We start from the raw sequence: 71,175 nt of genomic DNA, 5'->3' as shown, positions 1-71,175 counted from the left end.
ACCCGCAGCCCCCTGGATTTCCCGCTGAGCTCCCCAGTTACTGCGCTGCCAGTGCCCCTCACTCCCGACCCGCAGCCCCTGCTATCCCAGTCCTGACCTCCAGACCCACAGCTCTGCTGGTGCCCCTCACTCCTGACCCGCAGCCCCCTGTGCTTCCTCCAGCTCTGACGGCGCCCCTCACTCCCGACCCGCAGCCCCTGCTATCCCAGTCCTGACCTCCAGACTCTCAGCTCTGCTGGTGCCCCTCACTCCCGACCCGCATGGGTCACCCCTGGAGCAGGTTAAAGCTGCAGGGTGACAGTGGGGCTGCTGCCCCTGTGAACAGCTGCTGTAGCACCGCATGGGCAGGACAGGGAGACCCAGTTATACCCCTCCCCCGCCCCAGCCTGTATCGGGGGATGGGAGCGCTCACACCCTGGGGCCCCTGAGTTGGGACGGAGGGAGGCCCCCGTGCACCAGGGATGCTGTAAGGGCGAACAGGGGCACCCACCCACGCACCCGAGATCTTCTAGGGGGGGAGAGTGGCACCCACACACTCAGGATCTTGTAGGGGGGGACAAGGGCATCCACACTCCGGGATCCTCTGCAGAGGGACGGACACCCACACACCCAGGATTCTGTCTGGGGGGCAGAGGTACCCGGACACCTGGACGGGGGATGGGGGCACCGAAACATCCGGGATCTTACCTGGCAGGACAGCGGCGCCTGCAGCTCGACATGAGACGGGGGCGGGGGGAGCAGGAGCATTTCCCAGTTCCAGGCTGTCCCCGTCTGGCCAAGGCACAGAGCTCACAAGCAGAGTTTAAAGCTCCAGCTGCCAGGCCATGAAACAAGCCGGGCTCTGTGGCTGGTGCCTGTGATCCCAGCGCCTGGGGAGGCTGAGGCCAGCGGATCGCTTGAGCTCAGGAGTTCTGGGCTGCAGGGGGCTGTGCCGATCAGGTGTCCACATTAAGTTCAGCATCAATATGGTGATCCTGGGGAAGCTTGGGGTCCCCAGGTTGCCTAAGGAGGGGTGAACCAGGTCGGAAACGGAGCAGGTCAAAACTCCCATGCTGATCAGTAGTGGGATCACACCTGTGAATAGCCCCTGCAGCGTAGCCTGGGCAAGACACTGAGACACAGTCTCTTTTTATACAGACACCCCCCGCAGAGCCTGCAGGGGGGGATGGGAGCACCCACACGCTGGGGATTCTGACTTGGGGTGAGGGACGCACCCAAGCGACACGGATCTTGAAAAGGGGAACAGAGACACCCACAGATCCTGGATGGGGGCAGGCAGGGGAAACCACACATGGGAGGTAGTTCGTGGGGTGGGGGACAGAGACACCCACCAGAGATCCTGGATGGGAGCACCCACATGATGGGGATCTTGAACTGGGAGAAGGGAAGCACCATGTACCAGAGGTTCTGAAGGGGGAACAGGGACACCCACACACCAGGTGTCTTGCAGCAAGAGCTGCGGTCTTGATTCACACAGGGCAGTGAGGGGGATTTAACCAATTCCTCCGCAGAACTTGTTCCACTAGATAATTAGCCTCACGGTTAAAAAATGGTAATTTCCTGTTGGCGTTTTGTGCCATTGACTGCAAACCAAGGGGGTCGTGTTCAACCTTTGTCTGGTGAATTAAAGAACCCTTTAAAATCAGATATTCCCCCCTCTGGGAATTTTTAAAACTGTGTATTTAAAATCAGTGACTAAATCCCCTCTTAACCTCCAGTCAATGAAATCAATTGAGTTTCTTCAATCTCTCGCTGTAGACAGAAGAGACCAATGCACATTTTCCTTGTTTTTAAAGGCAAAATTCCTGATCTTTCCAAGGGGATCTTCTGCTTCAGCTGTCAGTTTGGGGAAGGATTTGGCTTCCTGGGTTATAATCTGCCCGCTGGGTTATAATCTGCGCTCTGAAGGGTCAAATTTAGACGAGGCCATTAGTGCTGCCCCCGTGTGGCCGGAGATGGGCGCTCACAAGCAGAGTTGAAAGCTGGAGCTGGGACGGACCTGGCTGGACACGCGGGGCACAAAGGCTCTCACGTGGGATCCTCGCTGTGCAGCAGGAGGCGGAGGGAAGCTGATTGTCAGGGCTCAGGGCTGCACCCTGCCAGGCTGAGCCGGTGTCTGTGCTAAGCTCGGCATCAATCAGGTGATTCTGGGCAGGGGCGGCTCTAGGCACCAGCAAACCAAGCTGTTGCCTAGGGCGGCCAAATCTAGGGGGCGGCAGGCTGGGCCGGTGGACCTGCCGCAGGCATGACTGCGGCAGCTCAAGCGGAGCCGCCGGACCCACGAACCGTCCGCAGCCGTGCCCGCGGGAGGTCCGCTGTTCCTGCGGCTCCGGTGGAGCTCCCGCAGTCATGCCTGCGGCAGGTCCGCTCGTCCCGGGGCTCCGGTGGACCTGCCGCGGGAGCTCAACCGGAGCCGCGGGAAGAGGGGACCCGCCGCGGGACCGAGGAAGGGCGGCGCAGCGCTCCGCGCTGCCTGGGGCAGCCTATTTTCTAGAGCCGCCCCTGATTCTGGGCAGTTCGGGGTCCACGGGCTCCCACAGGAGGGTGAAGCAGGTCACCCCTGGAGCAGGTTAAAGCTGCAGGGTGACAGTGGGGTTGCTGCCCCTGTGAACAGCTGCTGTAGCACCGCCTGGGCAGGACAGGGAGAGCCAGTTATACCCCCCCCTCCCGCAGCCTGTATCGGGGGATGGGAGCACACACACCCTGGGGACCTACCCACCAGAGATCTTCTGGGGGGGGAGAGTGGCACCCACACACCCAGGATCTTGTAGGGGGGGACAAGGGCATCCACACTCCGGTATCCTCTGCAGAGGGACGGACACCCCCACACATCCAGGATTCTGTAGGGGGGGCAGAGGTACCCGGACACCTGGACGGGGGATGGGGGGCACCAAAACATCCGGGATCTTTCCTGGGAGGACAGCGGCGCCTGCAGCTCGAGATGAGACGGGGGCGGGGGAAGCAGGAGCATTTCCCAGTTCCAGGCTGTCCCCGTCTGGCCAAGGCACAGAGCTCACAAGCAGAGTTTAAAGCTCCAGCTGCCAGGCAGCAAAATAAACCGGGCTCCCTGGCTGGTGCCTGTGATCCCAGCGCCTGGGGAGGCTGAGGCTGGCGGATCGCTTGAGCTCAGGAGTTCTGGGCTGCAGGGGGCTGTGCCGATCGGGTGTCTGCACTAAGCTCGGCATCAATAGGGTGATCCCTGGGAAGCTCAGGGTCTCCAGGTTGCCTAAGGAGGGGTGAACCGGCCCAGGTCAGAAACAGAGCAGGTCAAAACTCCTGTGCTGATCAGTAGTGGGGTTGTGCCTGTGAGTAGCCCCTGCAGCGTAGCCTGGGCAAGACAGTGAGACACGGTCTCTTTTAAGACCCCCCCCCCGCAGAGCCTGGAGGGGGGATGGGAGCACCCACATGCTGGGGATTCTGACTTGGGGGGAGGGATGCCCCCCCTGCAACACGGATCTTGAAAAGAGGAACAGCGACACCCACACACCACAGAGCCTGGATGGGGGTAGGGGAACCACACACGGGAGCTAGTTCATGGGGTGGGGGACACACCCATATGCTCCGTTGCACCATTCTTAATGAGAAGAACGGGGGCATCCACACAACACGGATCCGTAACGGGTGGGGGGACACCCACACACTCCACTATTAACCAGGAGGGACAGGGGCACCAGACACCCCCGGTAGTGTGGAGAACACCCACATCAAATGGATCCCTCATGGGGGGTAAGACAGAGGGGATTGTAATGGGACCCAGCGCACCCACACACCAGGGATTGTTAAGGGTTGAAGGGACAGGGACACCCACACACACTGAGATCACGTCCTTGGAGGAACGCAAACCCTCCACAGAAGGACCTGGTCTGTTCCATGATGGCAGCCTAGCCTGGGTGAGTCAAAGTCTCCTTTTATACAGGCACGTCCCAGAGATCCTGACTAGGGGGAGAGAGACACCCACCCACCAGAGATCCTTAATGGTCTAGGGTGCACCCACGCACCAGGGATTCTTATGGGCGGGAAGAATGGAGACAGCCAGACACACTGAGATCACTTCCTCCCAGGAGCCTGGGCCAGACAGGGAGACACAGTCCCCCTTTACATATCTGCCATACAACCTGCCTCCCACCCCCTCCACACAATGTTCTTATCTGGAGGTGAAGCCAGGGAAATCCCATGGAGGATTCTTATCTGGGGAACTGGGGGGACCCACTTACCACCAGAGATTCTTAAGGGCAGGAGGAACAGGGACTCCCACATCTGCAGCATGGGGGTGGGTCGCCTGCTGGGATCATCTGGGCATATTTCACCTCGTCAGCTCCCTGCCATTGCCTTGGGGGCCCCTTGTTCGCTGCCTCTGGTACCCAGTTTAGCCTCCTTCCTGAGGGCTGAAACGCTTTGATCTATCTAAGGTCTGTGGGATCAATACGTGTCATGGTGTAATTCTGTGTTATTCGGGGGTCAGACTAGCGTAGCTAATGGCCCCTTCTGCCCTTAAACACCCTGAAAACATTTCCCTGGTTTCTCCTTGTGCCTGAGAGACACCACGGTGAGGGGCCCGATAGAAGATCCTGGTCACGGCGCTCTGGCTCTTACTTTACTTGGGGACGTCAGCGCTTTCCTAGCAAAGCTGCTGCTAAAGCGCTGGATTTGGGGAACGGTTCGGCTCCGATTCAGAGATCTGCCTGCGGGGTGTGAACCTGCCACGAGGAGCGGGAAACGCAACCAGCAACGGGAGGTGTTGGCTGAGCTCCAGGCTGCCCCCGTGTGGCCAAAGCTTAGAACTGAGCAGCGGAGTTTAAAGCTGGCGCTGGGAGGGACCTGAACACGCGGGGCACGAAGGCTCCTGCGTGTAACGCTTGTTGGGTGGGCAGCTGAGCGTAGCTGATTGCCGGAGTTCAGGGCTGCAGCCCGGGGTGCTGAGCAGGTGTCTGTGCTCAGGTTGGCCTCGCTATGATGCTTTATGGGAAGTTTGGGGTTGCCAGTCTCCGTAGAGAGAGAGGAGCCAGCCCAGAAAAGGAGGCTTTCAAAACTCTGGTACCAATTTGCTGTGGGACTGCCCCTGTGAAGAGCCGCTGCAGCCCCGCCAGGGAGAGCCGGTCTCTCTTTTTGCAGCACCCCCCCGGCCACCATTCCTCAGGATGAGGGTTGTGCTCAAAGATCTGTGCCCCGTGTTTTCACCTCCATGTGAAGCGCACAGTGCAAATAACCCTCAGTGCATCAGCTCAGTTCCAGGCTCCACTTCCACCGGCTCAGACAAGATGGTGCAGAGGAGCCCCTGGGTGGCTGTGGGCCTGGGGAGGGTGGCTTTTGATTTTTCGGCCTGACCGCTACGGGCAGCAAGGCCAAAAGTCAGATGGCCGGCTCTCCCGTCCACCATGCTCATCAGGAGCCCTTAGTTGACCGGCTCGGAGAATGCAGGCATCGCCCCCCACTACCTCTCGCATGCAAAGCGAGCGCTCTGCCGCTTGAGCTAATTCCCCGCAGCTGGCCTGACTCTCAGGCACCGGGCAAAAAAAGGCAAGGGCTCTGAGTCCTTACACAGAACACAGCCAGAAATGGGGGTGGGGGGGGCGCTACCCAGAGCTGGGGAAGGGGGTCCGAGTCCCAGCCACGCTCCTCGGCACAAACACCAATGCTTCCTCCCTGGAGTGTGTCTGGGCTGAGAGTTAGCCCCTGAAACAAGCACCAAGCTTCAGAAGACAACGCAGGGATAGATCACATGACGATTGCCTGCTCTGGCCATTGCCTCTGAAGCGCCTGGCATCGGTTACTGTCAGAAGACGGGATAGTGGCCTAGATGGACCATCGGTCTCACCCAGGAGCGCCGTTCCTATCTTCACCACTTTCCTCTAACCCAAGCAAAGCCAGGAGCAGGCCCAGCTCAGCAACTCTAGCAGACTCCCTGGCCCAGCATACAGCAAAACGACCCTGCCTCCGCCAGGATAGACAGCCACCGACTCCCTCTTCCAGACCAACGCAGCCCTTCCCCGCTTTGGCTGTCTCCAAGCTGTCTGCGTGCTCTGCTCTGCTCCACGGCTGCCATGCTGCCTGAGATCAGGAGGCTGCGAGGTCTCACGGTCTCAGCTGAGCTGGTATCGCGTGCCACCCCGCCCATCTCCTCATTCCCTTCATGGACCCCTGGGATGTGAGTAATTCTGTATTTGAGTGGCTCTCCCTCCCGGCCAATGAGCTTGTTGTGGAAAGCTACAGCCCCATTGCTACTCCTACTATGCACACTTCTTGCTTCAGCTGATGAACCTCCAAGTGCTAACTCTGAACAAATGTTAGTAACTCTGACCAGATCTCTCAACTAACTAGGGCTAACCTTATGGACGGCTTTGGACTCTCTATTCAATAGGAGGCCTGTGCAAAAAGTACCTTGTGTTGCTTAGCAGATGGATTACTGCCTATGATGAACTTTTACATTCCTCGGTATTTCTACACACCATGCCACTTTTAATCCTGTTCCTCTTTTGTCATTTTGTTCTGTCTCCCCATATTTGTGCCTGCATCAATGCCTATCACTTCCTTTCCTTTACCATGTTTCAGGGAAACAGGTAATCATCAAGTGATCCATCCCCTGTTGCCCATTCCCAGATTCTGGCAATCAGAGGCTAGGGACACCCAGAACATGGTTTTGCATCTCTGCTCATCCTGGTTAATAGCCGTTGATGGACTTGTCCTACATGAACTTATCTAGTTCTTTTTTTTAACCCTGTTATAGCCTTGGCCTTCACAACATCCTCTGACAAAGAGTTCCACAGGTTCACATTGTGTGAAGAAATACTTCCTTTTGCTTTGTTTAAACTAGCAAAATAAAACCAGACACATGTAAGGAGAATTTGGATCCCTCCTCAAATCAGAACTCACGTTTGTTATTTGTCAAATTAGGCATCTGTCCTATTATGTTGCTTCACTTTGTTGCTCAGGCAATTTTGGAGCAACCCAAAACATCATCTTGATCTTATCCAGGAAAGATCTAGGTTGGGATATGCATATGGAGTCATAGAGTTTAAGGCTAGAAGGGCCCAGCAGATCATCTAGTTTGACCTGCTGTATATCACAGGCTACCACCCCCCCCCCAGCACACATGCATTTAAACCAACAACTAATCTGTGTTGCATTATGTATACACATCAGATGATAGAGCTATATTTGATGCACAAACGTTTGATTTTTCTGATCTTTGTGTGATTAAAATTTCAGCTTTAAAACTTGTCAGCCTTAAAATTCCAGGGCCCAATTCACTACTGTTTTCCCCTGCTATCAAGCCAGTGTAACTCCATTGATTTCAGAAGACTTACACCAGTGTAAGACTGGACTAACATAGTGATGGATGAGGCCCTCACTCTTTAATATACCATTATTTGGGGAACTGGTACAGGACACACATTCTCAACAGCATCTGAACCAGGCTGACATGTATTATTATTTTTATGCATTTCTCAAAAAATAATCAGGAAAGTAAAATTGACCCAGGACATCCTTCATCAGCATCAATCAGAGAATCTTTGTAAATTTCTGAGGCAGTGCTGTGAGCATATGTAGCTGAAAGGGTTGTTGATGCCGTAGTAGCTGGACAGAACTGATGACAATCTCCAAGCATGATAATGTTTGCATGTTTTTCCAGTTCATTCATAACAACCCTTGATAACAAGGACAATGGCAACTGAATTTTTCACATTGATTGGGTTTATTGTAAAATGAATGTTAACCCTTTGATGGCGGCTAACTTACCTGAATTTGGTTGGGACATGGATGCAATATGGAGATTTCTGTTAATATCTATGGCAGATATAGACTATAGGATTATACACAGGGCATTTTTAAGGGTTCAGTCCTGAACAGGACAAACGTATATTTTTGAATTTGGCAAAAGAAAGCTTCAGCATCGCTGGCATGACAAGCGCAGAGCTTAGAGTCCTCACTGGAACACCACAGGGGATGACATTCTTGGCAGAAAGAACATACACATTGAATTTCTGGCAAGGAACACCCAAAAGAGTCTTGGCAGGACAAAGGGCCTAGGGTTCATTCCTGGCATGACAAGCATATGGGGATTACATTCCCCACAGGGAGTAGGACATCCCTATTTAATTGCTAGCAACACAGACATAGGGAAGAATTACCAATAGGGCAAACCTATGACATTTTTTGGCAAGAGAAATAGACAGTAGAGCGGAGGTTGTATTTCATGCTAAATAAACTCATAAATGCTGGCAGGATTCATGTGTATCTGATTCCCAAGAGGGTGTGCACCACTCCAGACCCTGTTAGGATGCATTGCTCTGAGAGTCCTCAGGGAAAGGTAAACAAACCCATCTGATTCCTGTCAAATTATGATTTTTCTGGAGGCCTAATTAACATGTGCTTGGATTTCTGGCGCTTGTGACCTGCCCTGCATAATTTCCATCATGACACATGTAGAACTTCTAGGCAAGTATGATGCCTGTCAAAACAAAACAGTGGATTAAGCTGCTGGCAAGATAAAAGTGTATGATATTAATGTATCAGATGGGCAAGACGGTCAAACTAACTGTTTGTGAATAAAGACTTTGTTCCCCTTGCAAAGTGCTCACAGATTGATCTATGCAAATATGGTTTGAAATATCTGCCATATCATTTGTATGAACAATTTTCCAGCTTACTGATTGCTCACCCCTTTCAAGGTTAGAAAATGGCTGTGCCACACCCACTGAACTTGGACCAGCACAGGGTCTCAGAGTGAGGATCAATTTGTGATGCCATAGGCCAGCAGCAAATTACAATAGCCACCACACTAGCTAAAGCTACACTGGTTGGTGCACTGAGAGGCAGAACCAAGGCTCCACTTGCTCCCTGAATCACTGGTGGAAATCAGAGATTCAACCAAGGAGAGGAAGGTTTAGTGAGGGACAGGATGAATCAAAGAAGTAGAACTCTACATGTGAAGATCTCTTCCTTGGTTTCCATCAGAATTGTCATTTGGGCCTTTGCAAACAGCAAATGCTACATTGTAATTGTCGCTCTCTGTTTCGCCATGGGAGCTATGCCTTCTGTTTATAGAAGTGGCTGTCGCATTCCAATTGAATGTCAGGGAAATGGGCACCCTAATTAGTAGAGCCCTACCAAATTCATGGCTATGAAAAACACATCACAGACTGTGAAATCTGTATAGTATAGGGTAAAAGCAAATAAAACACCAGATTTCACAGGGGAGACCAGAGTTTCACAAGTTAGGGGTCCTGACCCAAAAGGGAGTTGTGGGGGTGGGGGGTAGCTAGGTTATTTTAGGGGGCTCGTACTATGTGTTCCCTTAAAGCTGCACACTGGAGCGGCACCCAGGAGTGATTGAAGTGCCACAAAGTTGATTAGTAGAGCCTTTCACATCCTACTGGTGGTGTGTATTCAGGTGTCCCTCCCCAACTGCTATGCAGACACTTCCTGCCCTCTGCCTTGAAGCCCATGCAGCTCCTGCTGGCTGTCCAGAGGGGCAGAAATGGGGTACTGATGTCAGAGTGTCCCCCTCCCTCTGCACCCCAGCAGGTGAGAGGAGAGAACCCAGAGGGTTTGAGGTCTGAACACTGTGCCGGGCGCATTGAGTATCTTAACCTTAAGGAGACAGCACATGGTCTTTCCGAGACTTTCCCAGAAGACACAATCTCCCTCTGTCTCTCTCCACTATCACATACACACTCAGTCTGTGTGTCTCTACACACACACACACACACACACACACACACACACACACACACACACACACACACACACACACACACACACACACACACACTGTCTCTACGCACATACACACACAATCTGTGTGTGTCTCTACACACAGACATAACAGAGTATATGTGTCTCTACAAAGACAGAGAGAAAGAGAGAGTCTCTACACACACACACAGTCGGTGTATCTGTGTGTACACATAGATGTGAGGTCTTTAACAATCATATCCCAAAACACATACTTGTGTTATTTTTGTTTCCTCTTACTTCCTGGCACTTTCTGCAATCTACAAATGTTTTCTGTAATTTTATTCTTTCAAAGTGTGTTTTTAACTATTTTGACTGCTCTAGAAATTTTATAATTTTTATTTCACTCTCACACTTATAACAACTGAGCTAGCCAGCTTACAGGAAGCAGTTCCTTAAGTGACCCTATTGGAAGGAGTCAGTGGTGGACACAGAGATGGTGAGGCCTCCGTTATGAAATGGATGGATCAAGAGGCATGCTACCCAGGGGCTTCTCTGCACCATCTTGCCTCCATGAGTGCCACACTCTGACCAGCTGATCTAGGCAAGCCACAGGAAGCTTCTCAAGGTGTTCCCTTGGTATGGGCTTGGATGAGAAAAGCACTTGGAGGTTCATCAGCTGTAGCAAGAAGTGTGCATAGTAGGAGTAGCGATGGGGCTGTAGCTTTCCACATCAAGGAGGGTGCCAAGGAGGCGTCCGGAGCCTCGTCCTGCCCGGCGCCTGCACCCAGCAGGGCTCTTGCCCGCTCCCGGCCCACCTGGTTTTGGCATCTTCCACCCCTAGCAGTCAGCCAAAAGAGGAGAAGCCACCCTCTCCTTCCCACACCTGGAGTGGCGAGCATGGGGTTTGAACCCATGACCTGGGTGTTATTAGCACCACACTCTAACCAGCTGAGCTAGCTGGCATACAGGATACCCTCCCTTGCCTGACCCTTTTGGAAGGAGTCACCGGCTGGCGCGGGGAACGATGTGGCATCCGTTATCGAATGGATGGATCAAGACACACCCTGCCAAGGTAGGGGAATTAGCTCAAGTGGTAGAGCGCTCGCTTCGCATGTGAGAGGCAGCGGGATCAATGCCGGCATTCTCCAGCGGCAAGGCGGCCATGGGACCTTCTCTTGCCCTTCTTTTAGAAGCCATGGACAGTCAGCCAGCTCAGCTCCTCCAGTGGCCTCCATCCCTCTCCCCGCTTGGCCTCCCAAAAAGCCAGCCCTTGCGGAGCACAAAGCTCTTCCTCCCCGGCCCTTCTCCCCCTTGTGCTGACTGGGAGGCTGGCGACAGCTGGGGGAAGTTAGCTCAAATGGAAGAGCAGGGGAGAAGTAGTCAGACCCATACACACATTCTCCAGCCTGCTCTGCTCTGCTGGGCTGGGCTCTAGTGGGGGACCTGCACCTTTCTTTCTAAGCACTCACTGGAGCACAATCCCTTTCCTCCTCCCTCCCTGCTAGTCTACGCCAAGCTCATTGGCCGGGAGGGAGAGCCACTCAAATACAGAATTACTCACATCCCAGGGGTCCATGAAGGGAATGAGGAGATGGGCGGGGTGGCACGCGATACCAGCTCAGCTGAGACCGTGAGACCTCGCAGCCTCCTGATCTCAGGCAGCATGGCAGCCATGGAGCAGAGCAGAGCACGCAGACAGCTTGGAGACAGCCAAAGCGGGGAAGGGCTGCGTTGGTCTGGAAGAGGGAGTCGGTGGCTGTCTATCCTGGCGGAGGCAGGGTCGTTTTGCTGTATGCTGGGCCAGGGGCCAGGGAGCCTGCTAGAGTTGCTGAGCTGGGCCTGCTCCTGGCTTTGCTTGGGTTCGAGGAAAGTGGTGAAGATAAGAACGGCCCTCCTGGGTGAGACCGATGGTCCAGCTAGGCCACTATCACGTCTTCTGTCAGTAACCGATGCCAGGCGCTTCAGAGGCAATGGCCAGAGCAGGCAATCGTCAAGTGATCTATCCCTGCGTCGTCTTCTGAAGTTTGGTGCTTGTTTCAGGGGCTAACTCTCAGCCCAGACACACTCCAGGGAGGGAGCGTTGGTGTTTGTGCCGAGGAGCGTGGCTGGGACTCGGACCCCCTTCCCCAGCTCTGGTTAGCGCCCCCCCTCCCCATTTCAGGCTGTGTTCTGCTTAAGGCCACAGAGCCCTTGCCTTTTTTTGCCCGGTGCCTGAGAGTCAGGCCAGCTGCGGGGAATTAGCTCAAGCGGCAGAGCGCTCGCTTTGCATGCGAGAGGTAGTGGGGGGCGATGCCCGCATTCTCCGAGCCTGTCGACTAAGGGCTCCTGATGAGCATGGTGGATGGGAGAGCCGGCCATCTGACTTTTGGCCTTGCTGCCCGTAGCGGTCAGGCCGAAAAATCCAAAGCCACCCTCCCCAGGCCCACAGCCACCCAGGGGCTCCTCTGCACCAGGGCCGGCTTTAGGAAGCGCGGGGCTTGTACTCACCGGGTGGTGCTCCGAGTCTTCGGCGGCAGGTCCTTCACTCACTCCAGGTCTTTGGCGGCACTGAAGGACCCGCCGCCGAAGTGCCGCCAAAGACCCAGAGCGCCGCCAGGTGAGTAAAATTTAAAAAGGCGCCTCTAGCCAGGGAAGGGATTCTCCCTGGACGTGGGGCCCTCTTAGGCGCGGGGCCCGATTCGGAGGAATTGGTGGAATAGGCCTAAAGCCGGAACTGCTCTGCACCATCTTGCCTGAGCGGGTGGAAGTGGAGCCTGGAACTGAGCTGAGGCGCTGAGGGTTATTTGCTCTGCGCGCTTCACACGGAGGTAAAAACACGGGGCACAGATCTTTGAGCACAACCCTTGTCCTGAGGAATGGAGGGGGCTGCACAAAGAGAGACCGGCTCTCCCTGGCGGGGCTGCAGCGGCTCTTCACAGGGTCAGTGCCACTGGCAATTCGTACCAGAGTTTTGAAAGCCTCCTTTTCTGGCCTGGCTCCCCTCTCTTTAGGGAGACTGGCGGCCCCAAACTTCCCAGAAACCATCATAGTGAGGCCAACCTGAGCACAGACACCTGCTCAGCACCCCGGGGTGCAGCCCTGAACTCCGGCAATCAGCTACGCTCAGCTGCCCACCCAACAAGCGTTACACGCAGGAGCCTTCGTGCCCCACGTGTTCAGGTCCCACCCAGCGCCAGCTTTAAACTCCGCTGCTCAGTTCTAAGCTTTGGCCACACGGGGGCAGCCCGGAGCTCAGCCAACGCCTCCCGTTGCTGGTTGCGTTTCCCGCTCCTCGTGGCAGGTTCACACCCCACAGGCAGATCTCTGAACCGGAGCCGAACCGTTCCCCAAATCCAGCGCTTTAGCAGCAGCTTTGCTAGGAAAGCGCTGACGTCCCCAAGTAAAGTAAGAGCCAGAGCGCTGTGTCCAGGATCTTCTATCGGGCCCCTCACCGTGGTGTCTGTCAGGTGCAAGGAGGAACCAGGGAAATGTTTTCATGGCGTTTAAGGGCAGAAGGGGCCATTAGCTCAGCTAGTCTGACCCCGAATAACACAGAATTACACCATGACACGTATTGATCCCACAGACCTTAGACAGATCAAAGCGTCTCAGCCTCAGGAAGGAGGCTAAACTGGGTGCCAGAGGCAGCGAACAAGGGGCCCCCAAGGCAATGGCAGGGAACTGACGAGGTGAAATATGCCCAGATGATCCCAGCAGGCGACCCACCCCCATGCTACAGAGGTGGGAGTCCCTGTTCCTCCTGCCCTTAAGAATCCCTGGTGGTAAGTGGGTCCCCCCAGTTCCCCAGATAAGAATCCTCCATGTGGTTTCCCTGGCTTCACCTCCAGATAAGAACATTGTGTGGAGGGAGTGGGAGGAAGGTTGTCTGGCAGATATGTAAAGGGGGACTGTGTCTCCCTGTCTGGCCCAGGCTCCTGGGAGGAAGTGATCTCAGTGTGTCTGGCTTTCTCCATTCCTCCCACCCATAAGAATCCCTGGTGTGTGGGTGCACCCTAGACCATTAAGGATCTCGGGTTGGTGGTGTCTCTCTCCCCCTAGTCAGGCGCTCTGGGGCGTGCCTGTATAAAAAGAGACTTTGACTCACCCAGGCTGGGCTGCCATCATGGAACAGACCAGGTCCTTCTGTGGAGGGTTTGCGTTCCTCCAATGATGTGATCTCAGTGTGTGTGGGTGTCCCTGTTCCTTCAACCCTTAACAATCCCTGGTGCGTGGGTGCGCTGGGCCCCATTACAATCCCCTCTGTCTTACCCCCCATGAGGGATCCGGTGGATGTGGGTGTTCTCCACGCTACTGGGGGTGTCTGGTGCCCCTGTCCCTCCTGGTTAATAGTGGAGTGTGTGGGTGTCCCCCCACCCATTAAGGATCCGTGTTGTGCGGATGCCCCCGTTCTTCTCATTAAGAATGGTGCAACGGAGCATATGGGTGTGTCCCCCACCCCATGAACTAGCTCCCATGTGTGGTTCCCCTGCCCACATCCAGGCTCTGTGGGTGTCACTGTTCCGCTTATCAAGATCCGTGTGCAGGGGGGGCATCCCTCCCCCCAAGTCAGAATCCCCAGCATGTGGGTGCTCCCATCCCCCGTCCAGGCTCTGCGGGGGGGGGGGTGTCTTAAAAGAGACCGTGTCTCACTGTCTTGCCAAGGCTACACTGCAGGGGCTACTCACAGGCACAACCCCACTACTGATCGGCACAGGAGTTTTGACCTGCTCTGTTTCCGACCTGGGCCGGTTCACCCCTCCTTAGGCAACCTGGAGACCCTGAGCTTCCCAGGGATCACCATATTGATGCTGAACGTTGTGCAGACACCTGATCGGCACAGCCCCCTGCAGCCCAGAACTCCTGAGCTCAAGCGATCCGCTGGCCTCAGCCTCCCCAGGCGCTGGGATCACAGGCACCAGCCACGGAGCCAGGCTTGTTTTGCTGTCTGGCAGCTGGAGCTTTAAACTCTGCTTGTGAGCTCTGTGCCTTGGCCAGATGGGGACAGCCTGGAACTGGGAAATGCTCCTGCTTCCCCCGCCCCCGTCTCATGTCGAGCTGCAGGCGCCGCTGTCCTGCCAGGTAAGATCCCGGATGTTTTGGTGCCCCCCATCCCCCGCCCAGGTGTCCGGGTATCTCTGCCCCCCATACAGAATCCTGGATGTGTGGGTGTCCGTCCCTCTGCAGAGGATCCCGGAGTGTGGATGCCCTTGTCCCCCCCTACAAGATCCTGGGTGTGTGGGGGCCACTCTCCCCCCCGTAGATCTCTGGTGGGTGGGTCCCCAGGGTGTGAGTGCTCCCATTCCCCGATACAGGCTGGGGGAGGGGGGGGGGTATAACTGGCTCTCCCTGTCCTGCCCAGGCGGTGCTACAGCAGCTGTTCACAGCGGCAGCAACCCCACTGTCACCCTGCAGCTTTAACCTGCTCCAGGGGTGACCTGCTTCACCCTCCTGTGGGAGCCCGGGGACCCCGAACTTCCCAGAGTCACCTGATTGATGCCGAGCTTAGCACAGACACCGGCTCAGCCTGGCAGGGTGCAGCCCTCCTGACCCCTGACAACCAGCTTCCCTCCGCCTCCTGCTGCACAGCGAGGATCCCACGCGAGAGCCTTTGTGCCCCGCGTGTCCAGCCAGGTCCGTTCCAGCTCCAGCTTTCAACTCTGCTTGTGAGCTCCCATCTCCGGCCACACGGGGGCAGCACTAACGGCCTCATCTAAATTTGACCCTTCAGACCGCAGATTATAACCCAGCGGGCAGATTATAGCCCAGGAAGCCAAATCCTTCCCCAAACTGACAGCTGAAGCAGAAGCTCCCCTTGGAAAGATCAGGAATTTTGCCTTTAAAAACAAGGAAAATGTGCATTGGTCTCTTCTGTCTACAGCGAGAGATTGAAGAAACTCAATTGATTTCATTGACTGGAGGTTAAGAGGGGATTTAGTCACTGATTTTAAATACACAGTTTTAAAAATTCCCAGAGGGGGGAATATCTGATTTGAAAGGGTTCTTTAATTCACCAGACAAAGGTTGAACACGACCCCCTTGGTTTGCAGTCAATGTCACAAAACGCCAACTGGAAATTACCATTTTTAGCCGTGAGGCTAATTATCTAGTGGAACAAGTTCTGCGCAGGAATTGGTTAATTCCCCATCTCTGCCCTGTGTAAATGAAGACCGCAGCTCTTGCTGCAAGACACCTGGTGTGTGAGTGTCCCTGTTCCCCCTTCAGAATCTCTGGTACATGGTGCTTCCCTCCTCCCAGTTCAAGATCCCCATCATGTGGGTGCTCCCATCCAGGATCTCTGGTGGGTGTCTCTGTCCCCAACCCCATGAACTAGCTCCCATGTGTGGTTTCCCCTGCCTGCCCCCATCCAGGATCTGTGGGTGTCTCTGTTCCCCTTTTCAAGATCCGTGTTGCTTGGGTGCGTCCCTCCCCCCAAGTCAGAATCCCCAGCGTGTGGGTGCTCCCATCCCCCCTTCCAGGCTCTGCGGGGGGTGTCTGTATAAAAAGAGACCGTGTCTCACTGTATTGCCCAAGCTATGCTGCAGGGACTATTCATAGGTGTGATCCCACTACTGATCAGCAGGGGAGTTTTGACCTGCTCTGTTTCCAACCTGGGTCAGTTCACCCCTCCTTAGGCAACCTGGAGACCCCAAACTTCCCTGGAATCACCATATTGATGCTGAACTTAGTGTGGACACCTGATCGGCACAGCCTCCTGCAGCCCAGAACTCCTGAGCTCAAGTGATCCGCCGGCCTCAGCCTCCCCAGAAGCTGTGATCACAGGCACCAGCCATGGAGCCGGGCTTGTTTTGCTGTCTGGCAGCTGCAGCTTTAAACTCTGCTTGTGAGCTCTGTGCCTGGGCCAGACGGGGACAGCCTGGAACTGGGAAATGCTCCTGCTTCCCCCGCCCCCGTCTCATGTCGAGCTGCAGGCTCCGCTGTCCTCCCAGGTAAGATCCCGGATGTTTCGGTGCCCCCCATCCCCTGTCCAGGAGCCCAGGTGTCCGGGTACCTCTGCCCAACATACAGAATCCTGGATGTGTGGGTGTCCGTCCCTCTGCAGAGGATCCCGGAGTGTGGATGCCCTTGTCCCCCCCTACAAGATCCTGAGTGTGTGGGTGCCACTCTCCCCCCCTAGAAGATCTCGGGTGGGTGGGTGGGTGCCCCTGTTCGCCCTTACAGCATCCCTGGTGCACGGGGGCCTCCCTCCGTCCCAACTCAGGGGCCCCAGGGTGTGAGCGCTCCCATCCCCCGATACAGGCTGGGGCGGGGGAGGGGTATAACTGGGTCTCCCTGTCCTGCCCAGGCGGTGCTACAGCAGCTGTTCACAGGGGCAGCAACCCCACTGTCACCCTGCAGCTTTAACCTGCTCCAGGGGTGACCCATGCGGGTCGGGAGTGAGGGGCACCAGGAGAGCTGAGAGTCTGGAGGTCAGGACTGGGATAGCAGGGGCTGCGGGTCGGGAGTGAGGGGCGCCGTCAGAGCTGGAGGGAGCGCAGGGGGCTGCGGGTCAGGAGTGAGGGGCACCAGCAGAGCTGAGAGTCTGGAGGTCAGGACTCGGATAGCAGGGGCTGCGGGTCGGGAGTGAGGGGCACCGTCAGAGCTGGTTGACGCCTAAGGGGCTGCGGGTCGGGAGTGAGGGGCACCAGCAGCGCAGTAACTGGGGAGCTCAGCGAGGAATCGAGGGGGCTGCGGGTCGGGAGTGAGGGGCACCGTCAGAGGTGGAGGGAGCGCAGGGGGCTGCGGGTCAGGAGTGAGGGGCACCAGCAGAGCTGAGAGTCTGGAGGTCAGGACTGGGATAGCAGGGGCTGCGGGTCAGGAGTGAGGGGCACCACTAGAGCTGGGGGGAACCCAGGGGGCTGCGGGTCGGGAGTGAGGGGCACCGGTAGAGCTGAAGGAAGCCCAGGGGTCTGTGGGTCAGGAGTGAGGGGCACCGGCAGCACAGTGACTGGGGAGCTCTGCGGGAAACCCAGTCACTGCAAGTCGGGAGTGAGGGGCACCAGCAGAGCTGTGGATCTGGAGATCAGGATTGGGATAGGAGGGGCTGCGGGTCGGGAGTGAGGGGCAGCAGCAGAACTGTGAGTCTGGAGTCAGGACTGGGATAGCAGGGGCTGCGGGTCGGGAGTGAGGGGCACCGGCAGAACTGGAGGGAGACTAGGGGGCTGCGGGTCGGGAGTGAGGGGCACCAGCAGAGCTGTGAGGCTGGAGGTCAGGACTGGGATAGTAGGGGCTGCGGGTCGGGAGTGAGGGGCACCGGCAGCACAGTGACTGGGGAGCTCCGCGGGAAGCCCAGTCGCTGCAGGTCGGGAGTGAGGGGCATCAGCAGAGCTGTGGGTCTGGAGATCAGGAATGGGATAGCAGGGGCGGCGGGTCGGGAGTGAGGGGCAGCAGCAGAACTGTGAGTCTGGAGGTCAAGACTGGGAAAGCAGGGGCTGCATGTCGGGAGTGAGGGGCACCGTCAGAACTGGTGGACGCCTAAGGGCCTGCGGGTCGGGAGTGAGGGGCACCAGCAGAGCTGTGAGGCTGGAGGTCAGGACTGGGATAGCAGGGGCTGCGGGTCGGGAGTGAGGGGCACCGTCAGAGCTGGTTGACGCCTAAGGGGCTGTGGGTCTGGAGTGAGGGGCACCAGCAGAGCTGTGAGGCTGGAGGTCAGGACTGGGATAGTAGGGGCTGCGGGTCGGGAGTGAGGGGCACTGGCAGCGCAGTAACTGGGGAGCTCAGCGGGAAATCCAGGGGGCTGCGGGTCGGGAGTGAGGGGCACCAGCAGAGCTCTTGGTGTGGAGATCAGGATTGGGATAGGAGGGGCTGCGGTCGGGAGTGAGGGGCAGCAGAACTGTGAGTCTGGAGGTCAGGACTGGGATAGCAGGGGCTGCGGGTCAGGAGTGAGGGGCACCAGCAGAGCTGGGGGGAACCCAGGGGGCTGCGGGTCGGGAGTGAGGGGCACCGGCAGCACAGTGACTGGGGAGCTCTGCGGGAAGCCCAGTCGCTGCAAGTCGGGAGTGAGGGGCAGCAGCAGAGCAGGAGGGAGACCAGGGGGCTGCGGGTCGGGAGTGAGGGGCACCGTCAGAGCTGGTGGACGCCTAAGGGGCTCCGGGTCGGGAGTAGGGGGCAGCAGCAGAGCTGTGAGTCTGGAGTCAGGACTGGGATAGCAGGGGCTGCGGGTCGGGAATGAGGGGCACCGGCAGAGCTGGAGGGAGACTAGGGGGCTGCGGGTTGGGAGTGAGGGGCACCAGCAGAGCTGTGAGGCTGGAGGTCAGGTCTGGGATAGTAGGGGCTGCGGGTCGGGAGTGAGGGGCACCGGCAGAGCTGTGGGTGTGGAGATCAGGACTGGGATAGCAGGGGCTGCGGGTCAGGAGTGAGGGGCACCACTAGAGCTGGGGGGAACCCAGGGGGCTGCGGGACGGGAGTGAGGGGCACCAGCAGAGCTGTGAGTCTGGAGGTCAGGATTGGGATAGGAGGGGCTGCGGGTCGGGAGTGAGGGGCACCAGCAGAGCTGTGGGTGTGGAGATCAGGATTGGGATAGGAGGGGCTGCGGGTTGGGAGTGAGGGGCACCGTCAGTGCTGGGGGGAACCAAGGGGCTGCGGGTCGGGAGTGAGGGGCACCAGCAGAGCTGTGGGTCTGGAGGTCAGCACTGGGATACCATCCAGCCTGATGGTAAGTGATGCCCAGCTGAGCCCATGGCCAGTACGTCCTGCTCCACCCACGGCCGGGCTGGGAGTCAGGACTCCTGGTTCTTCTCCCCAGCTGTGGGAGGGCAGTGCAGGCTAGTGGTTAGAGTGGGGGTTGGGAGCCAGGGTATCCGGGTCCCACCGCTGGCTCTGGGAAGGGAGTGGGGGCCAGTCTTGTGCACCCCCTGGCTTGAAGTGGTTTCCATCCTGTGCAGGGTTTACAGGTTTGTTCACTGGCTCTCAGCACCTCCCACTATACAAATTGTCCCAGTGCCGCTGGGTCTAGTGGTTAGAGCCGGGGAGGCCGGGAGCCAGGCAGGGGCGGTGGGTATAAGGGGCCCGGGGAGGCACCTGGCCCGTGCTCCACCCAGAGGCCCTGCTCCCACTCGTCCTCTCCCCCGCAAGGCCCCATCCTCACTTCGCCCTTTCCCAAGCTCCATCCGGCCACATGGGGCCGTGGGGGGAGAGGCCGGGGGTGCAAACGGCAGAGAGGCAGGCGGGGGCCTTGGGGTGGGGCGAAGAGGCACAAGTGGCAGGGCCTCGGGGGAAGAGACGTGAGAGGTGGGCGGGGGGGTCAGGGGAGTGGAACAAAGGGGTCCTGAGGGGGGCGTGTGGGCGGGGCTGAAGGGGCGTGTGGGCGGGGCTGAAGGGGGAGTGTGGGCGGGGTGGAGGGGCGTGTGGGCAGGGCTTTGGCAGGAGGAGGCTGAGTGGCAGCAGGCCTTGGGGCAGGGCCACAGTCCGGGCCTGCCCAGCCTCCCCAAGTGGAGGAGTCCCAAGCTGCCCATGGAGCCAGGACTCCTGGGTTCTATTCCTGGCTCTCCCGCAGACTCCCAATCTGAGCTGGTGCAGCCCATCTCGCCCTCCCTGGTGCCTCAGTTTCCCCCGTGTGAGACGGGTCCCAGTGTGAACGGCTGCAGCGCCGTGGAGAATCTCCTCCCTTCTCCTGGCGGCTCCTTGGTAGCCCTGGGGAAGCAGCCAACTGCTGCAGCCCCTGGCTCCCGTCTGGGCAGCCCGGGGGGGGGGTGGGATCTGGGCAATGGGAAGAAGGAATCCCCCCTTCCCCCACCCCACCCCGGGGACATGGGGGGAGGCTGGTGCTGCGGGGGCAGGGAGTCCTGCAGCCCTCGCAGGGGAGAAGGGGCAGGTTCCCGGCTTGGCTGCTGATGGGGGCGGGCTGGGGGGCACTGCTGGACTGGGGGCCCCCTGCGGGGTGGAGATGGAGCACGGCCTGCTGGGAGCGGACGTCCTCTGGATGGGGAGGGTGACACTGGCCAAATTGTGGAGCCCTGTCCCCCCAGACAAGGGAGGGGCCTCTCAGCCTTGCCGGCTCGTCTCTCTTTCACCAGGATCGGCCCAGCACCTGGCCTGGCCCAGACCCCCCTTCCTCAGCGCCAGCAGCTGCCCATTGGGGGAGTGGAGCGGCCGGGAGTGGGGCCTCTCAAGCCCCGGGAGCAGGGCCGGGCACTGGGGGCAGAGGCTGCGATGGGGAGGTGGGTTGGAGAGATGTCGGGGGTGAAGCTGGGACTCAGGGGAATGGGGCAGGCTGCAGGGAGGAAGTGTGGGGCCACCGAGGGGAGCTGGGGGCTGGGAAGCTGGGGGACACAGACGGGGGTAGTGGTGACACCGCAGGGGGCTGCTCAAGAGGCAGTGGGCTGGGGGCAGGGCGGAGCTCGGACAGGGGTGGGGGTCAGGCTATTGCGGGTCTCCTGTGAATGGCACCAGGCTGCAGGAACCCCGGCCGGCAGCCCCTGCTGGGGTCTGGTCAGTGCAGCCCCCGCTGCACCCTGCTGGGGCTCTGGTCACTGCAGCCCCGCTGCACCCTGCTGGGGCTCTGGTCACTGCATCCCCGCCCCCGCTGCACCCTGCTGGGGCTCTGGTCACTGCAGCCCCCGCTGCACCCTGCTGGGGGCTCTGGTCACTGCAGCCCCAACCTCACACTGGAACTGGGGGGGAAGGTTTCTCGCGCTCCCATTGGTCAGGGCTCTGCCTCCTCTTCCTATTGGCTGTCTCGGGAGGCGGAGTTTCCGAGAGGGCGTCACGTGGCCTTGAAGCGTTCGCGAGGCGGCTCCTGAGCAGCCCAACCCCGAGCCCTCCCCACTGCCGCCCATCCCCTCCCTGCCCTGCCCCAACCCCACCTGAGCTCCTCCCCACTGCCGCCCATCCCCTCTCTGCCCCGCCCCAACCCCACCTGAGCTCCTCCCCAGTGACGCCCCTCCCCTCTCTGCCCCGCCCCGAGCTCCCCTCCCCACTGCCGCCCATCCTCCTCTGCCCCGCCCCCAACCCCTGAGCTCCTCCCCGGTGCCGCCCATCCCCTCTCTGCCCCCGCCCCAACCACCCCTGAGCTCCTCCCCAGTGCCGCCCATCCCCTCTCTGCCCCGCCCCAACCCCTGAGCTCCCCTCCCCAGTGCCGCCCATCCCCTCTCTGCCCCGCCCCCAACCCCGAGCTCCCGCCCCCAGTGCCGCCCATCCCCTCTCTGCCCCTGCCCCCAACACCCCTGAGCTCCTCCCCAGTGCCGCCCATCCCCTCTCTGACCCCGTCCCCAACACCCCCTGAGCTCCTCCCCAGTGCCGCCCATCCCCTCTTCTGCCCCTGTCCCCAACACCCCCGACCTCCACCTCCCCAGTGCTGCCCCTCCCCTCTTCTGCCCCCGTCCCCAACACCCCTGAGCTCCCCTCCCCAGTGCAGCCCCTCCCCTCTTCTGCCCTGTCCCCAACACCCCCGATCTCCCCTCCCCAGTGCCGCCCATCCCCTCTCTGCCTCTGCCCCAAACACCCCCGAGCTCTCTCCCCAGTGCCGCCCATCCCCGAGCTCCCCCTCCCCAGTGCCGCCCTTCCCTCTCTGACCCAGCCCCAACCCCTGAGCTCCCCGATGCCGCCCATACCCCTCTCTGCTCCCGCACTCAAACACCCCCGAGCTCCCTCCCCAGCGCCGCCCATCCCCTCTCTGCCCCCACCCCAAACACCCCCAGCTCCCCTCCCCAGTGCCGCCCATCCCCTCTTCTGCTCCCGCACTCAAACACCCCGAGCTCCTCCCCAGCGCCGCCCATCCCCTCTCTGCCCCCACCCCAAACACCCCCAGCTCCCCTCCCCAGTGCCGCCCATCCCCTCTCTGCCCCTGCCCCAAACACCCCCTGAGCTCCCCTCCCAGTGCCGCCCTCCCCTCTTCTGCCCCCGCCCCAACACCCCCGAGCTCCCTCTCCCCCAGTGCCGCCCATCCCCCTTTTCTGCCTGTGACGGAGCTGTTCTGGCGGGACCCAACTGAGAGTGCCAAATCAGGACCAATTGCTTAAACAGGGCAGTTACAGCCCTAGGCTGGGGTTTTTCCACCTCTAAGGCTAACCAAACCAGCCAGACAAAAAGGACTTTGGTCTCACCCCACTGGCTAACCACAAGTCACACAAGCAATTTCCTTAGACACTCCAGTCTCCCAGTATCACCACCAGTGCACTCGTCCTGGGGATAAATGGTTATGAAAACCAACACCCCAATAAAAGAAAAAGGTTCCCTCGATCCCAAAGGACCAAGCCCCAGACCCAGGTCAATATACACATCAGATCTTACCCACAAATCACGCTGTTGCCAATCCTTTAGAATCTAAAATCTAAAGGTTTATTTACAAAGGGAAAAAGGCAGAGATGAGAGGTAGAATTGGTTACATGCAATCAATTACATACAGTAATGGCAAAGTTCTTAGTTCAGGCTTGCAGCAGTGCTGGAGTAAACTGCAGGTTTAGATTAAGTCTCTGGAATACATCCCCCACCGGGATGGGTCGTTCAGTCCCTGGTGTAAAGCTTCAGTTTGTAGCAAAGTCCCTCCAGAGGTCAGAAGCAGGATTGAAGACCAGATGGAGATGAGGCATTAGGCTTGTATAGACTTTTCCAGGTGTAAGAATCCCTTTGTCTTCACTGTGGAATTTTACAGCAAAAATATGGAGTCTGGAGTCACATGGGCCAGTCCCTGCATACTTTGCTGAGTCACAAGGCGTGTCTGCCTTCTCTCCATGGGTCCATTGTGTCCTTAATGGTCCTTAATGGGCCATCAAATAGGCTAGGCAGAGCTAACACCAGCTTGTCTGGGAGGCTTCCCCCAGAAGCACAGCACAAACTTGAAATACTGACAGCATGGAGCCAACATTCATAACTTCAACTAAAAATGATACAGACATACAGACAGCATAATTATAACCAGCAACCCATAACCTGGTCTTAGACACCTTATATGACCCCCTTTACTTAGGATTTGGTGCCACTACAGGACCTTGGTTGCAACCCATGTTCTATATGGTCCCCATTTATATCAATAACGTCACACTGCCCCCACCCCAAACACCCCCCTGAGCTCCCCTACCCCAGTGCCACCCCTCCCCTCTCTGACCCTGCCCCAACACCCCCGCCCCAAACACACCCCGACACGGCTCCTGGTTTTGGGAGGGGAACAGGAGAAAGGACAAAAGAAGCAAGAGACGAAGAGAAAGGAGGGAGGGAGGGACGGATGGAGGAAAAGGTGAAACAAAAAGAACAAACCCTAATGTCCCCAGTGATTTTAAGGGACAAAATCACAGGTACGGAATAAAATTCTGCCTCCTTAAGGTCGTGTTTTCCATGCCTAGAATTCAACTGTCACCAGATGGATCAGACTGAACAGGTTTCAAACCTCAAGGAGGCTCTTACCTTCTAAACAGGGACGGCTGTTTTCTAGTAAAATCACTAAAAGGGAAGGAGAAAACTCGAAAGAGGTTCCTCCTGGCGCTCACGTCCGTGAACCCGAATCCTCTCTCAGTCCTCCAAGAGAGACCTGGAGAAGGAGACTTGCTGAAGCAAAGCCACAGGGGTCTGTGAGGTTTCACTGGCCCCTCGCCCCTGTCCTGCCTGGCTGATGTCAGCATCTCTCTGTGAGGTCACCACCTCCCCACCACCTTTGACCAATAGGCTGAGTTCCTGCAAAAGGCCTTTGTGATGTCACTGCCACACCCCTCCCTTGCTGTGCTAATGTCCTGCCCCTGGCCAGGCACTTTGGAGGTTTGAGCTACTCCCTGTGGATCACCCCACTCAAGGAGCGTTCGTTCTAGGCAGCAAGCCGGCTAGACAGGAAAACATCAGACGCTGCTCCCAATGCTACACTCAGTTTTTCAGAAATTAGTTGACTTTATGACCAGAAGAGACCATTGGAGCATCTAATCTGACCCCCCTGCATATCACAGGCCTCCTGTATGACACAAGAGCTACTTTTGGGGCAAACACATTCAAGAAAGGCATCTAGTCTTCATGAAATGACATCAGGAGATGGTGAATCCACCACTTTCCTTGGTAGATTGTTCCTGTGGTGAATCATCCTCGCTGTTGAATATTTGTGCCTTAGTTGTAATATGAATTTGTCTCTTTTCACCTTCCAGCCACTGGGTCTTGTTATGCCTTTCTCTCCTAGATTCAAGAGCCCTTTAATACCCAATCTATTCTCTCCATGAAGGCCCTTCAACACTTCAATGAAGTCACCTTTCAATCTTCTTTTGATAAGTGAAACAGGTTGAGCTCACTAGAAGGCATTTTTCTCCATCCCTCAGAACATTTATTGGCTCTTTGGTCATCAGACTCCTGACCTGTAGCTGGATGTGGCTCTTGTTCTTCTGCACAACACAGCTCCTGGAGAAGAGGGATCTTCAAATGTACATTCCTATGATACCTTTGTTTAATTGATGAAAACATAAACTAGACAGTTAGAGGATTGGAACTGATTTCAGCTGATGGACAGCTTTGCTAGGTTTTTGTGCATTTGGACAGTGAAATGTTGAGTGTTTACATTCATATCAAGCACTCCTGTATAGTGGAGCTCCTGAACATAATGAAGAATGGAAATGAAAATGTTTTCCTTTTTTTAAAAAAAAGAAAGAAGGTTATAAGAGAACACTGGGGCTTGAATCAAGGATCACTTGATCTACCATCAAGCACTGTACCACTAAGCTATACCCCATGACCATGGACTCATGATCTCCAAGACTTTGAAGGACAGACCCTGCTTCCTCGAGATCCTTTGCCATTCCCAGACCAGAAGTGGTTTTAAAAATGGGGTTTGATTAAACTTCTTAAATGTGGTGAACACCACAGCTTGCACACCCACCGATATAGCTTCTCCCACTGACATAGCTGCCACCTCTTGGGGAAGTGGATTAACTACACCCACAGGAAAACTCTCTCCCCTCAGCATAGAGCAGTGGTTCTCAAGCTGCGGGTCAGGACCCCAAAGTGGGTCATAACCCTGTTTTAATGGGGTTGCCAGGGCTGGCATTAGTGCCTGGGGCTGAAGCCAAAAGTCTGAGCTCCACCACCCAGGGCTGAATCCCTCAAGCTCTGGTTTTGCCCTCCCCCAACTGGATAAGAGGGCACAGTGTGAAATGTTTGGGGACCACTGGTTTAGGGTGACGTTCTCAATCACTTCTATGAAGTCCAATGAAAGCTATTCCTCACCCACCCACCCCTCCATCAGGACCGACTAGGTATGTTCTGCTGCCCTTCACTCATGCAGGAAGGATAACAACATTTCATTCCACTCAATCCTAAAGTGATTTGTAACCTGCCACCAGCCAAAACTGGTCATTTTGGGAAAGCGGCCCCATCATGCTGCATAGCTAGGCAGAGTAGGTGTGTCTGTGCAAACACGGTCTGCTCCTGAAGTCTTTCACACAGCTCCTCACTAGATGTGAAGGGGGAGCTCATTCAGCCTCTGCTTCCGCCCAGGAACAACGCGCAGCGCCCCGAGTGCCTCCGTCCGCTGCCCCGCGTCGCCAACGCAGACGGTCTAGAGGCCGACTTCACGCCCAAAGAGGTGTCGGCGCGGCTCTCCAGAACCAAAAACACCGCGCCCGGAAAAGATGGCATCCCCTACGGCCTCCTCAAGAAGCGAGACCCCAGCTGCCTCGTGCTCTCCGGCATCTTCAACCTGTGTCGGCGCTTCGGCCGGTCGCCCACCTCCTGGAAGAAGGCCATGACCGTCCTGATCCACAAAAAGGGCGAGCGAGACGACCCCAGCAACTGGAGACCCATCTCCCTCTGCTCCACGATGTACAAACTGTACGCCAGCTGCTTGGCAGCCAGGATCACGGAGTGGGCGACGACCGGGGGAGCCATCAGCCCGGCCCAGAAGGGCTTCATGCCGTCGGAGGGGTGCTACGAGCACAACTTCCTGCTCCAGACCGTCCTCCAGTCGACCAGGAGGGAGCGGAGCAGTGCACGGTAGCGTGGCTCGACCTGGCCAACGCCTTCGGGTCCATCCCCCACCACCACATCTTCAGCACGCTACGGGAGTTCGGGATGCCGGAGACCTTCCTTCGCCTGATCCGGGAACTCTATGAGGGCTGCAGCACCACCATCCGCTCGGTGGAAGGAGAGACCGCCGAGATTCCTATCCGCAGCGGCGTGAAGCAGGGCTGCCCCCTCAGCCCCATCGTCTTCAACCTCGCCATGGAGCCGCTCCTGCGGGCGATCTCCAACAGCACTGACGGCTTCGACCTACATGGCGAGAGAGTGAGCGTCTTGGCCTACGCGGACGACCTGGTCCTGATCGCGGACGACCCCGAGAGACTCCAGGGCATGCTCGACACCACTGGGAGAGCCGCAGACTGGACGGGACTCCGCTTCAACGCCAAGAAGTGCGCGTCCCTCCACGTTGACGGGAAAAAGAGGGACTCAGTGCTGACGACGGAGTTCCTTGTCCAGGGCAAGTCCGTTGTCCCCATGGCGGAGGGGCAGGCGTACCAGCACCTCGGCACGCCGACGGGCTTCCGCGTCCGGCAGACCCCCGAGGACACCATCCGGGAGATCCTGCAGGACGCCGCCAAGATCGACGCATCCCTGCTGGCGCCGTGGCAAAAAATCAATGCCCTCAACACGTTCCTGATCCCCCGCATCGCCTCGTCCTGAGAGGATCCGCCGTAGCAAAGGTGCCCCTCAACAAGGCGGACAACAACATCCGGCAGCTGGTGAAGAAGTGGCAGTCCCTACCCCGGAACGCCAGCAACGAGCTCGTATACATCGCTCACCGTCACGGGGGCGCCAACGTCCCCCGCATGGGAGACCTCTGTGACATCGCGGTCGTCACGCACGCCTTCTGCCTCCTGACGTGCCCGGACACCACGGTCAAGAACATCGCGACAACCGCCCTGCGCGCCGCCACCGCGAGGCGAATCGGCAGACCCCCCTCCGACCAGGACGTGGCCACCTTCCTGAGTGGCTCCCTGGATGGAGAATTCGGCCCGTTCAGGGGCGACGTCGCCTCGCTGTGGACCCGCGCCCGCAACGCCACCTGCCGACTGGGAAAGCGACTGGGCTGCCGCTGGGTATGGAGCGAAGATCGGCGGGAGCTAGGAGTCCTGATACCGCAGATCGGGACGGAGGACAACACCATCGTCAGCCCTGGAGCCAGAGGCATGCTGGAGAGGTCGCTGAAGGCCGCCACCCGCGCGCTCTACGTGGACACCCTGAAGAAAAAGCCGGACCAGGGCAAGGCTTTTGAGGTCACCAGCAAGTGGGACTCCAGCAACCACTTCCTCCCCTCAGGCAGCTTCATCCTTTTCGCCGACTGGCGGTTCATACACCGCGCCCGGCTGAACTGTGTCCCCCTCAACGGAGCCATTCGCCACGGGAACCCGGACAAACGCTGCCGGAGGTGCGGGTACACCATGGAGACCTTGCCCCATGTCCTGTGCAGCTGCAGGCCCCACGGCAGAGCCTGGCAGCTGCGCCACAACGCCGTCCAGGACCGTCTGGTGAAGGCCATCGCCCCGCACCTGGGAGAGATCGCCGTCAATCGCGCCATTCCCGGCACCGACAGCCCGCTGCGCCCGGACATCGTCGTCACGGATGAGGACCGGAAAAAGATCATCCTCGTCGATGTGACGATCCCGTTCGAGAATAGGACCCCGGCCTTCCGCCAAGCCTGAGCCCGCAAACTCGAAAAGTACGCTCCCCTGGCTGACACCCTGCGAGCAAAGGGCTACGAGGTCTACACCGACACTCTGATCGTTGGGGCCTTGGGCGCCTGGGACCCCCTTAATGAGCGCGTGCTGCGGACCTGTGGGGTGGGCCGTCGCTACGCGCGGCTCATGAGATGCCTAATGGTCTCGGACGCTATTCAGTGGTCCAGAGACATTTACATAGAGTACGTCACCGGCCACCGTCAATACCAAGAGTGAGCCGGCGTGACTCCACGCACCCACAAGGGGGAAGAGACCTGTAAACTTCCCCTGTTGGACTTTATCCCCTGAGCCCTGAACCAACCAAACTGAACTCTGCCCTGTGAGGGTCATCCTACCATCATTACCCAGTCTGCTCATTTATTCATGCCCACGACTATCCATTACCTGTTTGTATGAGTGATGTGCCCTCACTGCTTGCTGGCTGTACCTTGAACTCACCCACCGTATACCCCGCACTGGGGACATGACAGACTGTGTATATGTATATGCCGTCCAATACCAAAATGCTAACATCCCCCCACAACCTGTATGTTACCCCCAATGACACAATAACTGACGCTTCAAACACTTTGTATCGTTTATTTTTAAATATTCTCTAATAAACTTTAAATCTGCTACCTCCATGGGGGCTGGCTCAGGCCCTGAGGTGCCCCCATGAATGTTCCTCTGTGTCCCCCTAGGAGTCATGCCCCACATTTTGGGGAGCACTGAACCCTACTGGCTAAGCAGGGGCTAGTGATGCCAAAGCCCAGGGAAAGGGAGAACAAGTGCAGGGACCCCAGAACCGGATCTATGACCCCGCCACTTCTGTCTGTGGCTCCGCCCCCTTCCACCCACGGCCCCATCCACTGTCACCTCTGTTCCACCCCTTCCCCCACTGGCCCCACCCTGTCACTCCTTTACCCCTGCCCCGCTGCAGCCCCGAGACCAGAGAAGCTCTGTGCCCTGCTGCAGTCCCCGGGCCGTAGCAGGGAGTGGGAGCTCCTCCAGCCCTGGAGCCGACATGGGGGAGACTTTTCCAGGGGGGGCCTAATTTGGCCAGGGCCGCTAGTCATGGGCCCCACTGCCCCCTTGGCGACACAAGGTTTGGGGAGGCTGAGCCCCCCCGAGCCTCCATTACGAGCCGCCCAGGCTACCACTGCTCAGTGGGTGGCCAGTCTCCCTGTGTCTCTGCTGTTCGTGCTGGGGAGCCTGGCCGGCCTTAGGGGTGGGCCCCCCCGGCAGCCGCCCAGGGCTCCAGGGGGTCAAAGGGCACCGTGTGCCGGTGCAAAGGTGCTTACTGCTCTTCCCTGCCCCAATGCTCCTCCGTGGCCCCATAGAGGGTTGTGGGGAGCGAGGAGCAACACTATGTGCTCCCTGCGTCCTGGTCACTTTCCCCACCTGGGCTGGGCTGTGAGGGGAGCATCAGAAGCTGCTGCTCTCGGCCCTCCCCTGATGCAGCCTGGCTGAGGAAAGTGACCTGGATGCAGGGAGCTCGGATGATGTCGCTTCTCGCCCTGCCCCTGCAGCCCCTTGGGGTGCCCGGAGGAGCAGCATCCCAGGGAGGAGCAGGCAGCAATGCCAGCTGCTCCATGCACACAGGTCAGTGTCCCCACGTGGGTGCAGGAGGGGGTGCAGGGGTTAGGGGTGAAGGGGGTGCAGGAGCAGGGCAGTGGCTGGTGGCACAGGAGGGGAGTGTGGGAGTTAAGGGCAAAGGGGACACAGCGTAGCGGTTAGGGCACAGGAGGGGGCAGGAGTTAGGGGTGAAGGAGGCACAAGGGTTGGGAGTGCAGGAGCTAGCACTAAAGGGGGAGGGGGATTGCCCAGGGGTGATGGGGAAGTGCCAAAGTACAAGTTTTGCCCAGGGCACCAGTTCCCCTAACGCTGGTCCTTGGTCACATTTCTTGCTGGGAGAGGGAGGGGAGAGAGAAGAGGCGTTTTCTCTCTGTTTCTTTCCTCTCCATTTTCTGCTCCTTCCTTCAATTCCAGAAACCTCCCTTGTGTTTCAGACTGTGCAGTGACGCCCTCCACATGCCAGGACTCTGGTGCCTTTGGAGCAGAAAGATCCCAGGAGCTGAGGGTGAATCCAGGGGTGAGTCGCTGGCAGGAAGGAGCCCTAGCAGCTCTTCTGGGAGCGCAGGGGAGGAATGACTCCCCTTTCTCTAGATTCTCCCCATGGGGCTCTGGGGAGCACGGAGGGTTGTGTGATAAATTCCATCCAACTCCCACTTTGATCCAAGCCGAGGGACGTCTCAGCTCTGCACGATCCCCTTGGCAGCACCAAACAAGGGATATTTTCCACTGGCGAGGAGACCCCAGCCAGGGACTAAAGGCAGCCCCAGACTTTCCCTTTCTCCCTTCTGGGAAATCAAGTTCAAGTTTTTACAAGGAGCTAAGGAAGCCTCAACCCCGCATCTGAATTAATGTCACATTTCTCACTACCTGACAGAAACAAATGTCATTTCAATCCCACGTGAGTCCACTTCAGTCATTCCTCAGCTCTAGTCCTTCCCCCTCCTGCCTTAGCTTAGGGCATTGCGCCACCCTGTGGGCATTTCATTTCCTACCTCAGTTTCACACAGAGACACAATTTCCTTTGCACAGATCCATGAACAGCAAAACCTCCCTGTATCTCTTGTCTGAGCCAGGGCATTCGAATCCATTGAAACCTTCTCTCCTGCAGTGGCGATGGTCAGACAGAGAGGACGTGACCACCTTCAGCCCTGACAGTGAGATATTCACTCTTCTCTTTCTTCAAGCTGCTGCTGTTATTCCATAAAACATGAACCACAGAATAAAAAGCTGAGTTTACTCCAGGGTGAGGAAAGAAAGGAGCCACCAACTCCCTGAAAAATCTCAGTGCCCCAGAGAAAACCTGCCCGTTATTGGAATTACTGATGTGCTGGAGATATGTTGGGAAAAGGGACTGTCTGAATTGCCAAGGCAGGAAACGAACAATCTACAGCAACATCATTAACCACAGACACACTCTAGCCATGCTCCAGCCACTGGGGAAATGGGCAGGAATTCTTGCTGCTCAGCCATGGCCACACGTACAGAGCTGCACAGCAGTGAGTGTGCTGGGGAAGCTGGTCTGAGCAAACTATTGGAAATGACCCTTCAGTGAGAACAGAACCAGAGTGTAGAAAAGCCCCTGTGTTAAGTGGTTGTGGCTGAGGGCTTAGGGAGCTGGGCTAGGAAACCAGAGGTGTCTTTCTGTGGCAGTTTGATTCTTGCCAGCTAGGCTGTGTGGTGTCTCCATGGCTGTACTTTCAGTGTCTGATCACCCAGGGTACCACAGGGAGCCAAGTCTAGACGTGTTCAGAGGCTAAAGACACGTCAACATTTCAAACTCCCCCGCAACATTGCTGCTGCAGCTCAGTAATGGAGATGCTCTATGCCAGGTTTTCTCAAACTTCTTTTCACTGCAACCATCTTCTGCCAAAAAAACTTACTGCATGGCCCTGGAAAGAGGGACCAAGCCCCTCCCACACAGGGCAGGGGGGAGCCAAAGCCTGAGCTCCGCCCAAGTGGGGGAAGGGCAAAACCAGAGCTTGAGGGATTCAGCCCTGGTGGTGGGGCTCAGACTTTTGACTTCAGCCTCAGGCCCCAACAAGTCTAACGCCAGCCGGTTTCCCTACCCCATTGCTCAATGGGCATCCTACTAGATTGCCAGTTGCCTTTCAACTGCAGTGTGGAGACTGTGTGTGGGGGGGAGAGATAACGTGTATGTTGGGGAAGAGTGAGTGTGTTGAGGTAGGTAGGAGCGGATCATTATTATCCCTATTTGAAAGAGGGAGAAGCTAAGGCTGAGAAAGGAGAATTCACTTGTTTTAGGTCACACAGGCAGGCAGTGGCAGAGTTGGGAATAGGACCCAAGAGCCCTGATTTTCAAACTAACCATCGGATCTTGAATTTCCTACATTGAATGACCTGAGTAAAGTGCTCTCAGATGAGCTCCAGACCAACAACAGTGCACAGTAATTATTCAGCAAGTATTTGAGAACTGCAATGTTAGAGAGAATCATGAACTGCTCAGAGACCATTAATTCAGAGAAGCAGCAAAATTCATCAAACATAGAACTGGTTCTGACTTATTTCCTTGGTCTTCAAAGAGAACAACAAGGACCTGAGTCTCCTCCCTGTCAATAACCCCCTGCTCAGCCAATCAGGGTAGAGACTGAGGACGAGAAGCTGAGGGTTCTCACCAGAGAGCCCAAAGGATGGCCCAGGTCACCGGTGAGAATCACTGCCCGAGCACTATTTCAGCCCCACATTTTTGGGTGGACCTCCCAGAGTGGGAGCTGCCGAGCACTCCCCCGCAACACACACACACACACACCTCTCTCCTGGTGTTGGGAGGGGAACAGGAGGATGGACAAAAGAGGCAAGAGAGGAAGAGAAAGGAGGGAGGGATGGAGGAAAAAGTGAAACAAAAAGGACAAACTCAAATGTCCCCAGTGATTCTAAGGGACAAAATCCCAGGTGCAGAATAAAATTCTGCCTCCTTAAGCTCGTGTTTTCCATGCCTAGAATTCAACTGTCACCAGATGGATCAGACTGAACAGGTTTCAAACCTCAAGGAGGCTCTTACCTTCTAAACAGGGACGGCTCGTCTCTAGTAAAATCACTAAAAGGGAAGGAGAAAACTCGAAAAAGGTTCCTCCTGGCGCTCACTTACGTGAACCCCAATACTCTCTCAGTCTTCAAAGAGAGACCTGGAGAAGGAGACTTGCTGAAGCAAAGCCACAGGGGTCTGTGAGGTTTCCCTGGCCCCTCGCCCCTGTCCTGCCATGCTGATGTCAGCATCTCTCTGTGAGGTCACCACCTCCCCACCACCTTTGACCAATAGTCTGAGGTCCTGCAAAAGGCCTTTGTGATGTTACTGCCACACCCCTCCCTTGCTGTGCTAATGTCCTGCCCCTGCCCAGGCACTTTGGAGGTTGAGCTACTCCCTGTGGATCACCCCACTCAAGGAGCATTCGTTCTAGGAAGCAAGCCGGCTAGACAGTAAAACATCAGCCGCTGCTCCCAATACTACACTCAGTTTTTCAGAAATTTGTCGACTTTATGGCCAGAAGAGACCATTAGAGCATCTAATCTGACCCCCTGCATATCACAGGCCTCCTGTATGACACAATAGCTACTTTTTGGGTAAACACATTCCAGAAAGGCATCTAGTCTTCATTAAATGACATCAGAAGATTGTGAATCCACCACTTTCCTTGGTAGCTTGTTCCTGTGGTGAATCACCTTTGCTGTTGAATATTTGTGCCTTAGTTGTAATATGAATTTGTCTCTTTTCACCGTCCAGCCATTGGGGCTTGTTATGCTTTTCTCTGCTACATTAAAGAGCCCTTTAATAGCCAATCTTTTCTCTCCAGTAAGGCCCTTCAACACTTCAATGAAGTCACCTTTCAATCTTCTTTTGATAAGCTAAACAGGTTGAGCTTGTTCAATAGCTCCCTAGAAGGCATTTTTCTCCAGCCCTCACAACATTTGGTGGCTCTTTGCTGACCCAGCTCCAATTTCACAACATCTTTTTCAAATGAGGACACCAAAACTGGAGGCAGTATTCCAGTATCAGTCTCACTGATGCCGTGTCATCTCCTGTGACGTTATTGACATAATCTGTAACTGTATAGCTCACCGTTGCGACCACTGTTCTATATTTGCAGCCAATATTATAGAAAGGTTGTCGTGTAATGGGTCTATGGAGAGGTTATGATTGGCTGATTAGAATTATGCTATCTCTGGATGTGTATCATTTTTGTAGTTGACGTTATGAATATTGGCTCTATGCTGCCCGTATTTCAAACTTGTGCTCTGCTTCCGGGGAATACTCCAGCCAGACAAATTGGTGTCAATTCTGCCTAGCCTGCTTGATGGCTCATTAAGGACCATCAGCTATACAACTGGCCCACTGAGAGAAGTCAGATATGCCTTGTGACTCAGCAAGGTATGCAGGGATCTGCCCTATGGACAGAACTTTAAAGTTTTTCTATGCCACGTGCTGGATAGAGTGTCCTTGGGACAAAGAAAGCAAAAACCACATGGCAAAAGACTATAAAAGGCTGATGCCTCATCTCCATCTTGTCTTCAATCCTGCTTCATACCTCTGAAGGGACTTTGCTACAAACTGAAGCTCTGTACAAAGGACTGAATGACCCATCCCAGGTGTGGATGGACTCCAGAGACTTGATTTCAACCTGCAGTTTATTCCATCACTGCTACAAGCCGGAACCAAAGACTTTGCCATTACTGTATGTGAAGGGTTCAAATCCATGTGCATTTTATATAACAACCTGGTCTATGGATTGTGCCAGCTCTTTTCCAGAGCCAAAGTCCAGAGTATGGTCAAGGGACCAGAGGCCTAGCAAATAGTGATCAGCTAAGAGAAAGCTAGGGTAAACAGAAAGCCTTGCTTGCTAAGATAGGCCTGGTCAGCAAATTGCCAGGTGTTGGAGCTAAGTAAATAATTGTGTCTTATTCAGAGTTGCAAATTGAGCAAAGAATCCCTTTTCCTTTTCTGTTAATCTCTTCTGTAGAGAGACGTTCTTCCCACAGATCCAATCTTGAGTTTGAGAAGTAGGCACGTCAGTATAAGATATGGCATCTTTCCACTTCCCTCCCAAGAGACCAATGCCTTGCCTTTAGACACACAGAAAACAATCTTTATTGCCATATGCTTTCACTGGTTCTTTGCTTTAACCCCTAGGAATGTACCTGTTGAACAATCAAAAGAGTTGCTCCTTTCCTATGGACCTCAAATCAGAATTCAACATAGATATTTTATACTACTCACATTTTATCAAATTATTCATTAAATGTTAACTTGCTAACTTGAGACCATGGGTGGAGACATTATGTAACCTGTTAGCCATTGGCTACTGTGCTATCTTGTCTTGGTGCAGAACCTATCCTGGGGTGTTGAACTGCCTACCCCGTCACTTTCCCCTGCCCATGGAAAATCTATATATTCTATTGTAATCAATTGACTGACAGTGTCTCTGAGCCTAATACGCAAGGTGACACTCCGCCAGCGCTGTGTGTAATAAACTCCTATTCTTGACCTCTACACTGTGTAGATTATGTCCTTCACAGACATCTGCTGAATAAAGAGGAGATTCAGCATGCAGCACCCAGTGGTGCCTGGCTGAATGCGTCTCTCCCCGCAGCTTGGTGATCTTTTGAGGAAATGAAGAAGACTGCCTCTGCCTAGCTGTACATTGCTTGCAAAAGAAACAGGTCTTTTGGTGACAAGTGTTGAAAGGAGCCATTAGACAAATGTGGAGACAAGAAAACATCCCTAACTGAACTTGCATCTGTGGATGCTGAAGCCACAACACAGAGTGCTAAATGCTATATGACCATGGCTGGTGTCAGAAGAGTCTCTACCAAAGCCTTTTTCCACCAGCAGGGGCCTCTCTGTGCACATAACTCCTGGTAGTGTGATGGCTGCAGGCAGTGGAGAACTCTATTTTGGCATCTCTTTGTCGATGAACATCTGCAGTGGCTGTTAAAAGGCCTCTGGATAGTGGTCTTTGGGAAGAGCTGGCTGAAGAGCCTTCCTAGTAACCAGGAAATCCTGGCTTGGCCTGCCAGTTCTTCCTTGCTGAACCTAATGTCTCTGTTGGCTCCTTTTTTGTATCTCTTTTCATAAAAAGAAAAGACCTGTCAGCAGAATCCTTCTAAGTAGTAGTTCAAGACAGAGAGAGCCTTCCTTGCGGCTAAGTCTTGGTGCCATGGGGCATGCCTCACTGCAGTGCCTTCTGTTGGCCGTCCTGGCAATTAGCTCTGGTCCCCTGGTGTGCCTTCATCTAGTGGCGTCTGGCTGCCATCTGTTCTATCATTAGGACCCATGTCGCTCTCAGGACTTCAAAGTCCTCTTATGGACACAGCCCTCTGGCTGTGCCCCACTCAGTTGTCTCCCTCCTTCCAGGGGGCAGCTGTCCTCTACCCAGACACTTGCCTCAGTGGCCAGCTGCAGTCCAGGGTGTAGCCACCTGTGTCAGCAGCGACTGAGGCAAAAGGGGTGCACCTCCAACCCCCGCCATCTGTTTCTCTGGACCACTTCCCCACAGACCTAGCACCTTCCTCCGCCTTTGTATCAGGGCCTCAGTCTAGCAGTAGTCGGCCAGGAGGTCACTCATGCTCCCCTTACCCACCCAGCACTACTCTGATCATGGTGCCCTTCCTTCAGGGCAGCCAATCCTCCTTCCTCAATTTCCAAGGAGTGACTGACTCTTGCTGTGCTGAGCAGCCCTTTATATATGGGCTGCTCCAGCAAGCCTTCTCCTGATTGGCTCTCCCAATAAGCCCTTTCCTGATAGGCTGGGTTCTGCACAGCCTCTGCAAGGCTGCCTTAATCTTTCTTCTGCTTGTTTGGGGCAGCCACCCCACCACACTTGGAAAGCAGCAAATGAGAAATCTAGAGCTGAAGGAAAGGTTACCATGACTCAGAACTGAGCCGAGGTTGCTGCGACTGAAACACAGATCACTAACCACTATATGATCAGAGTGGCTGGTGGGAGAAGCACATGTTAGAAGCCCTCTGTCAACTCAGCTGTGGCTTTCTGTGCAGGGAGAGCCAGGCACCTCAAGGTCTGCAAGTCTTGAGGGAAATGGGGAATGTCTGTACTTTGGAATTTGCAGGTGTTATCCTGAACCATCAAATGGAACAGTTGTAAACCCTTTTGCAAGGCAGGCACCATGGCTTAGCTGGCTAAAGCACCTGTCTAGTAAACAGGAGATCCTGGGTTCAACTCCCAGTGGTGCCTTGTTGCATGGCTTTTGTCTCCTCTGCTCACATTTTCCTGTGTCTTCTTAGGAAACAGAAGAGACCTCCCTTGGTATCCAAGTAATTGCTTGCTAAGGAAAAGGCTTCTTTGGAGAGAAGCATTGGAAAGAATCAAATCACAAGCCTGGAGTTGATGAAAAGGCTGCTGTGACTGGCATTGGCATGGCGGTTGCTTCGACTGCAATTGCTGCAACACAAGAGCCTGTGCCACACGTCCTTGTGATTTGCTGGGGATGTCCACACACAGAGGTCATGTCACCTTCCTTTTGATTGTCAGTGATGAGAAATGGAGCAATGGGGGAAAAGTCCCAGAGAGCAGCACTGTGGCTAAGCTGGGCCAGGCACCTGCCAGGTAAAGTGGAGGTTAGGGATGCAGCACCCAGTGGTGCCTTGCCAAATGTGTCTGCTCTTCCCACCTTTTGGTCAATCTTTTGAGGAAGCAGAGAAGATGCCTTTGCCTTGCAGTGCAGATGCTTCCAAAAGAAACCAGTCATTTTTTCTGAAAGTGTCGGAAGGAGGCACCTAAGAAACATGGAGACAAGGAAAAGGTCATCATAACTCAACTTGCATCCATGGCTCTTGAGGCCACAACACAGAGCACTGAGCACTGTACGACCACTGCTGGTGACAGAAGGGGCTTTTCCAAAAGCATTTTCCACTAGCAGGGTCCTCTCTGTGTGCAGAATTCCTCATTGTTTGATGTCTGCAGGCCCTGGAGATCACCCAGGCTTCAGTGTGAACACAAATATCTGCACCACAGTTTTTAGCCCCTCAGCTTTAGCTCCATGAGCCCAAGTCAGATGACCCAGGCCAGCCTTGCTGCCATATTTATCCCAGGAGAGATGGACTCTAAGGGTACGTCTCCATTGCAATGGAAGCCCAGGTGTGGCACACTCTACTCAAAGCAGCGCCTTGGAAGCCCCATACTCACCACTCTCATATAATGATGACACGGTTTGTACAAAGTCTGCCTTGTGAGGTATCATTTCAAAAATCTTGATCTGTTTTACATTAATATCGTGTTGGATTGTGTGTGCTCGCATTGGTTGGGAAGTTATGAAGTTTTGCTCGGTGTGTGTTACTGAGATATGTTATGAGGTGGGGAAATGCCCCCCACCAGACTTTCAGGTGCGACAAGGGAGGAGCCGGACTCACTGCTGGCCCATTGAAGGGATTCACACTCCCAAGGACTAGCCCAGGAACCATGTACAATGCAGGCTTCTCCGAGATAGCACAGCGACAATGGACACTGCTTGACTCACATCACAGCAAAGGAGCTTCCTAGCAAGTTGGAAGACACTATGAAAGGGGGGTAGAGACATTATGAATTGGCCTCTCTCCCCCACAACTCAATATCTGTAAACACATCCGGAGGACAAACACTGAACTGAGATAAATCAGAAGAGAATAATAATAATAATAATAATAATACATTCATATCAAAGTCCCCAACCAGACTAGTATTGGTGTTTGAGCAGAAAATTTTCAGTTTGGGGAATTTTGTTTTCTCAGTCAGACCTTGCCAAGGGAAGCAGGGAGAAAATGTTTGAGTTGCCTCCTTCAGAACAGCTTGGCCTAGACACTAGCTCTGGTTCACTGTTCTGACCTTGCTCAGGATGGGGGTATTTTAATTATTTCAGCAGGTCCCAGGGTGTTTGGGGGAGAGGATGAGGATGTTACCTTTTGAGATAAAAACTAAGAAATACAGCACTAGAGAAATTTTTTTTTAGAAATCTGAGATTTAGACATTTAATTTAAAGCAAGGGGGGTCTGAGTTTCTGAGAAGGTTTTTGTTTGCAAGAAGCAACATTGGTTGATCTGTCATTGTACCAAAGGGGGAGATGGTTGTCTATAAAGGAGAGGTGAAAACTAAACGTAGCCAATGAGGATGCAATTTGAACCCATGCGTGCAGAGCACAATGGATTAGCAGCCCATCGTCTTAACCACTCAGCTACCTCATGTGAGCTGCTAGAAAAGGGACAGGAGGAGAAATCTAAGGCCAGCAGAGATAGGGACAACATGGAGTTTTTACATACTAAGCGGAGGCAGGGGCTGAATGAGCTCCCCCCTCACATCTAGTGAGGAGCTGGAGAAAGACTTCAGGAACAGACGGTGTTTGCATAGACACATCTAGTCTGCCTAGATATGCAGCATGATGGGACCACTTTCCCAAAATGACCAGTTTTGGCTGGTGGTGGGTTACAAATTACTTTAGGATTGAGTGGAATGAAATGTTATTATCCTTCCTGCATGAGTGAAGGGCAGCAGAACATACCTAGTCTGTCCTGATGGAGGGGTAGGTGGGTGAGGAATAGCTTTTATTGGACTGCATAGAAGCAATTGAGGACGTCACCCTAAACCAGTGGTCCCCAAACTTTTCACACTGTGCCCTCTTAGCCATGGCCAAGGCCCCCCGGAAGCCGCGGTCAAGAACCAGGGCTGGGAGTGGGGCTGTGGCTTGCTGGGGAGAGGGGTGCAGACACAGGGAAGGGGGTCGCAGCTGGGTCGGGGGCTCAGGCTGAGGGTAGGGTGGGTGAAGAGCTGGGACAGAGTGGGGCTGAGTGGTGCTCCCTCCTTGCCCTCCATGGGGGCTGGCTCAACCCTGAGGTGCCCCCATGAACATTCCTCTGAGCCCCCCTAGGAGGCATGTCCCACATTTTGGGAATCACTCCCCTAAACTGACCCCTAGTCACTAAGCAGGGGCTAGTGGTGCCAAAGCCCAGGGACAGGGAGCTTTGCCAGAGTGGAGCCTGCAGGTCACATGCTGGGGCTGACCCAGACTCAGTGCTCTGGAACAGCTCTGAACCAAACCCAGGCAGAGCCCTCATCAGTGTGACACCGCTCAGGGGACGCTGTCACTGGGGGAAACCTCCTGGCCTTCAGCACCTCCTGGGACTGACCTTGGACCTTTCAGCCCCCCTGTTCCATGCCAGGAGCTTCCTGTAGTGAGTCACCTTAGCAGGACACCGGGGAAAGCCTTACACCCCCCCACCCCGCAAAGGAGTCCTGCACCCCCAACTTCCACAATCACCAGTGACTCCGCCAGTGCTGTACAACAGAAGGTTTATTAGTGGTCTGGAATCCAGCCTGGGAAAGTTCTGTGTCAGCACAGGAAGCAGGAAGATTCAGCAACGTCCATCTTGGGGAGACCCCGAACTCAGAGCCTGGGCTCTCCCCTTGAGTCCCCAAACCAGCAGACTCCTTGCTCCCAACAGCCCAACTCAGCCAGGCCCTTTTGTCCCTCTTCTGTTTGTCCCTTTGTTCTGTTTCCCTGGCAACCTGGTCACCTGGCTTCCACCTCGTTCTTTGTTCTCTGAAGGACGTAAATCACACACCGTGTAGAGGTCAAGCAGAGGAGTTTATTGCACACAGCACTGGTGGAGTGTCACCTGGCTTATTAGGCTCAGAGGCACTGTCAGTCAATTGATTACAATAGAATATATAGGTTTTCTATCGGCGGGGGAAAGTGACGGGGTAGGCAGTTCCTCACCCCAGCTTAGGTTCTGCAGCAAGACAAGATAGCACAGTAGCCAATGGTTAACAGGTTACATAATGTCTCCACCCATGATCTTAAGTTAGCAAGTTAACATTTAAAGAATACTTTGATAAAATGTTAGTAGTATAAAATATATATGTTGAATTCTGATTTGGGGTCCATAGGAATGGAGCAACTCCTTTGATTGTCCAACAGGTACATTCCTAGGGGTTAAAGCAAAGAAACAATGAAAGTATATGGCAATAAAGATTGTTTTCTGTGTATCTTAAGGCAGGCATTGGTCCCTGGGAAGGGAGGTGGAAGGATGCCATATCTTATACTGACATGTGACAACTTCTCATAAACTCGAGGTTGGATCTGTGGGAAAAATGTCTCCCTACAGAGGAGACTAACACAACAGGAACAGGGATTCTTTGTTCAATCTGCAACTCTGAATAAGACACAATTCTTTAGTTCTTAGCTCCAACACCTGGCAATTTGCTGACCAGGCATATCTTACTAGGCAAGGCTGTCTGTTTATCCCAGCTTTCTCTTAGCTGATCACGATTTGCTAGGCCTCCAGTCCCTTGACCATACTCTGGACTTTGGGTCTGGAAAAGAGCTGGCACAATCCATAGACCAGGTTGTTATATAAAATGCACATGGATTTGAACCCTTCACATACAGTAATGGCAAAGTTCTTGGTTCAGGCTTGAAGCAGTGATGGAATAAACTGCAGGTTCAAATTAAGTCTCTGGAGTACATCCACAGCTGGGATGGGTCATTCAGTCCTTTGTAGAGAGCTTCAGTTTGTAGCAAAGTCCCTCCAGAGGTATGAAGCAGGATTGAAGACAAGATGGAGACGAGGCATAAGCCTTTTATAGTCTCTTGCCATGTGGTCTTTGTTTTCTTTGTCCTAAGGACACTCTATCCAGCACATGGCATAGAAAAAAACCTTAAAGTTCTGTCCATAGGCAGGTTCCTGCATACCTTGCTGAGTCACAAGGAGTATCTGCCTTCTCTCAGTGGGTCAGTTGTATAACTCATGGTCCTTAATGAGCCATCAAGCAGGCTAGGCAGAACTGACACCAACTTGTCTGGCTGGGGTGTTCCCCGGAAGCATTGCACAAGTTTGAAATACGGAGAGCACAGAGCCAATATTCATAACATCAACTACAAAAAAGATGCACATCTAGAGATAGTATCATTATAATCATCCAATTAGAACCTCTCCATAGAACCCTTACACGACAATCTTTCTACAATATTGGCTGCAAATATATGAGTGGTTGCAACAGTGAGCTATAGTTACAGATTATGTCAATAATATCACAGGAGGTGACACGACGTCAGTGAGACTGATACTGGAATATTGCCTCCAGTTTTGGTGTCCTCATTTGAAAAAGATGTTGTTAAATTGGAACTGGGGCAGCAAAGAGCCACCAAATGTTCTGAGGGCTGGAGAAAAATGCCTTCTAGTGAGCTATTGAACGAGCTCAACCTGTTTAGCTTATCAAAAGAAGATTGAAAGCTGACTTCATTGAAGTGCTGAAGTGCCTTAATGGAGAGAAAAGGTTGTGTATTAAAGGGCTCTTTAATCGAGCAGAGAAAGGCATAACAAGACCCAATGGCTGGAACGTGAAAAGAGACAAATTCATATTACAACTAAGGCACAAATATTCAACAGCGAGGATGATTCACCACAGGAACAAACTACCAAGGAAAGTGGTGGATTCTCCATCTCCTGATGTCATTTAATGAGGACTAGATGCCTTTCTGGAATGTGTTTGTCCCCAAAGTAGCTATTGTGTCATACAGGAGGCCTGTGATATGCAGGGGGTCAGATTAGATGCTCTAATGGTCTCTTCTGGCCATAAAGTCAACTAATTTCTGAAAAACTGAGTGTAGCATTGGGAGCAGCATCTGATGTTTTACTGTCTAGCCGGCTTGCTGCCTAGAACGAACGCTCCTTGAGTGGGGTGATCCACAGGGAGTAGCTCAAACCTCCAAAGTGCCTGGCCAGGGGCAGGACATTAGCACAGCGATGGAGGGGTGTGGCAGTGACATCACAAAGGCCTTTTGAAGGACCTCAGACTATTGGTCAAAGGTGGTGGGGAGGTGGTGACCTCACAGAGAGATGCTGACATCAGCCAGGCAGGACAGGGGCGAGGGGCCAGGGAAACCTCAGAGACCCCTGTGGCTTTGCTTCAGCAAGTCTCCTTCTCCAGGTCTCTCTTTGAGGACTGAGAGAGTATTCGGGTTCACGTACGTGAGCGCCAGGAGGAGTCTCTTTTGAGTTTTCTCCTTCCCTTTTCCTGATTTTACTGGAAAACAGATGTCCCTGTTTAGAAGGTAAGAGCCTCCTCAAGATTTGAAACCTGTTCAGTCTGATCCATCAGGTGACAGTTGAATTCTAGGCATGGAAAACATGAGCTTAAGGAGGCTGAATTTTATTCTGCACCTGGAATTTTGTCCCCTAGAATCACTGGGGACATTAGGGTTTGTCCTTTTCGTTTCACCTTTTCCTCCATCCATCCCTCCCTTCCTCCTTTCTCTTCTTCTCTTGCTTCTTTTGTCCTTTCTCCTGTTCCCCTCCCAACACCAGGAGGGGGGTGGTGTGTATGTGTGTGTGTAGTGGTGGGGGGAGTGCTCTGCAGCTCCCACTGTGGCAGGTCCACCCAAAAATGTGGGGCTGAAATAGTGCTTGGGCAGTCAGGGCTGGATTAACCTTTTGTGAGCCCTGGCGCTAAACATATTTATGGGCCCCTATGTAGTCACTGTGGGCTCCGAGTGTGGACCTGGTGGGGCAGTGCCATTGGTGCCATAGTATAGCCAGTACTGAACCTCAGAGACATTTTTCATTTTGATCACACACCCTACATGACTATATGCATTGCCATACACAGCTCCTCAGCCCCGGGTTTTCTCATTGAGCTGTACACCCACATGGGTTTACCAGTGTCCACAGTGAGTAGAACTTTCACAGTGACCAAGGAAACTTCCCAGATGTATCTCCTTCCTCATTCATACCTTCTGTAGCCATGTCTCCAGTACCCCCTATGTCACCAGTCACTGCATGTGGTCCTAGTCTCAGCTCAGAGTTCCACAGCCAGCAGATACCTGATCAGTTCTGACAGATCCCTCCCTCAGCCCCCATCTTCCCATGTGAGCCAGCCACCTGCAAACACCATTTCCCCAAAGTGAGGACAGCCCTTGGGAATCTGAAGTCACCAGCCTCTCTCCCTCTGCTCCCGTCTACATACTAGTCTGCTACCTGGTCACCACCACCTCTCCCCATGGATGTTTCCTTTCTACTTTGGACATGCTCCCACCCAGCTGGAAGCTCCCTCTGCAAGCCTGACCTGCTCCCTCTTTCCCTGCTCCCCTTGACATTCCTGTCCTACTGGTGACCTCTGTTCCTTGAGGTTAACTCCAGTGTCTTTAGCTGCTCTAGCTTAATGGCCCCAGTAGTCACAGAGCCACTTGTAGCTTCTCTGGCTACAGCCATGGGGCCAATTACCAGAGGCCAGCCTTAGCCAGCTGCAGCTACCAGTCGCAGGAGGGGTGGCAATGCCAGGGCTGAGCATGCTTGAACCTTGCAACGGCAGCACTAGGGACTCTAAATCCTCAGCCCTGGCCCTAGGCAGCTGCAGACTCTGGAGTTAGGCACTTCCCTCCTCTAGGCCATGGCTTTAAGTACCTGAGATGCCCATCACTGCAGCAGAGGTCACCAATTCCCACGCCCCCCTCAGCCAGCACCTAGTCGTGCAGAAAGTGCAGCCTGAATGATTTTGGAGGCTGGGATGCTAGGAGGTTCCCATCCCTGAGCAGCAGCTCTGCAACAAGCTCACAAGCCCCCCTCCGCCGTGGGACCAGGACCCTGTGCAGACAGTGGAGTTACCCTGTGTATAACCAGGTCTGGCCAAAGCCTGTTGAAGTGAGTGGGAGTCTTTTCATTGTCTTTAATGGGCTGTGTATAGAAGCAAAGACCCCATTCTAGACTCCAGGAGCAAAATGCATTCTATGCAGCACTGGTTTACTAGTGTAACAGGAAGGTCTCACATTACCTAGTGAATAAGCAACACCTCCTACAGCACCTAATGCTTTCTGAGAGACTTCCCATCCAATTACTAAATGTGAACCTGCTTCGCTCACAAGGGCTGAACATATCAGGTGGGATGGTCACAAAAGCAGGGCACTTCTGTATTCAGCAGGGATTTTGGATGTGCACAGACACAGACAGGACTGGTTCCCGCAGTTACAGAACTGCAGTAAAGTGGAACAATTTTCAGCTTGTGTGTTTGGAAGATGTTTGGATCCATCTTATAAGACTGTTCTACCTAAATGAGGAAAAGTTGAGGTGCCTTTATTATTCTTTTGTTCCATTCTTTGTTTCTATGGGGAATTTGCCAGTGCAATATTACTGTCTTCCTTTTAAACAAACAAAACAAAAAAAATGGTAATGGCTGTTGAAAATAGCAATTCCAGCCCTAGTTAGCACTGGGAAGACCCCAGCATTTGTTGCTCAATTGTATCCTACTTTTTCTACAGCAAATGACAGTGGATCAGCATATTTGATTTGGGAGAAATGAAATAACAGTTGCCCAAATTGAGTTTGAGCACTCCTGAATTGTGAGGGTGTTCAAATCTGGAAGGCAGGTGCTAGATTCTCTTTTTGAATATTAGATAAATCTGGAAAGGAAAAGTCAATTTCTATTTTCATGGCTCAGAAGTGGAAATCCTCCTGTACTGTATCTGAAGCTGCTCAGGCCCTCTAGTAGAGCCTCCCCTCCCTTACTTACCATTTTAACTTCTGGTGGGATTCATGTACCTCTCTTGCTAGGCTTCAGATAGAGAGGGGCACTGTCCATTTAGTCCACCCAGTTCCTTCTTTGGGGGCTGCCAAGAGAGGTCACACCGGCATCCCTAAGCCAGTCTGGGGAAGTCTTCTGAGAGTGCTATCTGGGCCGAAGCTTTCTACTCCTTGGGCACACTTGTTCCCCATTCACACTGCCACCCCCTTCTAGCAGCCAGCTCCCCATTCACAGCAAGCTGCAGCGCATAGAGTCTCTCAGCTTCCCTTTCCTGTTGATACTGCTCTTGTGTGGATTGGTCCAGGCTGAGGTTGATGGTGGGATGGAAATTGTTGAAATCCTGGTGGAATTCCTCAAGGGCTTCTCTTCCATGGGTCCAGATGATGAAGATGTCATCAGTGCAGAGCAAGTAGAGATGGGGCATTACGGGACAAGAGCTGAGGAAGCGTTGTTCTAAGTCACCCATAAAAATGTTGGCATACTGTGGGGCCATGCGGGTACCCATAGCAGTGCCGCTGACATGAAGGTATACATTGTCCCCAACTGTGAAATAGTTATGGGTGAGGACAAAGTCACCAAGTTCAGCCACCAGGTTTGCCAGGACTAATTGGTGAGGGTATACTCTCAAGTCTACCCAGGAAAAGGGGTGTAGGGACTTGGGGGGGGGGGATTAGTCTCAAGGCTGTCCAGGAAAGGACAGGTTAGGGACTTGGGAGATATTTGGGGAAAGGCAGAGTTCCAAGTGGCTCTCCCCTAAGATTTGGAATATACTTGGTGGTGGCACCTTACTGTTAACCTAAGCTGGTAAATAAACTTAGGGGGTCTTTCATTCAGGTCCCCACATCTGTACCCTAAAGTTCAGAGTGGGGAGGGAACCTTGATGGGGGAAAATGGATTCCCCACTTGTCGCTTGTGCACTGTCCTCCTCCTTCTCCTCTTCATCCTCCAAAAAGTCATTCTCCCTGCAACTCCTGTAGAGAAATCTCTGTATTAACGATCTCTATAAATCTTTATGACGTTGCATTGTGTTATTTTGTATTAAGTATCTTTATGACATTGCATCTTGCATGATGTTATTTTGTATTTCATATGACTTGGCATTGTGCCTCTCTGTTCTCATACAACTTTGTATTAGATCCCTATATAGAAAATTGGTAGAAAACTTTGTATCAAATGTTATAACCCCTAAGCATAGTATAGTTAAAGTAAAAGAAACATGTGCCTTTTTGCTAGAAGTAGAATAAGATCTTCCCCCCACTCTGTAATCAATTGCCCTATTGACTGAATGAGGTGTGAATGAGTGAGGCTTGGAAGACACCCACCTCCAGACAGCTACAACAGTTGCAGAGGGAATGGGAGCAGGAGCAAAGGACAATACAGCTTGTCAAGTGGGCCCAACAAAGAAGCACAGACATATTGACGGCCTCAGGGATTAGAAGCCAGCACCTTCTTTAGAAAACACCCTCTTTTGAGCAGCACTGGGACAACACCCAGAGAAAAGCAGCACAAAGACCAACGGACACAGACCCAGATTTTGAATCTGGTCTAGATTTGCATAAGAGGGAAGCTGCTATAAATGTGAGGTGTCTTGCAGAAGGACCCCGGGTCTCATCTTGTCACCATCGGAGCATCGATCCGGATCGGCAGAAGCCCGGCTCCATCCCTCCCCCATCTAACTCACCTGGCCAGTGCAGTTAAGGGGAGCGACTAGTTGGTAACAACAGCAAGACGGAGTGTGTTTGTGTCTGTGTGTGTGTGTGTGAATGCATGACTGTGAGATATCTCATATGCATATCAGAGTATTAATTGATACCTGTATTACTAATAAATGTGGCGTTTTGCCTTAATCCCCCTGAAAAGATCCTGTATAGTACTTTGAGTACAACACTCCCAACTTGCACGCGTCCATGGACAGTGGTGGGGTAGTGGTGGCATCACCCCCCATAATTGCATGCAGTTCACGGTAGAAGCAGCATGTATGGGGCTGTGACCCAGAGAGCCCATTCGCCTCCCTGGCTTTTTGATACGCTTGCTTGAGCTCCTTGATTTTTACATGACACTGCTCTGTGTCCCTGGAGTAGCCTCTTTCCCTCATGACCCTGGAGAATTTAGCGTACATATACCTCTACCCAATATAATGCAACCCAATATAACATGAATTCGGATATAATGGGGGTGGGTGGGGTGGGGGGGCTGCGCACCGTGGATCAAAGCAAGTTCAATATAACGCGTTTCACCAATAACACAGTAAGATTTTTGGCTCCGAGGTCAGCGTTATATCAGGGTAGAGGTGTATTTGTGTTTCTTTTTTTGGAACGTAGTTCTCCCATAAGAGATTAGTCTCCCCAACATGCGATGAGATCCAGTACCTCCCGTTCAGACCATGCTGGAGCTCATCTGTGAATCCAGGACTGCGTGGGCTCTCATGATGATGGACTCTGCATGGTCGCCTGTGATGGTGGATTGTCCTGATGGTCACCTGTGCTGATGAGCTCACCACAGTGGCCAAACAAGAAATGAAATTCAAAAGTTCCCGGGGCTTTTACTGCCTACCTGGCAAGTACATCAGAGTTGAGAGTGTTGTCCAGAGTGGTCACAAGGAAGCATTCTGGGATAGCTCCCGGATGCCAATAATGTCAAATTGTGTCCACAGTACCTCTAATTCGGAACTGCAATCTCGATTTTAGCACTACTCCACTTGCTGAGGTGGAGTACAGAAACCAGATTAAAGAGCCCTTTAAATAAAAAAAAAAAAAAAAAAAGATTTGGGCATATAGACGGAATCAGTTTTATTTTGAATTAACTCGGCTCATTCCAAAATAACCACATACTGTAGACCAGCCCTAAGGCTATGTCTACACTTCAAACACTGGAAGTATTCTTCTGACAACCCAACCCAAGCCTGTCTACACTGGGGCTCACATTAACTACTTCTCTGTGGAGTAGATTTTTCACACCCCTGAGAGATGTGGCTATGTCAACATAGCTTTTCATTGTAGATCAGCCTCTAGCCAGCTTTTAGACATGAAAGGCAGTGGAGTCCAGCCTTTTCCTTGATATTGATGGTTGACGATTGCAGCTTTTCTACCTGTTAGACACATCCTATGACAGATGTCAGGCCTTTCCTTTGCAAATTAGAGACGTGGGGAACTCAGTGACCCTTACAGGCTAAGTGGGTAAAAAGTTATACAACTTGTCTCCTCGAGTAGTTTTCCTTTTAATAGAAATAGAACGTATTTTGCTTAGCTTCAAAGTTTATCTGAAATACAAAAAATTTAAATCTATACTGGGCCAATATTCTCATACACTCTTTCTCACACACATTCTCCCATCTCAGCCTTTGGAGGGAGGTTTTCTACCAGAACTCCTTACACTACATGTGAGTTCATATATCCCTGGCTCTTTTGCCATGTGTGTTGGGGGAAGGGGTTTCTTATATAGGAATGTTTGCATCATGGGGAAAAATAACTCTCTTGTCACACTTTTTAATCTTTCAAAGAGAAGTGATGTAAATACATAAAACAAGAGAAAACTAAGGTCTAGTCTACACTAAAGACATTTATTGGTGTAACTATATTTCTCAGAGGTATGAAAAATACACACTGGTGAGAAATGTAGTTACAAAACCCTCCTCCCCTGTGAAATAACACTACATCAGCAGGAGAGCTTTGCCTGCCAACATAGCCACCGCCACTTGTGGGGGCTGGACTAATAAAGTCCTAGGGAAGAGATTTCTCCCATCGGTGGAGAGCCTCTGTAATAGCAGTGCTACAGCTGCACCAACATCAGCTTTATTGTGTAGCCAGAGCATCAGACACAAAACCTTAGAATCAGGACTCAGCATGTGAGTATCCAGAAGTCTGAAATTGGAGCTTGACACATTTGTTGCCTCATTGATTACCATCATTTCTACAGCCTGAAAGTCCTTGTTACCCACTCAGGCAGCCAGTTTGGGATCTACAGGGAAGGACTGTCCTATGAAGCACTCTCTCTTTGCATCCAAACGGTGAAGGATGATTGTTCTCAATCTAACCCTGGTATCCTCTGGAACGGTAATGAGACACACTGAACTAGGAAGTGGAGTTGGACAAAATTTCTTTGGGCCCTAAGGTTTTCCCACACTCACTGCTTTCATAGGTTCTCTCACTTGTGTGGATTTTCTGATGCCTAATAAGGTTCCAGCTGCAACTGAAGGTTTTCCCACACTCACTGCATTCAAAGGGGCTCTCCCCTGTGTGGAATCTCTGATGCCTAATAAGGTGCAAGCTGCGACTGAAGGTTTTCCCACACTCACTGCATTCATAGGGGCTCTCCGCTGTGTGGACTATCTGATGCCTAATAAGATGTGAGCTGAAACTGAAAGTTTTCCCACACTCACTGCATTCATAGGGCCTCTCCCCTGTGTGGACTGTCTGATGTCTAATAAGGTGTGAACTGCGACTGAAGGTTTTCCCACACTCACTGCATTCATAGGGCCTCTCCCCTGTGTGGACTGTCTGATGTCTAATAAGGTGCGAGCTGCGACTGAAGATTTTCCCACACTCATGGCATTCAAAGGGCGTCTTCCCCATGTGGATTCTCTGATGTGCAGAAAGGGCTGAGCTCTCAGTGAAGTATTTCCCACACTCACTGCATTTATAGGGCCACTCCTCCGTGTGGATTCTTTGATGGGCAATAAGCTTTGAGTGGCAATAGAAGGTTTTCCCACACTCACAGCATTTATAGGGCCGCTCCCCAGTGTGGATTCTTTGATGGGCAATAAGGTTTGAGCTGCGAGTGAAGTTCTTCCCACACTCACTGCATTCATAGGGCCTCTCTCCTGTGTGAATTCTCTGATGATCAGAAAGTGCTGATCTTACAGTGAAGCATTTTCCACACTCATGGCATTTATAGGGCCGTTCCCCTGTGTGGATTCTCTGATGATCAGAAAGGGTTGATCTTCGAGTGAAGTTTTTCCCACACTCAGTGCATGTATTTTCCCTCTTTCCCATGAGGATTTCCTGCTGTGTTGTGGTTTCCTTGATGCTCTTCTGAGTTCCCCGACAGGAAATAAATTTACCCATTTTCTCTCCTGGCTGGTTTCCCTGCTCTCCTTCTGGTGTGTGCTGAGTCTCGCATGATTTTCCCTGCTCATGACTCTTCGACACATTTCTTTTTGATCTTTGCGATAATTCTCTGTGTTTATCCACTTGCTCAACAGTTTCCTGCTGAGAATTCTGCTCCTCTTTCTCACATACCATTGCGTCACCTGCTGCGATAGAGATAGAAACCTCAAACAGGGATGGAAAGGGGAAGGCCAAACCAAAACAAGTGCGGAAGGGAAGTCAAATAAAAATCAAGAACTGAACTCCCCCAAACTCTTTCCCCAAATAGGAGAGAGGAGGGGATCAATTCAGCCTCCACATCCCATCCAAATTCACAGGGGGAAGGGAGGAAGCTACTGTCTGGTGTCTGCTAGGATCTACAGGAAGCCATGAGCTATATTTACCCTAAGGATACAACCCCTGCTAGGGACAATAATGAACTGAGAGACCTTCCAAGGGCATTGTAGGGCATCCCAGATGTTTCCTTCAGGCACTTACAGATTCTGAGTTGCTTTAATGTTTCCTCACCTGTGCAGGGAGCTCTCAGGATCTCTATTTCCTCTGAACCCTGGAGGTCTGGGACCCATGGCTCTTCCCCTTGTTCCAGCTGGGAGATCACATCAGGTTGGGAAACTGGAAACCCTGCTCAGATAAAAGAAAACAAAAGGAGTTCAGTGGATTTCTGAAGACTTGGTCATAAAAAACATTCTATTAATTTATCTTCAGTGCTTAGTGTGACCTGGTGTGCCTGGGTCAGGGCAGGTTGAAAAAGGGGAGCAGATGCTCCCCAAACTGGTGGTTAACACTGAAGTTAAACTCACTGACCAGTCACAAACTGTGCTTCTGATCACCCACACGGGTTATTGAGAAGCTGAAAACAGAAATCACACAGCCCCCTTTATTGCATTGCACTTCTCTGACTCCTAGTCAGCACCTAGGTCCAGTACAGTGAGAGGTTATTTAAAAACTCTGTGCACATAAACAAAATGTTCTTTTGACCCCAAAGGGTCAGCCACATTACCAAGTCAGTATGGGTTTGGATCTTACTGAAAATACCATGATGCCAGGCAATACTTTAGCATCTAAACTAAAAGTTTAGATAAGAAAGAGAAAGGAACCAGAAACAGAAAGAAAGTTGTTAAATGGGAAAGGAGTCAGATACATTCAGAAATCTATATATCAGCTTCTTAGCAGTATTGGTAAGTTGCCGGCTTGAAAGTCTGTCTGGAACACAGCCACAGCTTGGATGGGTCATCCAGTCCTTTGTTCAAGGCTTCAGTTTGCATAGGTGCTGACTTTTGGTTTTGCTGGTGGGTGCCCCATCCTGGCTCCGCCCCCTTCTCCAAAGCCCCGCCCCCACTGTACTTCTTCTTGCCCCATCTCCCTAGACTCTCCTGAATGCCGCCTCCTTACTGACCCCTTGCCCTAAATGCCTCCTACCTACCGCTCACTCCTTTGCACCCCTTCCTGCCGTAGGGGCGAGGGTTCTTGTGCTGGAGGGGGGCTCTGCCAGTTTTGAGGGGAGGCTATTTTCAGCATATTTATACACTTCCAGTGTCCTCATTGAAAGTGTGTCTATAACTGATATCTCCCCTTCCTGATGTTTCTCAGTTCTTGCTCTCTACCCGGGTCCCTTTTCCCATCTCTCTCTTTCTGCTCCCCATCTCCTGGTGCCTCTGTTTAGTGCCTGCTCCCACCCATGTACTCAAAGCAGCTCTGTCTCCCCTGAACCCCACCCACTGTGGCCAGCCCAGAAACTGCCCACCCTGAGCCAGAGAGAGAAATTTAATTCAACAGCCCAGCACAGAAATGGCCCATTTATTCATCCTGCTGTATGGCTCCTGTGTTACTCCAGCTCCTCCCAGTCCCCCAGGCTGCAGCCCACCCCCACTTTGAAGCTCACTCGCTGACTCCCTCACCCACTCTTCAACGTTGTGGGCGGGGAGCCCTGGTGGGATCATGGCCAAAGGCAGGGGGAGGGGTTGCTTCCTCCCCCGGGCTGCAGCAGCCCAGCACCCTGAAGGAAGACGAGCTCAGGCATCCCAAGGTGAAGCAGGGCCGTGTCTCCTGACTTGAAGCTCATACACGGGGGTGAACGCAGCAAAAGGAATGCAGCTCCCAGGGAAGAGGAGATGGGGGGTGGATGGATCCAGGGGGAGGAAATCAATCTTTCCTGACGCAGATGCTGGTTGGCGCGGGAAGGGATAAACTTCCTCGCGGGGAGGAAAAGCCCCTCAGTCAAGCTTGCTCTGGGCAGGGGAGGGGGAGACAGCTTTGAGGGGGGCAAGCGTTACTTTCCCAGGCATGAGAGCCGGCCATGGAGAAGAGCCCACGGGGAGGATGTGGCTAGAGGCACTGGTGGTGTGTTGGCCCCTCTTGTCCCCCCACACATGGGGGAATGGATGCAGAGCCCCGGGACCTGGGTCAGAGCCGTAGGGTTGGGAGCTCCCAGAGCCCCCATGGGAGGAGTCTGGGCACAGGCAGGGTCCGGGCGGGGAAGGGGGGCTGCTCATCTGCACCTGGGGCTAGGGCTGCAGTGAAGCCCCTCTCCCCTTTGGCCATGGCTGGGTGCACCCAGCTGGCTGGAGCATGGGGAGGGGGCGAGCAGCTGGCCTCAGGCCAAGTTCACTCATCAGACACCAGGGCAAACTTTTCTTAAAGGAGCAATGTCTTTCGGTTTGTCCCCCTGCCCAGCACTAAGGGGGCCCACCGCTGGTTTCTCCTGGCTGGAGGGGGAGTACAGGTCCTGGGGGAGACACCAGGGTGGGCTGAGAATGGCTGGCTCAGTCCTTGAGAAACTCCCCCCCAGCCCATACTGCCCCCTGGGGCAAGCCAAGAAGCTGCCCAGCTGTCTCCCACCAGCCCCCTGCCGAGAAGCTGCCCACCCCACCCCTAGCCCAGAAGCTGCCAAGCCCTGAAAATTAAAAGGGCTCACACACGCCTGCCGTGGAGCTGAGAGCTACGGCAGCTGCAGGGAAAACAGCTGATTGGCCACAGCCAGCCAAAGAGCTGCTGAGCATGCTAAATAGCGGATTGGCAGTTGCCAACAGCTGAGCTCCCCGGTGGGTGCAGAGCCCCCCCAGAGTCGGGGCCTATGGCGGTTTGTAGACAAGTTGCTCCAGAGGTAGGAAGGGGGATTGAAGACAAAATGCAGATGATGCAGCTGCCCTTTATATTCCTTTTGCCATGTGGCTTCTACTTCCTGTGTCCCGAACACAAGCTTCACAGCACAGGGCATGGAAAAGCCTTGGAGGTCTCAGTACACAGGCATACCCCTGCATGTCTTGCTGACTCAATAGGTGTCTCCCCTTGATCCTTTCCATGGATTCATTGTACAGCTGATGACCCTGGATGGGCCATCAAACAGGGTATCACCCACAAACACAGTCCACAGTCTGGAATACAGATATACCCTACGTATCTATATCTCACACTACAAAGGTGATACAAACAAAATGATCATACTTGGAAAATTATAACATTTCCCCTGACCCCTAACACGGCATATCTAGCACAATTCATTGCAATTTTATCATATTGGTATTAATAATAAAGTAATAACTATATAAAGTGTCTCACAATTCCAGACAGTGTCACACTTGGTAAAGCAGTGAATTCCCAGAACCAGCTGCCCAGGTCCTTGAAGATGCAGAACACTCTGCTTAGGAGGGACTGAAATACCCACATATCTGCTGGGAACACACACAGACAGGCCCTGTGTCAGTCTGTAATCCTATGTTCACTCTTCTGGAAAATTATGATCAATTCTGTACACAGAATGGTTTGTGATGTATCACTGGAAATTGCATAATCTACTGAATAGTATCCTCCTGTTAAAATGTGTAACAACACTGTATGTAAAGTTGTGAGATTTTACTGTATGATATTACAAAAGTTACAATTCTGGGGAACACCCACAGACCAGTTCCTCAGAGACAGCAAGGCAAACAGCTGGTCAAACAGCCATTCTGCGGCAGGGGAAGGTGTGAAGAAGACAGTTACATTCCATCACATGAAACTCATCTCTACAACAGACAGCCTGGCACCATCACTCAGCTGAGAACTGAAGTTGTTTCTAATAGAAAGGACTGAATTATAAAAGAAGTGAGGAAAGTCTCTCTCTCCCTTTCCCTCTGCCCATGACAACTCCTGAAGAACTGAACTTGGGCAGCAGGGGCAGGTTAGGGGGAGTCCTGGCTGAAAGGAAAACCAGCCTGTCTCAGCACGTGGTGAGAGAAACATTTGCTTTGAATCCATTATAGCTGGTTAACTTAGACATTAGTTTGTGTTTTATCTTGCATTTCTTTTGTAAAAAATTCTGACTTTTATGCCTCATTACCCATAGTCACTGAAAAGATTTTTTTCCGGCAGTTAACAATTTTGTTTTATTGTTTTACCTAACTAGTGTGGTTGGATTCAAGTGTGTTGGAAACTCCATTTGGGATAACAAGGCTGGTGCATGTCATTTTCCACTGATGAAATGACAGATTTCAGATGAGCTTGCATTGTTCAGCAGTGTGCTGGACAGGGAAAGATGCACATTTCTGGGGGATGTCTGGGACCGGAGAATTTTCTGGGGTTCCCCTGTGGGTACTGTAATTCGTGAGTCACTGACTAGCAGCACTCAATACTGTGAAGCTGGGAGCGAGTTACATGCTGGAGACTGTGTGTTACCTGCCCAGGAGCGGCTGCTCTCACAGTAAAACAGTGTAAAGTCACCCCAGCCTGGGGAACTGAGGAAACAGCTGTTCAACACTCCAGATTGCACTGTGGTTAATGTCACAGACACTCAATTTCAAAGAGGCTCCCAAAACACAGAGAAAGTAAATCCATGTCCCAGAAATCCAAGACTCCAGAGAGAGGGCAAGTCTCCCTGGCTCTGCTTCTTGCTGACAGAGAGGTCCAGAGACAATGAGAGAGTCCTGGGGAAGCTGGGGACAGTAACCATGGGCTGGTGGGGTTCAGTGGAGAAAGGGAACAGGAAGGGCAGGGATAGTACTGAATGCAGGATCTCAGCACTACTGGATGTCAGGATAGCACATAGTGCAGCCCATTGGAAAACATAATCCCAACTAGACATATCAAATGATGTGGTCTAAATTATCTGTTTCCACTCAAGAGAGATTTCGGAGTCACTGTGGATAGTTCTCTGAACACATCCACTCAACGTGCAGTGGCTGTCAAAAAGCAAACAAAAAGTTGGGAATCATTAAGACAGGGATAGATAAGAAGACAGAAAATATCATATCACTTCTCTATGAACCCATGGTACGCCCACATCTTGAATACTGCATGCAGCTGTGGTCTCCCCATCTCAAAGAAGATATATTGGAATTAGAAAATGTTCAGAAAAGGACAAAAATATGCAACAACTTCTGTATGAGGTGAGATTAAAAGACTGGGACTTTTCAGCTTGGAAAAGAGACAAAGGGGGGATATGAGAAAGGTCTATATGTCATGACTGTCGTGGAGAAAGTGAATAAGTGTTATTTATGCCTCATAACACAAGAACTAGGAATCACCAAATGAAATTAATAGGCAGCAGGTTTAGAACAAACAAAAGGAAGCATTTCTTCACACAACACACAGTCAACCTGTAGAACTCCTTGCCTGAGGAGGTTGTGAAGGCTAGGACTATAACAGGGCTTAAAAGAGAACTGGATAAATTCATGGAGGTTAACTCCATTAATAGCTATTAGCCAGGACGGGTAAGGAATGGTGTCCCTAGCCTCCGTCTGTCAGAGGAGGGTGATGGATGGCAGGAGAGAGATCACTTGGTAATTGCCTGTTGGGTTCACTCACTCCAAGGCACCTCGAGTTGGCCAGTGTCAGGGGACAGGATACTGGGCTAGATGGACCTTTGCTCTGACCCAGTACGGACATTCTTATGTTCTTACGTTATGCTGGACCTAAGCCCCAGTTTTACTTGAGCAAACAGGAGATATTTGACACTGTGCGATACGGCTCCTGTGCGCTGTTCCCAAAGTGTTCTGCAGCAGGGGAGGGTCTGTGGCAGTGTGTGTGTCACTGGCATATTGGGGTGATGGAGAGACAGGACAGAGCAGGGATGGCATTGGGGGGTGGCATGAACCATCTCTCTTCATTTCCCCTTCCAAGAACCGAGGGGACAGGAATCCTTACCCAGCGAGGTCACATTCTCATAGTTCTCCTGCATGACGTCTCTGTAGAGGGCTCTCTGAGTGGGGTCCAGCAGAGCCCCCTCTTCCCTGGTGACATACACAGCCACCTCCTCAAAGGTCACTGGCCCCTGAAAGAGCAAGAGTCCAACACTCAGTACCTGCTGCACCACTCACCCTTTCAATCAAATGGAAGCTCTGTGGATGATAGTCAACAGAGTCCCACCCCAGCCCGCTCAGAGAATCCTGGAAACACCAGGGTGAGGGGATGAAGAAAGAGCCCCTTGTCTCTCCCAGCAGATCCATCACACACCTACTGCCACAGACTGATACAGGAGATGGAGCCCCTAGCAGGGTCCAGGTAGAGTTCCGTGGTAGGAAGCCCAACAACCCTCCTCATTGTGAGGAGCTGGATATGAAGGGAGGGAATCTCCCCTAACCCTCACTGGTGGGTGCCCCCTTCATATCTCACAGCAGCCACTGGTTAGTCAGGTCAGGCTCCAGCACTGGGAGTCTGGTCAGTTTTCCTAGCCCCATGTAGGCGGGTTATTTTTGTTCCAGAATTGAGGGCATTTCAACCTCCTCATCTCATGGGTCTGCTCCTAGAGTCTAGGCCATTTATTAAACAACTCCCAGCAGGTTTGCCACAATCTGTCCTCCTCCCTTTCCCACCCTGTGCATTTCCTGCCCCTCCAACCTCCAAACCAGACTGTGCAAACCTGCCCATCTCCGCTGTATTTGCTGTTCCTCTCCCTCCTGCAGGAACCTATCAGCAACCATGCAATAATCCCTACCTTAGCTGGCTCCACTGCAGCCATTTCTCTCCCCTGTCCCATGGGAGGATGGTATGAGCTAGAGCAAAACATGGACGTCATTCTGCAGCCTGGCAGGGCGAGAAGGGCAGTTGTGGAGGTTTCAGAACAGGTTTTAGTTAGTTTCACATCAAGATTTCCCCAGGCCCTTTCCCTGCAGACAGACATCCTAGATTCTGCCATGCTGAGAAAATGCTCAATCTCTTTATTATAGTGTAGACCTGGCCCCTCCTGCCAGGCTAAGCCCAGAGAGAGATTTTTAACCTCCCTTCTCCCTCCCCCCATCCCATAACAAAACCCTGGTCTACACTGGATGTGGAGGTTGATCTAAGATACGCAACTTCAGCTATGAGAATAGCGTAGCTGAAGTCGGCTTACTTAGATCGACTTACTGCAGCATCCGACTGCTGCTGCTAACCCATCGACTCCGCATTCGCCCCTTGAGGCAGTGGAGTACGGGAGTTGATGGGAGAGCGCTACCTGCCAATCTGGTGGTAGTGTAGACCTGCCCTTTGTCTCTGAACACAAGGCTAGAAAAGAGCAGAACCCAAGGAGTCACTGTGGGGGATTCCCTCGGACACTGACCCCAGGGCAGCCACACCCCAGCAGGGGGAATATTGAGTCAGGAACTGGCTTTTCCTCTGTCAGATCCTTTTCTTGTTCACTGGAAAGTGGTTCTGCCCAGGGATGCTGCAATACATGTGTCTGGGTGGACTAGAGAGCTGGAAATCTCTCCCCCCGCCCACTCATTTCTCCCACTGCCCCTTTCAGTCTCTCCTTCCCCTGTTCTCTCTCCCTGCCCCTCTGGCAGGGACAGTCCCATTCCTGGGGGCTTTGCTCTCCCACGGCTGGATTTGCTCCTGGCAATTGCTAATGGGAGGAGAAATGACGAGGAGCTGTTTGTGCAGTCACTTTCTTGCCAGACTCCAGCACTTTCTCTGAGGTCTGTCTGTTACCTGGAGTCTGTGGCTCAGAATTTGTATTAACAAAGCCCAGGTCTGCTAGTACCAGCTGGAGAAAGTAATCACTTTGGCAGGGCAGAAAAGAAGCTTTAATTAAGGGCACATCCCAGCACAGAGCCCCGCTGGGGGAGCAGCAGCTGCTAAGCCTGGTCTCCCAGATCACAATGGAGGCTGCAGCGTCTGACCCAGGAAGCTGAACCCCAATATCCAGCACAGAGAGGGACAGAGCGTTTGAGCAGCTCCCCTCCTTTAGCTCTCTGGGGAGAGCAGCTAATGAGAGCCCCTCCTCACAGGGAGAATCTCATTTGCCCCACTGTGCATCCGGAGTCACTCCTTGTCTTTCCATGCAGTGACTCTGGATTAACATTGGTCTCAATGAAACCAGATTTCAGAAAGAAGGAGTCCAGAATGCTGTGGAAGCTAGTGCCATAGTGTGGCAATGCTCAACCCCTTCCCACCTCCCTCAGCCCCCAGATCTAGGACAAAGAATCAGGGCAGGAATTTTCCCTATGAAACCAGAAGTTGCCACAGTTTTCAAGAGGGGAGAAAAGCAAAATCTGTCATTTCACCTCACAGTGTTTGATAAGTGGATAGAAAGTTATCATGGTGACTGGGCCTGGCTGGGGAATGCCAGGAAGTGCTTGGAGCCAGGATTCTGGCACAAGCTGATGAGATAGAAGGAGCAGCCCCCAGAGCCTCCATCCAGGGGCCTCCAAACACCCCCAGTACCCAGAGTCCAGACCCCCCAGCCAGGGTCCCACCATATATTCCCTGGGACCCAACCCCCAGAATCCCTGGCCAGAGACCCCAGATACCCCTCAGAGCCCCACCAGCCAGAGAACCCCCCCCCCCAGATCTTCACTGCCAGGCTAGGAATCCCAAAGGGTTCCCAGCAGCAGCCAGGGACCCCAACTGGGAACTCACTGCCTGCCTAGGACCCCCGCCTGCCCTTCAGCAGAAAGGTAAGACTGTCCATCTGGAGTCACCATGGATCCACCCCAAGGTGGCTACATCTTAGCAATGTGGGAAGCAGCCCCTCCCAGAGACCATTTGTCATGGGATTTGGGATACTGCTGGACCCACACTGCACTCAGAGTGACCTCCTCATCCCGTGCCAGCTGGAGAAAAGAAAAGGGTCCAGCCAACTCTCCCGTTACCAGCTGGGAACCACCGATCCCCCAAACAGGGGGAGGCCTCTGGCTTTGATGGGTATTAAACGTGTGTCTGGTCTCTTTCATTGGTAAACATTTTAACAGAGATAAAGGAGGAACAAATGATTCTCAAAGGAGAGGGGACAGATGATCACTGGGCAATTTAACCCCCTGCAACAACCAGGATGGAGAACGACTCAGGGCAACAGGTTCCCTCCAAGGAAGGAGAAGTTGCTGGGATTTAGAGACATGGGGAACAGCCCCGAACCCGACAGGATTTTTAATGGATATTTGATAATGACGTAGAAAGAGGGAAATCCTGAGCTTTGAGATCAATGTTCAGAAATGAAAGCGAAAGGGTGGAAATCTGAGCGATTTTGGATCCATTTTTGCCAATTATAGAAAGGAAAGTGGAAAATCGGAGGGATTTTATATCAATTGTTGGGATGAGGTAAAATCTGAGTGTGTTTCACATCAGTATCTGATAAATGAATAGAGCGGAAATGGGCACCATTTGCAAACATGTTATATCCATGAATCTGAGGAAAGCTATAAATCTCCTATTTTCTTTGTATTTTATCATTAGAGAGACAAGGAAAAAAATCTCAGGGCATAGTCACTTAGAATTAGACAACTAAAGAGAAGTGGGGCAAACGTTTAGGGTATTTTATATCAGTCTTTGAGATTTGCAGAGAAAACGAGTCACAAGCTAAGCAATTGATAGCATGAGAGCAAAATACCAAGATCTGAGGGGGATTTTATGTTGCTATTAAATAACTAAAAGGGAAAGGGGGATTGTTTGACTGGATTTTATAAGACTATCCAATACATAAACACAAAGTGATGGTTCCCCCACTGCCACCATTCACATGGGCAGCAGGGAGCCCTTTGAGGAGCTGATTTAAGAGGGGGGGGGGGGGCTGGAAGGCTCTCTGGATAAAGGAAGGGGGCAGCAGTGGGGGATGAGCAGGTGACTGGCAACTGAGGGCTGGAGGAAACGGTGTTGGTAGTTTGGGGCCAGGAAGTGGGATTGAGAAACCGGGGTCTGGGCAGTCTCCACGGGGGACACGTGCCCCTCCCGTCCCCGCCCTGGCAGAGAACCGGCATCTCACCCCCCCCCCTCCCCGCCAGGGGCAGCCACGTGCTGGGGACTGACCCAGGGCAACAATTTCCCACCGGAACAAGGACAAATCGCTGCAGGTAAAATGGGTGGGAAAAACTGCCACCTCGGAGAGATTTTAAATGGACACTTGAGAAGTGTGGGGATACCGGGGCAATTTGGGGGGTGATCAGAGAGCTGATCAGCGGGGGGGGGATCTCCCTGGATTTTATAGCCCCGTGTGATAACGAGAGAAAAGGGGGAAAACTTGACAGACTTTGTACGTGGGAGAACGTGGCACAAACAGGGAAGGATTCAGTGCATTTAGCTCCCCCCCCCCCAGGGGAATTTCCTGGCTGCACAAAACAGTTCAAATTTCCTGCCCCAATGACCCCCACCGCCCCACAGCTCAACCCCAGCCCGGAATGTGCCCTTTAGCCCCCACCCCGCCTCCAGCTGCCTGACCCCCCGCCACCATCAATTCCCTGCTCAGCCCCCGCCCCTGGAACCAGCGCCCGGCGGAACGTTCCGGCTGATACGGGCGGGGGAAGGGCAGCGGCTTCAGCGGCTGTTACTGAGCATGCGCAGTGCCCGGGAGCAGCGCAGTGCTATGGGGAGTGATTTAATGCCCCCCCCGGCTGGGGCTGGGGCGAGCAGAGGGTTAATGCCGGGGCCCCTGCACAGACCCGGAAGCAGCAGCGGCTCAACCCCGGGGTCTCTCACTCACCGGCTCACACAGAAGCGGCAGCAGCAGCTTTGTTCTCCCGCCCGCAGCGGGGCTCGCATGGAGCATGCGCAGTTCCAGCTGCTGACCCCTCCCTCACCTGGGCTGGGAGGGCGGACGCGCCCCCGGGGCAGGCTGGGAGATGTAGTTCCGGACTCTCCCTAGAGCGGAAGTGACGTCGGCGAGGGAGGTGGAGCCGGAGCGCGGACGCGCGCGGGGCGCTGCGGTTCTGCCTGGCTCGCGCGGGGCCGTTGGAGCCTCTCCCGGGCCGGAGAAGGTTTGTGCCGCTGGGGCTCTGGGCATGCGCAGATCGCGGCGGGAGAGACCTTCATTAACCCCCCTGTGCCCGGCCCGGGCTCTGCCCCCGCTGCGGAGCTGCAGCCTCCAGGTCCCGGCGCGAGCCCGGGGGCGGGGCGGGAGGGTCCCGGGGTGGGGTGGGAAAGGGGCGGGGGGGGAAGTGTCGGTGCAGCCCGGACATGGCCGGGGAGGAGCCAGTGACCCCGAGGAGCGGAGAGAAAGGGGGCTGAGACCCCTCGGATTTACCGCTGCCCCCCCGTGGGGACCCCCCGCCCCCTTTCTCCCTAGAGCCACGAGCAGCCCCCAGGGTGACCCCCCCTCCCCCCACCCCTGAGAAGTTCCCTGCCCCCCCCCGATTGTGCCCCATTTTCTCTGCCCTTCGCCAGTGGCCAGTTCAGAGCTCGGGTTTGGGGGTTTCCCCCATTTCCCCTGCAGGGATTTGTCCTTGTGCGGGTGGGAAATGGTTCCCCCGAGGGATTCCTGAGCTGGGCAGAGGGTGAATGGGCAGAGGCTGGGGCCTGAGACAGGGACACCTCTGGGGGCGGGGGCCTCTCTGCTGGCAACGGGGCCTGGGAAGGCCCAGGAAGGGGAGGGAGGAGCAAGTGTCCCCCATGGAGACAGCCCAGCCCCAGGTTTCCCAGTCCAGCTACTGCCCCCCTCCCCCCCCGCCCAACCCAGCAGCCCCCCCCCCCCCCAGTCACATTCCCAGACCCCACAGCCAGCGACTTTCTCAGTCACAGCCAGCGACCTTCTGACTCCAGCCCCACTGCTCAAAAATCTTCCCGCTTTTCTCTCCAGGTGTGTGACTGAGATCAGGGCTCTTAATGAGCGTGGCCCTGTTCTGCCAGGCGCTGCAGAGACCCCAGGTGAGATCAGACCCCACTGTTGTGCCAGGTAAAACTGAGACCTGGACCGAGATCACGGCCCCCCTTTGTGCCAGGCAGCACACGACTGTTACCCAAACTGCTGCCTCCATTGTGCTGGGCACTTCAGAGACCTCGACTGAGATCTGTGTCCCCGTTGGGTCTGGCATTGCACTGACCCCAACCCAGATCACATCCCACCACTGTACTGTGCACTGCACAGACCCTGACAGAGATCCTGGCCCCACATTTTGCCAGGCGCTGCAGGGGCCCTAAACAAAATCCGGCTTCCTGTAATGCCGGGAGTTGCAGAGACCCTGACTGAGATCAGGCCCCCTGTTGTGCAAGGCTCTGCACAGACACTGAGCAAGGTCAGGGTCCCCATTGTGACAGGTGCTGCACAGACACCCAGGGTATCTCTACCCTGCTGTTAAACCCCCCAGCTGGCCCATGGCAGCTGCCTCAGGCTCACAGGCCTCAGGCGAAGGGGCTGGTTAATTGCCGGGTAGATGTCTGGGCTCAGGCTGGAGCCAGGCTGTAGGACCCTGCGAGGTGGGAGGGTGCCAGACCTTGGGCTGCAGTCCCAGCCGGAACATGGACACCACCATTAAACAGCCCCACAGTCTGAGCCGTGTGCGCCCAAGTCAGCGGGCACGGGCCAGCCGCCGGTGTCTGACTGCAGTGTGGACGTGCCCACAGGGACAGAGGCCTTGCCACAAAAGGCTCAAAGGCTAAATAGGCCAATGGTGGGAGGCGACCCCCCATTTTACAGATGGGGAAACTGATGCTCCGAGAGCTGAAGTAATTTGCTCAAGTTTGCATGGAGAATTTGGGACAAAACTGGGAACTGAACCCAGATTGTTTGAATTCTTGCCTCTTCCCTTAACCCTAAGCCCAGCGTGTGTGTGTACAGCTTGTTTTGGGCTGTGTCTGCCTTGCATTGGCTTCCAAGGGAGGCTGTGGCATTTCCTTCATGGAGGTTTCTAAGACCAGGTTAGAGATACACCAGTCTGGGAATGTCTAGGGATACTTGGTTCTGCCTCATCACAGGGGGCTGGAGTAGATGCCCTCTCAAGATCCCTTTCAGGCCTACACTGAAATATTTCTGTTTTGTGCTGTGCCCTGTTCTATTCTGAGCTGTTTTGCATGGTGCCATTTGTGACTGCACCATGTTGTGTTGCATAGTTTTATGGTACATTGTTTTGCCTCAGTGTGTTTGGTGCCTGTGTCATGCTGGTTTGAGTTCAGCTCTCTTTCATTGTGTAATTTGGTCCTAGGGTGTATTAGTTAGCATTGTGTTGTTTTCTTTTCCTTTGTATTGTCATTTTATGCTGTGGGTTGTTTTTTTCCTGAATTGCCTGACATGTTGTGGGTTTTACTCTGTACGTTGTGTTTTATACATATCTATTTCATAGATCTAAGACTTGCAAAGCGGAATGAAAGATAAAACAAACAGAACCATTTGAATTTTGGTACCTAGCTGGTAGAACGGTACCTCGTGAAGGTCGGCTGTAATAACCTGGTTCCCTACAGCATTTTCTGGTGGGGCGGATAAAGCAATGTCAAAAGCCAAAAGCACTTTTTAGGGCCAAAGGGCTAAACGCATGAGAACTGAACTGACACCTAATTTCCATTTCTTAATGCGTAAAATGTTGACACTTGCTCTCACCATCTTTTTTTTAAAGCGATGCACAGCACACAGACAAGTTAATTCATGAAAGCACACCCGTTATTAACTGCTTTGTGTTGCATGAGCATCTGATTAAGCACCTAATTAAAACTGTACCACTGTAAGTGGAAATGCATCAACCCAGCTTAGCTCCATGGTGTTTAGATGTGAATGAAAAGTTTCTAAATTAAATACATGTCAGGGTGTTTAATGGGGGAAAATACACTGAAGTGCCTCTACCCAGTCCGGTTGGACAAATCGGCTCCCAGTCCCACATCAGCTGTGCCCTCTCCCAACCTAACCAATTTCTACTGCAATTCTTCAGCCCCCTCGTCAAGGCAGGGGGTTGGCGCTGCAGCCCCTAAGGTACCTGCGTTAATCACTCTCTCACACTGGGGCTATTTAGATTTCAGGGAGTGTGTCAGAGTGTCACCTTCTGATCATGCTACTGCCCTCAGCAGAGCTCCCAGACAGGAGCTACATCATGATGGGGTTACAGTACTGAGAGTGAAATACATCACAGGGAGGGTGTAATTATCCTGAAATGAAGCATTACAGTCCAGGAAGTGATGGAATTCAAATAATTGTTGTCTGACGACCCCCATAACTTCCCACAGCTCTGAACATTGAAATTGTAAACATGGAAAAAAGGCTTAAAATAAATATCACTAGCTATTGAAATTAACAGAAAGAAATAGACAAAATGAATGTTTTCAAACCCACCTAACAGCAATTGCAATATGCTAGGGGATGGAAATTCACAACTAAGGCACCAACCTTAATTCTGCCCTGTAGTGACACCAGGCAATCACCGTAGGGTTACGCATTAGGCATTTTAGTGTATTAAGTTCCAGATTAGATTATACCAACTTGTAAAGACACATGAGATATTTTCTCAGGATATCACCTTTGCTAAGTTGCTTTTTTTTATTGGTGATTCCCAGAAGTCAATAGATAGAATGTTATTTATCAGTTATGAAGTGGCCGTTTCATATTTCTGGGGAGTGTCTGTAATTTTGCACTAGGGGCCAGGTCCTTGGAGAGACAGAACCTTGATTTCATTTTAACTTGTCCATGCTCAGCAGCTTCTGGAATTTGGTTCAAAGTATTTACATGTTTCCCTGCCCTGTTCTTAAAAGTGCTGCTATAGAAAGTGGGGAAGGGCAGGAACTCACTGCAGGATCAGTAGCTGAGTCCCTTAGATATTTATAGCTCATGGGAAGGAGGACGGGGATTGGTGGGTGTCTGGGGATTTAATAATAAACACACAAATATCATTGTTCTTAGTGAATTTTCATCTTCTAATTCCCATAACCCACTAATTATCCCTGGCTGCCCCTGGCAGTCTGGGGAGGGAGAACTAGTAAACTCCTGGGGCCAGTGTGGAACCTAAAGCACAAGGATCTTTCCGTGGCCGGCTCAAAGTCACTCAGAGTGAAATTCACTTGACTGGATAAATCCCTAGTTGCTGGGCTCTGCAGAGGGGTGGGGAGGTGAATTCCATTCCCCATTCTTGAGCATGGACCCCCCTCCAATCCTCACCCCAATCACAGTCAGTACCCCACCTTCCCCTGCAGTGACGGACCCACTTGATGCTGCCAGAGCCATCTGCCATGGGAGCTATGGGGACAGAGGCCCAGCTCCAGAACTGCTGCCCCTGCCCACAGCCCCCAAGCTGTGCAGGAGTTGCCCTGACTTTCCAGTCTGCAGATGGGTCTAGCTGTACCCAGCCCGTGCACCCACCACACACAAACGTCCTCACAACACACATCCCAGGCTGGGGAAAGACCATCTGGGGCTGACTGCAGTCTCCCCTTGCTGCTGTGAGAGGAATGGGGTCATCCTTCATATAGGACACAAACATACCCTAGGGCAGAAGGGAAACGTAGTTTCTTCCAGGGGCTTGAAAATGTTTGATTTAGAGTCCTGAGCTCCGTCTTCCTGTTAGTCTCCTTCTGCCACTTTCAGATCTCTTGGAGAGACAAGGTGGGTGAGGTCATTTCTTTTAGAACCAATTAAAATCCCTCCCTTTGATAACTTGGGACCAACATGGCTACAACAACTCTTCCATTTGTACCCGCTTCCCCTCTTATCTCCCCCTGAGCTGAGACTGTCCCATGTGATGAGAGAATAAGGGTTCAGTCCTGTCACTGGATTGGGTCGTGCCAGCACTGACGGGAGTGAAAGCCTGTGTGCATTAATGACAGCAGCAGCTCTGGAACTCGACGCATAGGGAGAAGAGATGGGAATGAGCAGGTTATGTTTGTGCCGGGTGTGAGTTACTCATGTGGGAATTCTGGGCCACTGTGTACGCACAGAATTCACGCCCAGTGCAGAATTTCTTTTTTTTTTGCATGAAGAAAATAAATTCTGCCTGAGAAGTGCTGCAGTTCTGCCTTTCACCCACTCTGTCACACCAGAACAACCAGCAGCCAGCTGGGTTCATCTTGGTGGGAAATTGTTGCCCTGAGCTATACCCCAAATAGGAAGAGAGTTAGTGGGTGCAGCTTGGGAGAGTCCTGAGACACGGCTGCCGCTGGAGGTGGGGACAGGGTGGTCATTCTCTACTGGCAAGAGGGCGTGGAAAGGGCACAGGAGGAGCCAGTGTCCCCTGTGGAGACTGCCCAGCCCCAGGTTATCTAGTCCCAGACGCTTCTTCCCCCACCATACCCCAAACCTCTTTACCCCTCCAGCCATCAGTTGCCAGGCTTCCCTCGCTGCTCCCCCTTCCTGACTGGCAGAGACCCTCTGAGCCAGTCGTGTGTCAGGGCTCAACCCTCTGGCTGAGGCCTCAGGGCACTTTCTTCCCCTCTCGGGGCACTATGCCACAGGGGCCCCACAAATCTAGATTGCTTAGGCCTTGGCTTCAGCCCTGGGTGGTGGGGCTCAGGGCCCTGGACTTCAGCCCCATGCGCTGGGACTTCAGCTTTCTGCCCTGGGCCTCAGCGAGTCCAATGGTGGCCTTGCTTGGCAGCCCCCCTGAAACCTGCTAGTGTCTCCCCAGCGGGCCCAGGACCCCTGGTTGAGAACCACTGCCTTACCCCACGAATCACAGCAATGTTCAGGTTACTGCCAGTCATAGAATCATAGAATATCAGGGTTGGAAGGGACCTCAGGAGATATCTAGTCCAACCCCCTGCAACTAATCAGATATTAACCCAGACACCAACTCACAAGCATTCAATAAAGTCTAAACACATTCTTACAATTCTAATACCTCTTTTAACAATACTAACATAGGTGAGTCAGACTGATTCCAGCGATGTGTTTGTCCATGTTCAATTAAGACATGGGGGATTTTGCAAGTGCTAACACCTCATATGCCAGGGTCAGAGGCAGGATGGGCAGGGATGGTGTGTCTAGCCTCTTTGACAGAAGCTGGGAATGGGTGGCAGGGGATGGATCACTTGATGATTTTTCTGTTCTTTCCCTCTGAAGCACCTGGCATTGGCCACTGAGCTAGATGGACCAGTGCTCTGATGCAGTCGGCCATTTTTATGTTCACAGTCTGTCTGAGGAATATCTACTCATTTGGACTCGCTGGGAGGCACAGAAAGAAACAAGATGTGCTGTGGCAAGAAGGCCCAGTCTCAGAGCCCCCAGGGTCACACTTGCCAAAAGCTAAACCTAGGCCCAGCCCATGAAAGGGGCACTCCCAGGAGAGACTGTATAAAGGCTGGAGCATCCAACAACTTTGTAAACCCGAGACAGCTGCCTTGGGGACAATGACAGGGAGAATCCCCCAAAGTGACTCCTTTGATTCTGCTCTTCTCTGGCCTTTGGTTCATAGAATCATAGAACTGGAAGGGACCTCGAGAGGTCACCAGTCCAGTCCCCTGCACTCAAGGTAGGACTAAGTATTATCTAGACCATGCCTGAGAGGTGTTTGTCCAGCCTGCTCTTAAAAATCTCCAATGATGAAGATTCCACAACCTCCTTACGCAATTTATTCCAGTGTTTAACCACTCTGACAGTTAGGAAGTTTTTTCCCTGCTCTCCATCCTAAACTGCCCTTGCTGCAATTTAAAGCCATTGCTTCTAATCCTACCCTCAGAGGTTAAGAACAACAATTTTTCTCCCGCATCTTTGTAACGACCTTTTATGTACTTGAAAACTATTACCATGTCCCCTCTCAGTCTTCTCTTCTCCAGACTAAACAAACCCAATGTTTTCAATCTTCCCTCATAGGTCATGTTTTCTAGACTTTTCATCATTTTTCTTCTCTTCTCTGGACTTTCTCCAATTTGTCCACATCTTTCCTGAAATGTGGCACCCACAACTGGACACAGTACTCCAGTTGTGGCCTAATCAGTGTGAAATAGTGCAGAAGAATTATTTCTCGCATCTCGCTTACAGTACTCCTGCTAATACATCCCAGAATGATGTTTTCTTTTTTTGCAACAGTATTACACTGTTGACTCTCATTTACTTTGTGATCCACTATGACCCCCAGATCCCTTTCCGCAGCACTCCTTCCTACACAGTCATTTCCCATTTTGTACGTGTGCAACTGATTGTTCCTTCGTAAGCGGTGTACTTTGCAGGGGTCCTTATTGAATTTCATCCTATTTACTTCAGACCATTTCTCCAGTTTGTCCAGATCATTTTGAATTTTAATCCTATCCTCCCAACCACTTGCTACCCCTCCCAGCTTGGTATTGCCCACAAACTTGATAAGTGTAACAGAGACTGTTACTGGGAGGGTTTCCCGATTTCTCAGAGGAACACACCCTGGTGGGAGGGGGCTAGGCCTGTACTGGAATAAGGTCACTCTGTGCTTCACACTGTCGCAGAACCTAGAATGTCCATTAGCAGGGAAAAATCCTGGGGGGAATCGGCTTGTGGAACGGATGAAAACCCCGTCTGAATTCTCTCCCATCGCCCTTCTCGCCCTGACAGGCTACAGACTAACGTCCACGTTTGCTCCAGATCATCCCGTCCTCCCAGGGGGCAGGAAATGGCTGCAATGGAGCTGGCTCAGGTAAGAGATTATCATGAGCTGATGGTGGGCTCTGCTTGGAGGGAGAGGAGCAGTAAATGCATAGGAGGGTGGGAGCTGCTGGAGGTGGTGGGAGGCAGGAAATATTGAGGGTGGAGAAGGGGAGGGGACAGGATGTGACAAACCCGCTGAGACTTGTGTAATGTAGGGTATGATGGGTTGTCACCCCTAGGGTGCAGTCTGGGGGGCTTCTGGGAACCGCTGTGCCCTCTAACCCTCAAGCTGGGCTGGCCCTTCTCACACTGCTTTGCTGGAGATTGTCAGCCTCTCCAGGCCCTGTTATCACCCAGCATGACAGCAGGTGGCACCATATACCCAACTAAGCTACCTGAGTGCTTTACCTAAGCCACTCAAGGACAGATAGAGACAACAGCCAATTTCCCAGCTCCCCAACCTTGCACACTTGCTGTAGTATAAATTCAGAATTATACCATCTTAGAGTGCACAGGGATCTCTATAATGTAATCTCATTAATATAATTCGCCTTCCCCTCAATATGGGAAAGATGTGCACAACAAGCTTGTGCTAACCAAACTCAGATTTTCCCCAGACACTTCATTCAAAATACTTAACACTGGTTAAGATAAAGCATAAAACGAGTTTATTAACTGCAGAAAGATTGATTTGAAGTGATTATTGTTAGAAGAATAAAGGAGCAGGTTGACCCGGAGGCAGATACGAGTACAGGCTTCTTTATTGTAATACTTGTTCCCCTCGACCCAATTGTTGAGTAAGCACTGGATTAGTTACATCACTCTCCTTTTATCTCAGTTAGTATGTACACACCTACATCCATTACAATACTCTCCCAACCCTTATTAAGTAATAGAAATACCCATACTGTTAGTATACCCACCCCTATCTATTATTCACAGGATTACACATGTCATACAGGTTTCAGAGTAGCAGCCGTGTTAGTCTGTATCTGCAAAAAGAACAGGAGTACTTGTGGCACCTTAGAGACTAACAAATTTATTTTAGCATAAGCTTTCGTGAGCTACAGCTCCTTTCTTCGGATGCATAGAATGGAACACACAGACAGGAGATATTTATACATACAGAGGACATGAAAAGGCGGAAGTATGCATACCAACTGGAAGAGTCTAATCAATTCAGAAGAGCTATCATCAGCAGGAGAAAAAAAACTTTTGAAGTGATAATTGAGATGACCCATAGAAGGTGTGAGGAGAACTTAACATAGGGAAATAGATTGAAATAGTGTAATGACCCAACCATTCCTGGGCTCTGTTTAAACGTAAGTTAATTGTATCTAATTTGCATATTAATTCAAGTTCAGCAGTTTCTCTTTGGAGTCTGTTTTTGAAGTTTTTTTGTTGCAAAATTGCCACCTTCAAGTCTGTCACTGAGTGGTTAGAGAGGTTGAAGTGTTCTCCCACTGGTTTTTGAATGTTATGATTCCTGATGCCAGATTTGTGTCTATTTATTCTTTTGCGTAGAGACTGTCCGGTTTGGCCAATGTACATGGCAGAGGGGCATTGCTGGCACATGATGGCATATATCACGTTGGTAGATGTGCAGGTGAACGAGCCCCTGATGGCGTGGCTGATGTGATTAGGTTCTATGATGGTGTCACTTGAATAGATATGTGGACAGAGCTGGCATCAGGCTTTGTTGCAAGGATAGGTTCCTGGGTTAGTGTTTATGTTGTATGGTGTGCGGTTGCTGGTGAGTATTTGCTTCAGGTTTGGGGGCTGTCTGTAAGCGAGGACTGGCCTGTCTCCCAAGATCTGTGAGAGTGAGGGATCATCTTTAAGGATAGGTTGTAGATCTTTGATGATGCGCTGGAGAGGTTTTAGTTGGGGGCTGTAGGTGATGGCAAGTGGCGTTCTGTTGTTTTCTTTATTGGGCTTGTCCTGTAGTAGGTGACTTCTGGGTACTCTTCTGGCTCTGTCAATCTGTTTTTTCACTTCAGCAGATGGGCATTGTAGGTTTAAGAATGCTTGATAGAGATCTTGTAGGTGTTTATCTCTGTCTGAGGGATTGGAGCAAATACGGT

General features: G+C 52.8%; 1 long non-coding RNA gene and 1 other non-coding gene across 2 annotated transcripts; one reads left to right on the top strand and one right to left on the bottom strand.

Moving 5' to 3' along the window:
- Window positions 1-36,977: 36,977 nt before the first annotated feature.
- TRNAT-AGU lies at window positions 36,978-37,051 on the top strand. The gene has a single exon. It is a non-coding gene; the product is annotated as a tRNA-Thr (tRNA).
- Window positions 37,052-48,137: 11,086 nt separating this feature from the next.
- Window positions 48,138-50,124, bottom strand: LOC120375826. Its single transcript, XR_005586825.1, has 2 exons — window positions 50,076-50,124; window positions 48,138-48,620 (listed from the first exon to the last, which is right to left on the bottom strand). It is a non-coding gene; the product is annotated as an uncharacterized LOC120375826 (long non-coding RNA).
- Between the last annotated feature and the right edge of the window lie 21,051 nt (window positions 50,125-71,175).

The sequence above is a fragment of the Mauremys reevesii genome, linkage group 12 (genome assembly GCF_016161935.1).
Source record: "Mauremys reevesii isolate NIE-2019 linkage group 12, ASM1616193v1, whole genome shotgun sequence".
Taxonomy (NCBI): Eukaryota; Metazoa; Chordata; order Testudines; family Geoemydidae; genus Mauremys; species Mauremys reevesii.
Note: the sequence above shows the minus strand (reverse complement) of the source record. Positions and strands in the feature narration are given on the sequence as shown.